Source organism: Papaver somniferum, chromosome 3, assembly GCF_003573695.1.
Source record: "Papaver somniferum cultivar HN1 chromosome 3, ASM357369v1, whole genome shotgun sequence".
Taxonomy (NCBI): Eukaryota; Viridiplantae; Streptophyta; class Magnoliopsida; order Ranunculales; family Papaveraceae; genus Papaver; species Papaver somniferum.
Window position 1 is genome coordinate 176,734,753 of NC_039360.1, and position 72,089 is coordinate 176,806,841.

The 72,089-nt window shown below is 38.6% G+C and overlaps 1 protein-coding gene and 1 long non-coding RNA gene across 5 annotated transcripts; one reads left to right on the plus strand and one right to left on the minus strand.

The window, feature by feature from the left end:
- Positions 1–3,198: 3,198 nt before the first annotated feature.
- On the plus strand, positions 3,199–6,138 carry LOC113358110. 4 transcript variants are annotated; one of them, XR_003364210.1, is made up of 4 exons: positions 3,199–4,630; positions 4,724–4,869; positions 5,583–5,868; positions 5,965–6,138. It is a non-coding gene; the product is annotated as an uncharacterized LOC113358110 (long non-coding RNA). The 4 variants fall into 4 exon arrangements; XR_003364208.1 differs by having other exon boundaries at positions 3,209–3,500; positions 4,195–4,630; positions 5,583–6,138; XR_003364209.1 differs by having other exon boundaries at positions 3,209–3,500; positions 4,204–4,630; positions 5,583–6,138.
- Positions 6,139–35,763: 29,625 nt separating this feature from the next.
- LOC113358111 (nodal modulator 1-like) lies at positions 35,764–44,081 on the minus strand. The gene is made up of 27 exons (XM_026601636.1): positions 43,795–44,081; positions 43,582–43,647; positions 43,301–43,387; positions 43,123–43,179; positions 42,961–43,025; positions 42,693–42,862; positions 42,523–42,584; positions 42,340–42,423; positions 41,943–42,102; positions 41,539–41,654; positions 41,270–41,398; positions 41,112–41,183; positions 40,860–40,955; positions 40,698–40,772; positions 40,074–40,196; positions 39,505–39,681; positions 39,162–39,362; positions 38,963–39,076; positions 38,516–38,766; positions 38,275–38,320; positions 37,937–38,185; positions 37,489–37,719; positions 37,224–37,315; positions 36,821–37,049; positions 36,377–36,733; positions 36,186–36,259; positions 35,764–36,093 (listed from the first exon to the last, which is right to left on the minus strand). Exons 1-27 carry the CDS (start codon positions 43,897–43,899, stop codon positions 36,000–36,002), a joined length of 3,582 nt encoding a protein of 1,193 aa, XP_026457421.1. The 5' UTR covers positions 43,900–44,081; the 3' UTR covers positions 35,764–35,999.
- Positions 44,082–72,089: the final 28,008 nt, after the last annotated feature.

Below are 72,089 nucleotides of genomic sequence, written 5' to 3' on the forward strand. Positions count from 1 at the left end.
GATTCGAGAGATCAATCTATACAATTCTGGCCTAAACCAAGAAATGGTCGTTCCAGACTTGCTTCAGTCACAAAGTGAAGGAGATGGGGTTGATCTTAGGGAGGTAAGCGAAGAAGGTGTTGAGATTGTGAAGGTGTTGACTGTTTACGACTTGTATCAGAATGATGAACTGGCTTGCACAATGTAAGATATCAGTTCTGGGTGTTTTCTGAATACTATGACAACACTTGATTTTTCTCCGTCTGTGTTGTTTGAAAATAGGTGAAGGACCTATTTATACAAGTCATTGAGCGCAAACCCTCATCTCGTAGGAAGTTGAGGAAGTTGATTGATGGAGTAGTGGGGTCGTGTAGGTGGTTACACGATCACGTCTTGGCCCACTTCCCTCATCACTTTAACCGTCCATTCCTCCTGACACGTTCTTGTAAATGGGCGCATTGCACGCCGCACGCTGTAAACCGCTAGACCAATACCTCAGTAAGCATCCCCCAGTTTGTGACATGATTGATGTCTCGAATGAGTAGATCGTGGGACCCACCGCAGGAATTAGCATACGGTGCTAAGTTAAATAACTAAGTTATTTAAGAAACTGGTATTCATGAAATATCGTGTATGCTCGATGCATGTAATGCATTTACATATGAAGCATCGTTGTTTTAAAGCTTAACCGAATAAGTCGCGGATCAAGCGTCTTAAAATAGCATCACGTCCAACCATCTTCGAGTGATAGTTTGGAGGCTGCATGAGCGAGCCATCCCCTGGTCGATCACTCCCTGTGGAAGAGTGGCGGACGGTGATCATCGAGATGCTTCATTAGACGCCTAGCCTTTAACCTAGGTTGTCCGACCAAGCTAGCAAAGTTAGACGGACGAGATGGTTTACGACACTTATTTGTGACTGTTGATGGAATTTTAGGGTTTTAGGAGGTGCGCAAGCATCCCTCTTTGGATTGACCGAATTCAAGCTTGGGAGTCGGTTTTGGTGGGACCGATCATTCATGCATGAAGGCGGACTGTTTTTGTGCACGTCTATACCTCTCTGCCCCATGAAGGATTGATCTAGGCCACTCAAGTCGACTGGAAAAGATGAGTGGATGTGATCGATTTGCGATAGAAACCCTTTGCCGTAAAGGATTTGGGAACCGCATGACATGCCTTCTTTGGGCGTGCGTTTCGAGGCGCTCGGCCATGGTTGGCCTAGGCCGGTCAGTCACACGCATAGGTGGGCCCACGACGATCACGTTGATACTCTTGGTACCTCTTATGTCTATATCTACACCCTCCGTTTAGGCTGGCGAAGATGGATGGACGCAATCAAACTGCGACAATTATGTAGCGCCACAAACCTAATTAGGGTTTTAAAACGGTCACGCACGCGTGACTTTGTCCAATCGGTTTGGCAAGCTATGCTTCTCCTTTGGAGAGGTCGATCGTGTGGGGCCCACGTTGGGCTGATGGTGAACATATGTGCACCTCCTTGATGACCCTAGGCGTGATCTAAGCCATCCAAATATGATGGCTAAGTTGGATGGTTGAGATCAATTTAAGACGCTTGTGGGATTTCCGTGACCCTTGAAGAGCCGCACGCCCATCGTGTTTTGGGTAAACGTTCATGGATCTATGGACATGTCGTGAGCAAGTCGATCAGGTAGGAACAGAGTGTGCCCGCCAATGTGTGCATCAGCGTTTCACTGATCATTCGCGGGACGATCTAAGGCGTCCAACCAGGCTGGTGAAGTTGGACGGTCGTGATGACTTTAAGACTGCCTTGAACAGTCTAAGCTCGATTGAATCTCTACAAAGCAGCACGGCCACCCTACTTATGGTTGGCGTTTGACGTTGCTAGGAGATGCCCGTGTGATGTCCGACCGGCTAGGGCATAAGTGGGCTCGCCGGTGGTCATCACGACAATCGCCTATTCTTGCTAGGGTTTGGCTAGGCTTGTTAAATTGCGCGACCAACTTGTGTAGCCGCGATGGTTTCTGAGACTGATTTGGACAGTCTAGATTTCCCTTAAGGAAATTAAGCATGCTCGATCGGGCTAACCAAAGCGCGTCCATACGAGACTCTCTCTGACAGAGAGTGGTGTAGCCTGTGTGGGTATTTCATGCATGTCTCAATATTGGCACGGAGATTCATGCTACTCTGCTGAGAGTGAACACTCGGTCGTCATGTCATGCTAGTAATGAGAGTTCGGCAAGGAACAACATAGGAAATACTAGGTAAATCATGCATTAATTAATAATGCTATAAATTCACAGAATATTTGGGATTGTTGCTACATGCACAATTCTAGGTAAATCTTGTGTGTTTATCGAATTGCTTCAAATAAATAAAGCGAGAGGTTTTCTGTGCTCATCGCTTATCAAATGGCTTTATCCTTTGCAGGATGTCAGCACATAAAATACTGGTTTTACAACTTTTGCCCTGAACTAAAATCCACCATCAGCAAAAAGATTTACAATGTCAATTGTGTCAAAAGTACTAGACATTAAACTTGATGTACTAATTTTTCCTTAATGCATATTCAAAGATGTTGTAGACTTTTTATCCTCGTTTATTTTGCCAGAGTATCCGCTGCAGAATTATGTTTTCTGTTAATATATCTTACCTTAATCCGGGGAAGAGAATCCAAAGTCTTTTTTATTTCTTTAACAATGTTTTCAGCTTCCCATATAATTTCTTTACTCTTCTTTGTCAAAAAGTCAACGACACTTTTATAATCTTTGATAATTGTAACACTAGATAAAATGAATATATATATAATTATATATTTTCCTTATAACTTTATGTATTTGTCCATTTTTTCTTTACTATCCCACTAGGTATTGTTGACTACTAGGCGCTCTAGCCTTTGGCTTTTTCATGGTCCTGTTTCGAACGATGTCTGGTCAGTAATTGGTTCCTGCAAAATATTGGTCGGGCATACTCCATGCCACTTGAAATTCCATCCGAATTAGGGTATATTTAAAAGTCACCGTCCAATTGTTTATCTTGACATGTCCAAAATAAGTACCCTCCTAAAGCTTTCGCATCAGTCGGAAACTTTTTTTTTTCTCTTTATTCAACCAGGCCGTGGATTATAACCTCAAATGTGTCACTATCCATCTACGATAAACCCATCAACACAAAAATAACACAAAAACCCTATTTGACCTCAACTGTCTAAACTACCCATCAATATATTTTAGCCCACGAAAATAAACCGCACCTCATTTACATCTCCTTTCTTTCGTAACAGTTTCTGAATCTTCTCTTCTCTTCCCCTCATAAACAAAAAACCTAGATCTGAAACCAATTTTGATTCCTTCTTCTTCTTATACCGCAAAACAGTTTTGTGAACTCAATAACAAGAAAGCCAACCTTAATTGAAATAAAATTAGGTTTAAGTTTTTCATTTTGATTTTGACGTAAATCAAAAAATGGTGAAGAAGCAAGAGAAAAAGAAAGATGAAAAGATGAAGAAAAATCTTAAGAAAACGGTCAAACTATCTCCAAAAGGTAAATCGAAACCTAATTTTGTTTTACTATTCTTCGTTGTTTCATTGTTCTTCTGTGATGGTTGAAAATCAACATGCATGTTTAACCTGTGATTTTTGGTTTCACAAATTTTAGTTTCGTCACCGATTTTGCATAAAATAGCTTTCATCAGTGGTTTCATAATTAGGTTTCTGTTAGTGTCATAATTAGGTTTCATTCCCTTCAATATTGTTACTTTCGTAATTGATTTTCTGTTAGTTTCATAATCGATTTTCATCAATGGTTTCTTTGATGAAACCAAAATTGGTTTTCATCATTTTCATATATGATTCACTTTACTGTGTTGGTGATTTTCATCAATGGTTTCTTCGGTGAAACCAAAATTGGTATCATCATTTTCATCTATGATTCGCTTTACTGTGTTGGTGATTTTCATCAATGGTTTCTTCGGTGAAACCAAAATTGGTATCATCATTTTCATCTATGATTCGCTTTACTGTGTCGGTGATTTTCATCATTGGTTTCTTCGATGAAACCAAAATTTACATCAATGGTTTTTTTTTTGTGGAACCCAAAATTGGTTTCATCATTTTCATATGTGATCGCTTAACTTTGTTGGTGATTTTGTTCAATGGTTTTGTAGATGCAACCAAAATTAGTTTTATCATTTTTGTTTTATTATTCGCTTATGGTTTACTTTTGGTTTCACAACAAGGAAAAAAAGAGAAACAGAGCCGTATAGGTGTTGTTGCATTATTTGTGTGCGCTAGCACCTGAGATAAAAGCTTTGATACACAACAAAAAACTGAATATGAAGGCTCTGGTTTCATGTCCATTTTGGTGTTTCTTCAAGTCGCTCTATGATGGTATATCCAATTAAGAGTCGTATGCTGGAAGCTGCTGCAAATGAAACCAAGGCTGATGACTTCGTCAAGTTATTCTTTTTCTACCTTTTGGTTTGTGTATTCGTCCCCAACAAAGGTGGGTAAACTCTAGCTGCAAAGTACTTGTACTTGGTATTTGAGATGAATAAGGTGTGTTGGCCGGACGTGTTTCATGAGTATCTAATTGAGTTTCATGAGTATCTAATTGAGTGGATAATAACATCCAAAGACGTTGAAAATGTAGTGGGTTGCATCATTTAGCTGCTGGTAAGTTAAGTTTTGTTTCTTTTGATTCATAAGTTGTTTGTTTTTAACGGGTTTGATTCTTAGTTTGAATATTGTTTCTCATTCTTTTTTCAGTATTAGTTGGCAGAGATGTCTTACATCGCAGAACAAAAGGATGGGACATGTATCCAAGGTTTACTAGATGGAACCTTGGTGGAATATGCTACCAAATATTGGATAAATTCGAGGATCTTAGAGAACACCCAGGAATTTAATTAAAGGTAAAGAAGACTTACTATTCTGATGAAACCAATTTTGGTTACGTCAAAAGTTCTAGCTGAAACCAATTTTGGTTACAGCAAAAATGATTAAGTTCTTAGATTTTAGTTAAGCTCAACCTTAAGAACGTTATTTCTGTTTGCATCAGTCACCTTTGAAGATCATATTCTTAATACAACTTAGTTAACTACTATAGACTAACAGATAGTCATTTTTTGAATGAATGTTGGCTTACCTTTTCTGTAGTAATATAGGTAGTAAAAGTGATAAATGGGTGGGAGCGATTGCGTTGAACTAGCTTAATTTTAATATTTGATCACTTTTTTGTAGTATGGGTACTTATCAACATCTTCTTTAATATCAACTTTAGTAGTTTTTTGAAAGTCTTCTTGGGAACTCATCAACATAGAAATGTGGTAGTTTCCGGAACGACTGTCATGTGTGCATGTACTCTGTGTTGATTGTTGTGATATATGCACTCCTGTTTTAAGTGATATCTTAAACTCTTGATGGCTTTTTTGCATTCATTCCCTTATACTCTTTGTTATATGCATATCTTTGTTTTACTGCTTGAACTTCATCTCAATCTGTATCCATCTATATTGCTTTACTATTTTGATGAAACCAATTTTAGTTACATCACCAATTCTAGCTGAAACCAATTTTGGTTACAACAAAAATTCTAACCAAAACCATTTTTTCTTGTGCATTGCAGATGAATATCGGTCGCTGCAAGGGTTCATTCATGCTGACAAACAAGAAATGCGCTTGGTCGAGCGCATAGAATAAAAAGATATTGTTGTTGAAGAAGTGTCGGTTGGTGATGTTGAAAATGTTGGTCGTGGCAGTGAAGTGCCTGGACAAAAATGAAGTCAATGTTGGTGCTGGCAGTGAACTGCGTGGACAAAATGAAGACAATGTTGGTGTTATCGGTGAAGTGAACTCTTATAAAGACAACTATCAATGGGCACAAAATCTGATTGAAAAGCTTAGGACCACTGGTAAAAAATGTGCTTTCTGAAGAAGAAGAATCATCGCTGGAAATAATACTCGCATGTGGTGCCCAATTTATTAATTTTTTACAGTTTTTCTTGCAGATTCAGTTTTACTTGAAGATAATCTTTGACATCATAAAAGATAATGTTTGCTAAGAAGAATCATTGCTGGCAATAATACTCGTAGTAGCTACTGTGTGTAAAATGGTTATCTACTGATTGTAATGGTGACAAATTACAGTTTATATAAAAAGATATCAGTTGTAGTCCCCTAAAGCTTATTTCTACAGAAATATGATGTCTAATTTTTCTGTAACAGCAGGTCTTCAGAATTCCAATAATTAATTTTATCTTAGCAAATATTATCTTTTATGTTGTCAAAGATGCAAAAGAAAAATGACAGTAAAACAGTGATGAAACCAAAAAAGGTTCCACCAAAATATGATGATCCCAAAAATGGTTCCAAAAAAATATGATGAAACCTACTTTGGTTGCACCAAATTATAAAGGCCTGCAAAATCTGACAAATTTCATCAAAGCTACTTATTCTCTGGCAAGATCTAAAATGAAAACTTCTGCAACAAATTAGCATTGGTTTACTTGTAAAAAACATGAAAAAGAACAGTCAAAAAAATATCTAATGATATCAAGTCACTAATTAGTTTCTTCGATACATGTGGTTTGTTAAGAAATCCACCACAACGGGTATGCTAATTACTTGATTCCTTAGATAATAAAAGGACTTCCTTCAAAATTATCAATAGACACGGCATATAAATGCCATTTACATTTCTCCTCATCTTTCTTAGCACAACATGCACCGATCGATCCTCAACTTTTCATTCCTTGTCATTTTGAATGAATAACCTGATGTCACGTGATATTTCATTATATCACAACGAACTTGTTGAACAACTCCGGGAAATAATTGTTCAACACCCTTAAAAAGGCCTAACCAATGCGCAGACCTTACGGTTCTTTCACTTTATTTGTAACATCATAATCAACTCTTGGCTTCTCAAAAAATATAATTTCAGAACTTCGTGGCTGGTCAATATCTATAATCCTTGAACTTCTTGAACTAGAACGCTCAGATTTATGCCTTACATGCAACTGAAGAGTTGGAAGGTTATGAAACAAAGTAAATAAAGCAGCTGATTGAAGATCAAAATCAGATTGGTTTACCTTTAGCTGATCACCAACTATGTGAAAGATTTCCATAGAAAGAGGAGAGAATTCACACCAACTTGAACATATACTTGCCTTCATATTAGCAACAGATTCTTTTAGACCAATACGATACAACAATGTATCCTCTTTGTGACAGATAACCGCCGAAACAGGCTTCATAATCTGTAGGACAAAGTATGAAAACGAAAAAGATTTCACTAGATGAGAATAACAGCAACAACAAAAATTGAAAAACATAATGAAATCGTAAATATAATAAGGGTTTCATTCCAATAGATCGTAGATTTCATAAGAACATCAACAGAACACAAAAACATCAACAAAACACAAAATCATAAACTTAGGTTTCATCATCAAAAGAAACTCTAAAAGATCACAATAACAAATCAAAAACAAAAACAAAATCAAATACCTGAAAAGTGATTGAGTATGTGATGAATGATTCGAATACTACGAATTACTTAATCTGAAGATGAAGATGATCAACACGAAGGATTCTTCACCTCGATTTTCAATTCGAGATGCAATTTTAACAGATAAATCGAGCCTAGATACAAATTTCAACCAAATCACGAATAAACCGTAACTCCTGATTTCTCTTCTTCAATTAAACTGAAATGAATTACCAGATATTCTCTTCTCTTGTTTTAACTAAATTTGTAGTTTCTCTTCACTTATTCAATCAATTTGAACCTAAAAATTACTCTCTCGATGAAATCTGCAGAAGAAGATCTCGAATCTTTGAATTGAAACATAAAAGAAAGAAAAACACGAAGGTAAAATAAGAAGAATGTCTCGAAATTTTTCTGAAACTGATCTCTTTGGAGAAATTTTTTTTTTCTCTCGCTAAATATTTCTTCCGCTAAACTTTCCTTTAGAATACACGGAAGGTCATTGTTGGAATTTAGAAATTTAATAAAAACTAAATTTACTCATTATAAAAGGAAATGGAGTTTTCGTGTCATTTTTTAATCAAATAGTTTTTATTTATTAAAAATAATATGGCTGGATTTTTCGTACCACATGTTTGGTCACATTGGTTTTATTTGACTAGTTTTGTTATTCAACCCTATTCTTCCGAGAGGGGTATCCCCCTCCAACTCGTAGAGGCGCTTGGTATAGTTAGCAACATCACCATTTTGTCCGTTCATAGATTCCTCGTACGTCCCCATATTTCCGGACTAACGGATTCATAATAGTATAAATTATGATCATGATCATGTTTTTGATTCATTGTATTGGGTTGTTAAAGATGACCGGGTTAATGTCGCAAAAACTTTTTAATGTTAAAAAAAAGTTCTAGATTTGTGGTTAGTAACGAAAATGACGAGGGTGTTCTTTGACTTCCCTCCTTTGATGCTAACAATGTGTTTCCATTTTGTTGCTAAGTGAGTGCTCAGACGTTGCTAATCTGGCTACATTTGAATGCATGATAATAAACTTACCCCTCACTAGGCGTGATGGGTCGTCACAGAGGAAATTTGCTAAATAAGTTATTCTACGGGAGAAAGCATGCTAAATAAATATTAACTAGATTTGTGCCCGTGCTACGCACCGGGTCTTTTTTCCCTTTTAACTTGGTGTGTGCGGGGCTTCGTCACCCCCAATAGCATTGCGTTTTTGATTTGGTTTGTGTGCGGCTTCGTTCCACCCTGTTGTGATGCATTTTTGATTTGGTGTGCGTTGGCCTTCGACTCTCCCTGTGGCGATGCATTTTTTATTTGGTATTGCAGGTGATTTTTTTTTTTATTTGCTACGCACCGACATTTTTATTTTTCTTTTAATTTGGTGTGTGTGGGGCTTCGCCCCACCCTGTGACAGTGCATTACGGATTTGGTAAGCGCGAGACTTCGCCTCTCCCCGTGTTATGCATTTTCGATTTGTTGTTGCATGGCGAATACATTAAATAGGTAGATAAATTAAAGATACGAAATATGTACGGATTTTATTTATCTTTTTGCAGAAAATATATGTGAAATATGTGAGTTTTTTCCCGTATGTATAAAAAAAGAGTCTTAACATGCTAGGTATTCGACTTCCGTATTGAATTTGAACTTCCATAAAATTCCAAACACAATAAGTAAAGTTATCCTTTTTAAGTTTGTAATTTTTGAACCAGTCACATATTGTCAAATGTCCTCACCAAAACTCTCGTTTCACAAAACTCAAAAATTCTTATTTCAGCCAATAAAAGGAAAGCATCCGTATACCAATTGACGTGGGAGCTTTATTTGGGTCTTCGGATACCCATATAGTATACCTTGTATGTCTCGGTCTTTAAGTCTTTGGATACCCATGTAGTATCACTTGTATACCAGTTTCAACCGATATTATATATTAGTTCTCGTTAAATTTACTTAAACGGTCAGCATAATAGAAATTTTTGTCAACTTGTGCAACAAAAAATAAAGAAGACGGATAGGAATTAGGTCGTAAAGGAATTAATGATCAAAAACATTACTTTAGCAGAGTACAAAATACCATAAATGATGATGTAAAAAAATTTACAACATAACGATGATAAATTTGTAAGTAACTCTGGTTTATTCGGATATAAGCTTGTGAAAAAACAAAAATTCTTATGTCAACTACTCACAACAGCACCGGCTCATCATATACCATCACCAAACATCCAACACCTTAACTTTATATCAAAAAAAAGGAAGAAAGAAAAAGAAGAAAAAAAGCACCTTAACTGGAAGATTAAGGATTCCAGACGTCAGGGAAACTCCAATACAAAACGGTACTCATGTGCAGTTCATGTAGTCACCGGGTACCACATCCAACACCTTAACTTTATACCAAAAAAAAAAGAAAAAAAACACCTTAACCGGAAGATTAAGGATTGCTGCCGTTAGAGAAGTTGGTAGTGGGGCTCGTGGTTAATGATTAGTACCAATTATATATTAATTTAGCTTAGAATTAACGATTCTACTATATTCATGGAGGTCCTAATATAGTAGGTTAACAATTTCTTGATTGAGTTGGACTTCCATAAATTTCAAGCGAATAGTACGTTGCCAAGTGTCATCACCAAAACACTCGTTTCACAAAGCCCAAAAAAATACTATTTCGACCAATAGGAAACGAGGGTTTCCTCACCGTTCAACGTGAGAGTTTTATTTGTCTAGGCCTTTAAGTCTTTAGATAATAAGTTTACTCTTTTTTCTGAACGTGTTGATCATGGAGGAAACATGCCAAATGAATATTAATAATAAGTTTACTCTTATTCGAATGTGTTAGTTCGTCACAGAATAAACATGCTGCATGAATATTAATAATAAGTTTATTTTTCTCGAACGGGTGATAATCTTTATCTAAAGCTAAAAGTTGGTTATTTTTCATAAAGATTGTGTATTACTAAAACGATTGCATACGTGAGATATTTGCAAACCAAGTTTAGAGTATCGTTATCCGTTCTGCTTCCTTGTTGGTTCTGTTTTTATTTCGTAGATCAATAACCTGGTGGTTATTACTTGTTCGATTATTAGGTAGCTTCATCAATCGTCTAACCATGGCGTCGGCTTCAATTACGGTTTGTTGCTCTACCTCCAAGTTACTTTTTCAACTTGATCTTATCTCTGGTATTTTTTTATACTTGATTATTGTTATATATGTGTACTCTTGCTAATTTCTAAATTTATTGTTGTTTCTTTATCTCCGTAAGTGTCCACTTAGTTTCTTAATTGGTTATTTTGGTCCGACTATGATACATGTATTTTTTTAAACCATTGCTCGGTTGATCCCTCCAAGCGTTGGTATGTCAACGTTGGTTGTGATATTTTAGTATCAAAACTCAAAAGTCGCTTGATTAGATTACTAGGATCAACTTCGTTAAGTTATACTAGAAAATCAAAAAATGTTGAGACATACAAGTATTACTCTAAATACCTGGAGATTCTGAAGACGTATCGACATCAATGAAGATATCATTCTTCTACTTGAGGTTAGTAATACAAGACTTGACTTGTTTGCATGTCTATATCGTTATTTTCAAGTCGTTTAGAATGAAAACATAACATGCGAAGTTATACACATGAAAGTCTAGTATTAGAGACTTGATCATCTTATTATGATCAAAATGTCAAGGAAGAATATACAATTTGTTTTACAATCTATGTATATTAAATTACGAAGTATAATGCTTATCTTTTGAACTTCGTAATTGCGACATAAACATAATCTTTGTAACTTGTTACTAGATTGTGTAATGAACTTAGGATTGATTTCATGCCTAGAAAATTATTTTCATTGAAGATATAAGGCAGAACTAATCGCTACTTATGTTGGGAACCATGGTAGAACCGATCCTAACCTATATGGGAATCAAGGTAGAACCGGTCCCTACCTACATTGGGAGTGTAGAGCCGATCCCATATGCAAAACCGATTTCTATAGTCAAGTACACTTTAGAGTTTGTGTGATTTCGGAAATTTGGTTTGCAAAATAGGAAACATCATTATGTCTTCATATGGAGTAATTTGAACATGTGCGTAAATCTTATATTTTATTATTCAAAGATATTTCTCGATACTTAAGATGAGACCCCAAACCGAAATGTTTGAGAATCTTTTTGTTAAGATTTTCGAGTATCTTTGTTTTCTTTTTTTCAGCAAACAAAATATATCTCCGGAAGAGGGATTTTGGTTAAGTATCTTGTATGCTAGCTAATTTTGAGTTGTATCAAAGAGGGATTTCAGTTATACAGTTGGATATTGGTTGGAATTAGACAAAACCGAATTTAGGTGCTTATTGCATATCTTGAGAATATTTTCGGTTATGGAAATTCCTTGGGACCCAAACTTCCTTGGTCTATAAATAATGAAGTTTATTCTTCTTACAAACTTATCCTTGGGCATGCACTTCATTTTGTGGTCACTGCTATAGCCGACTAATAATTTTACTTGTAATATTATTTTCGAGAGGACAATAACCTAATTAGGTTAAATCACTTATGCCCTCTAGTTGAAAGACTTCTTTGGGATCAAGAAGCGTCTACTAGTATTGTTGGTGGGAAACTAAAATTGCATTGTTATTTTAGTTTGCATCTCAACATCAAGAAGACGGAGGTCTTTTGGCCTACTCTTGATCCGCGGAGCCTTGAGGAGGGTGTTTTCCCCCAAAGACATCAGGAGGCCTAGCAAAGGTGTTAAGCTTTTGGGAGGACCGGTGAGCTTGGACATGAATTTCATGAGTGATATGGTTTTAGGCAGGGTGAACAAGACTATTCAGCTAATGTCGGCCATCAAAAAACTCAAGGACCCTCAGAGTGAGATACTATTACTTCGTAACTATGTCGGTGTCTCCAGATTATATTTTGCTATGCGCACCACCAATCCTGTTGTTATACAACAAGCCACTGACCTCTTTGACGATCACCTACTCAAGTACTTGAGACTTCTAATCACGGGAGATGGGGCTGGTTTCGGTCTTTTGCAACAGAGATTGGCTACCTTGCCTTTCAAAGACGGTGGCCTCGGCATATACACTATGACAGACACTTGCACCTACTGTTATCTTGCCTCTCAGAGTCATACTACCTCGGTGCGGAAGGTGATACTTGGTAGCTTATTCCCAACGGTTAATGGCGTTGCCTACCAGTCAGCTCTTCAGAAATTTATTCAGGTATGTGATTTGCCTTCTACTTATTACGTCGATGGTACTTCCCCCTCCCCCCCCCCCCCCATGCGTTCCCTGGCAGTCACTTATTTTGGCGCAGTCAAGAAGCGAATCCCAGTCCAATTTACATTATCTGCAAGAGATTCAATGTTGTGGCAGCGTAACCAAATCAAACACGCTCAAGATTATCTTTTGGTCGTCCCTATCAATGGGATAGATCAATGCCTTGGTCCCCGTCATTTCAGAGCTGTAGTTTATTATCGGCTTGGTATCCCTTTGTTCGTCGAAGGCGTTCTATGCTCTTGTTGTAATAAATCTATGGACAATTTCGGTGATCATGCGCTTCATTGTGCTAAGCATGTAGGGATTAAGTTTCGTCACGATGTAGTTCGTGATGCAGTTTTTGACGTATGCTACAGGGCACGTGTTCCTGCGCGCAAAGAAGCGGCTTTGGGTCTTTTATCAGATGACAACAAGGATTTACGCCCTGCAGATATCCTTGTGCTCAAGTGGGAAAATGGCCAGGATGCGTGCATGGATATCACAGGTGTCTCACCCTTTACTGCTGATGGAGTTCGTGCCTTAATTCCCGACCAGGCTATTTCGAGAGCAATTTCGCGCAAACGCACTAAATATTTGAATGAGTGTGTTTCCAGTGGTTATGGGTTAGGTGTCTCAGCTTTTACTACTTTAGGGGAGCTTAGTGAAGATTTCATTTGTTTTTTCAAACGCCTGAATAATTGTTTAATTAACAATGACGTTGGCAGTGGTTCAGGTAGTTTTATTTTTCATAGATTAGGTGTTGTTATTCAGAAAGGGGTTGGTGCTCAGCTTGTTGCTCGGCTTCCAACCAAAAACTCTGTAATTTGATCGCTTAATTTTATTTTTTTGTTTCTTTAAAAAAAAATTGAAAAAAAAATATTGATTTAATTGGCTAATGGTTGTTAACTCTTCGTTACACCTAGTTTGATTATTCTTGAGAGCCTTGTCTTCAGACATAAGGTCACTCAAACTAGATCATGAGACTAGTGGTAGTTCATATTTGTCTTTAGATCTGACATTAACTTGTGATCATTCATTGTTAACAGACTCATAAGTTGGAATCAAGTTTGGTTGTGCAGGAAGAAGACATTGAAGATTTAAAGACAAGAAGATTTCTTATTGGTTTCGTATCTTTGTGATTTTCTTCGTGCACAAACTTGATCGGCTGTGATCAGACTAAATATCGTTTATCTTTGATAGACGATTGATTGAATAGTCATACTAGATCTGCAAGCTATTATTTGGTGGTATTCTTCAGTCTCTGAATCTGATAGCTTGTAAATCTAGATCTGATTATTTCGGCAATTCAAATCTTGATTGATCTAATCCGGACAAAGGAGTTTATTGATTTAAACATAAGATCCTTATCGTAATCAACAATAATCTCTGATTTAATTCTTGAGATTGATAGAGCGATTACCAAACAGATTATTTCTTTACTGTTTGGAGGACGATCCAATGGAGTTGAGTGCTTGAAGTTTTCACAGCGGCTGAAGCAACTTAAGATGGTGGAATCTATCTTAGAATTCACGCGCATTGTCCCGGTTGGTTATAGGCGCAAGGATACTGAGGAAACTAGGTAAGTAGGGTTATATTACCTGGTCTCAACTATACGAAGTTGGTAGTGTTCTTTGTGAAAAAGCGGGGGTCTAACAACCACACCCAATATTTCTCTTAGCAATCTGTATGGACAAACTCCAATATACTTTCTAGAGAATCAACTAGATAGTCAGACTCAATCTAGATAAAAAGTATATCAAGGAGTTTCTATATCAATCTCTCGATTTGATATATACTCAAGCAAATAGAAATTTGCGAGTCTTTATCAAATACTAGAGAGATAACTTGGATGGTACCGAAGACCAATATCCAAGTGTCAATCAATTTAAATCAACAACCTAAAGGTTGAATATTCTAATTGATTGAACAACGCACAACGTGTATTATTTCAAATATATAAACAAATATAATGCGGAATAGAAATTACACAGACACCAGAATTTTATTAACGAGGAAACTGCAAATGCAGAAAAACCCTGGGACCTAGTCCAGATTGAACACACACTGTATTAAGCCGCTACAGATACTAGCCTACTCCAAACTAACTTCGGTATGGACTGTAGTTGAACCCCAATCAATCTCACACTGATCCAAGGTACAGTTATGCTCCTACGCCTCTGATCCCAGCAGGATACTGCGCACTTGATTCCCTTAGCTGATCTCACCCACAACTAAGGGTTTCTACAACCCAAAATCGAAGACTTTAATAAACAAATCTGTATCACACAGAAAATTCTACGATAATATATAAATCCGTCTCCCACGAATATACCTACGAGTTTTGTTCCGTCTTTTGATAAATCAAGGTGAACAGGAACCAATCAATAATACCATACTTATATTTCCGAAGAACATCTTAGTATTATCAATCACCTCACAATAATCTTAATCGACGCAGCGAAAAAGATATTGCGGAATCATAAACGACGAGACAAAGTTTGTCTGTGATTACTTTTTATCTTACCTATCGGAGATATCAATCTCAAGCCAATTATTACAATTGTACTCGTACGACAGAAACGACAAGATCAGATCACACAACTACGATAAAAGTAGTATCGGTCTGGCTTCACAATCCCAATGAAGTCTTTAAGTCATAAACCTGGTTTAGAAGAAGAAACCAAAGGTTAAAGGAGAATCGATTCTAGATTAGCACAACTAGTATTAGACAGAATGTGTGGGGATTAGGTTTCCCAGTTGCTAGAGTTCTCCCTTATATACACTTTCAAATCAGGGTTTGCAATCAATGTTATCTTAGTAACAAAGCATTCCATATTCACCGTCAGATGAAAACCTGATTAGATTCAAGCTAATATTTCTCAACCGTTAGATCGTAAACTTAGCTTGTCACACACAAATGAAATGTCCAATTTTGGGTTTATGAACCGTACCCAAACATTAACATTTGTTGGTTCAACAAGTCAACCAAAAGGTTAGCCATATGATTACTCTCATATCAACCTTATTCTTCTTCACCATAACTAGTTCAAATGACTCAAATGAACTAGTTAGAGAGTTGTTCAATTGCAAGGAAATCTTATGTAGCTACACAAGACACAATTGAAGCTAAATCGGTTTGATTCACTCGAATCGGTTGATGAACTTTATAGCCACGGTTTGAAAAAGCATTCCTTAAATAGCTCAAGAACAATCGACTTTAGATATAACCTGCTCAAGTTCGCGGACTGGGTTCGCGGACTTAAGCTCATGGAAGGAGTTCACAAACTCCAGCAGAAATTCTTGGGACGAGAAGTTCCGCCAGTTCGCGGACTGAGTTCGCGTACTTAGTTTGCGGACTTGTCTCACGCTACTTCCATTTCTCTTGATCAACAAAGTTCGCAAACTTTGGTTCAAGGAATAGGACTTATGCATATATGTGTTTCCACAACAATGCTTATATCCACCAATGGTTATGTAATCTAAACTCTCATTTCAATCATTGAAACATTCTCAGAGAACGTTATATAGCCGTTATTCACATACCATTTTTCTTCAGAGCAATTTTTAAAGTGATTGAAACATAACATGACTTTCGTCACTTGGTAAAGATGAATTCGGCTAAAGCGAAAGCTTACCAACACACAGTTAGAGAAATAGATAGACGAGATAAACTCGGCTCGAAATAGCAAATGTGTATAATGAAAGTATATATATCAAAACGACTTTTGTCTCAAGAGTAGGAGATAGAGTAAATAGACTTTTGAGTGACAGATAAGTTCAAGTCGATGAAGATCCACCAGTTCCTTGAGTAGTCCTTCGTCTTGTATGATGATTGCCATGGAGTCTTTAGCTCAACTACACTTTCTATCCTAATCCAATACTTTAGATCTAATAGGCTAGTAATCAATACTTATAGTTTTGATCACTAATATTGAGAAACATTCTTGAGATAGAAACGCATGCGAGTTCGACCGAGCAATGCTCTAACAATATCCTCCTTTTTCAATTTTAGTGCAAAACTATTAATACGTATGGAATACAAAAAATAAATAAATTAACTTTTGTAGATCCTATTCCACATGCCTAATCTTCAACATTACTCGAAATCTTCGTCACTTCCAAGTACTCCAATGATCCCAAAGGTTGTAAGTTTAGCATCATCGTTGTTGAAAATCCGTAGTTATAACAACAAGAAAACAATAGTTCTCAATCATTGTTATACAATGTCATAGTATCATTATACAGCGTCAAAGTTCAATTGTATCACAACTTCAACAACAATACTATGGTGATATGTATCACTCCCTCTTAGTCAATAATCCATCTCACATGGAAACCACTCCCCCTTACATAATGATCCAAAAACCATATGTATTTGTAGTGTGAACTACATATTAATTCCCCCCCTTTTTTTCAATAAAATTGGCAAAGGTACAAGAACGTGATCCTAATGAAATTTCCGAAAGAGACATTTCATGACCAAAAGAAAGAACACACATCATCTTATTTAGATGCAATCATAAAGCCGAAGCTAAATGCATTCATCAAGGAGTTTAAAGATACAAGATAACCCTATAATATTCCATAGCCGCACTCCCCACAAAGATTTGGCAATTAAGCGCAAGTTCAAAAAGAAATCTCCCCCATAATATGTCATTCCCAAGGGAACAACAAAAGCGACCTTAATTTTGAAAGAAAATAAGGATTTCTTTGGACATAACAAATCACATACAAGTATGAATTTGAATTCAAAATATTAAATTAACCACAAGAAGTTCATGATTAATTTAACCGAAAATGCTCAACACAAGTAAACTTATGGAGACTTAAGAGCGCTCAATTAGATTAATCACAAGTAAACCCATAATTAATCTAGTCGAAATACACAACCAAATTAACCGCAAAAGTAATCAATTTAATTGGTCATACTCACATAAGAGAGTCTACGGAGCAATGCCTAAGTTAATCATGAAAACAATCAACCCAGTCATGAACGCTCAAACATAAGAAGACTTATGGAGTCATAATTAAATAACCAAATAAGATGATTAATTTAGTTCAAAATGCTCGACAGAAAGTACCTTACGGAACAACAACAAAGCTAATCATAAAAATAATCAACTTGGTTGTTTCGTGCTCAACATAAGACACATTACGGAGCCACACAGTAGTACATAAAATATGGATCAGGGAAGATCAATTACTGCGGAATATACAAGGATTCATTCTATTTCCCATCATTATTTTCATAACGACATTGAATAGACATAATCCTTGCAAACAAAAGATTTTAACCTATCTTCCATCAATAATTGACAATATAGGCTTAACTTTTGTATTTGTCAAAAGTCCATTCATTCTTTCATCAATACATGCATATCAATTCATGAACGACTTTTCTTTTGAAAAGATATGGGACAATCAAGTTCACGGACGCAAACACACATATCCCATAACAATATTGCAATATATAAAACCATAAAGATTAATACTGCAAAAATCATCTTCCAAACAATTTAGAATTTAAACCAATAAATCCAAAAACATGAAGATGAAAATGTTGGACATAGCTATGTGTAATCACAAAAAAAGGCTATTCAAACCTCTAGTTATTCTTCTAAACAAAACAAGAAAAATAGAAGATTTACTAGGCAAAGAAACTCCTATAGAGAACATGATCTGAAAAACACTAGATCCGGTAAGCAACCAGAGATTGAACATGGACGAGGTCATCAGATGTTTCTTCAGTTCGTTTTTCAAAAACTCAAGATTCCTTGTTGCAATTCCGAGTTGTTCACGTTCAACTTCAAAATCTTGAAGAAGATTTCCTACCAGTTGTGATGAAATTTGAACTTGTAGTTTGTTTTCATGATCAATGGCATGAAGGCATGTTATGAAAACAGGATTCTCATGAAACTCGATAGTCTTCCCTTTCTTGACTTCATCATCTTCGTTTCCTCCATTCATTGTGCACTGGTGGTCACGGCCTTAAGATGTGACCAAAAGAAGAATGGAGTTTGAAGGTCATGACAAATAGTTGAGAATCAACTATTTAGAGGAAGAACACACAAACAAAAAAAATCTCAAGGACAAAAGATGATGATTATCTACAAGAGAGAAACTGGAGCGAAGCTCAACAGAATTTAAAGATAAAAAAATAAAAAGAACTAGAAGAGAAAAAAAATACAACCTCGACAGCACTTCTCAAGACACACTTCTTGAGAACAATGATCATCCTTCTTAAATTAAAAGAGCAATGTTGTATTGGGCAGTCATGGTGTATTAGGATGAGCATTTTTCTCATCAATTTTGTATTTTTCTCCTTCAGAAGGATTTAGAGACAAATCACATGTCATAGTTGAAGGAGTTTTATTAAGAGAGGAATTAGGAGTACCTGAGTCAATCGCTTTCCATGATTTTTTGATGCCCCGTTTGAGTTTGTTTATGCTTACCTTTAGTTCTGAGACTCGATTATTGATATGTAAGCAATCTGGAGTTGAATTCTTGGAATTGCGGCCTTCTCCAGGGAGAGACAAGAAACGTGACTTTTCTTTATTTCTCCTATGTCTTTTCCTCTTTTCAGAGTTATTTAAGAAGTCAGTTACTCTTCGACCATTCTTCCTTCTACCATTTTTCGTTTCAAAAGCACAATTAAGAAAAGACTTATCATAGTAGTTTTCTTGTTTTTCGAAAGTGCCTTTTACTCCAATAATGTGAGAGAGCGGTTTAATAACTTCTTTAGACATCCATGCAAGCATGTTGTGAAGTTTTTCATTCCTTAAACAAAACCGACATCTTCGCTCAGAATGTCCTTTCTTTCCGCAGAAATAGCAGTTAAAGGATTTATTCTTAACCGTTCTCGTGTGAGTAGATTTGGAAGAAGTAGACTCCTTGTTTTTAGGTGCATTACCAGCTGCGAAAGTTTTTTCACATGAAGAATTATCAATAGCCTTAAAAAGTTGATCTTACCAGTTTTTGGAGTGTCTATTCCTTTATGAATTTTTTGAAGAAGACTCAAAGTGGTAGGGTCACAATCGTTAAGTGAAGCATCTCTTTGTCTTTTGCACACATTTTCCCTTATGCGTCTTAAGGTACATGGACGAACCAGTTTGGGAACCCCGAGAGAGTTTCCAATCGAAACAAGACCAAGATCATGGCAAATTTTTCCACTCAAGCAAGGATAACCTAATATCTTGATGGGTGAAGTCATCGAAATCATTTGATAAATGATAAAACCACAAATATCGAGACTTTTGTTAGAGGATAGCTCGGTCGACCTTGCATGCGTTGCTATCTCAAGCATGTTTGTCAATATTAGTGATCAAAGCTATGAGTCTTGATTTCTAGCCTACATAGCTAAGTCTCGGACTAGGATAGAAAAGTGTAGTTGAGCTCAAGGACTTCATGGAAATTCATCATAGAACGACGAAGATCTATACAACGAACCGTGGAACTTCATCAACAAAAAGGTATGTGGAGACTTGAACTTATCTATCACTCAAAAGTCTATCTATTTTATCTCCTACTTCTTATGAGACAAAAGTCGTATGATATATAGACTAGATCATACACATTTGACATTTCGAGCTGAGCATTCATTGCTTATCTTTTATCTTGAAATCGTGTGTTGGTAAAGCGTTTCTCTTTGATCAAGTTTATCTTCACATAGTGACGAAAGTCATGAAAAGTTTCAATCACTTTGAGAATTGCTCTGACGTGAATCGGTCTGTGAATAACGGCTACATAGCGTCCTCTGAGAATGTCTCAATGATTGAAATGGGAGTCTAGATTACATAACCATGTACTTGAACCGAAGTTTTCGAACTTTGTTGATCAAGATAAATCGGGAGGATTGTGGAATTTTCTTGCCAAGTCCGCGAACTGTCGGAAGTTCTCGACCAAGAATTTCTGCTGGATTTTCCAAAACTCGTTTGTGTGCTAAGTCCGCGAACTGGCGGAAGTTCTCTTTCGGAGAATTTCTGCTGAGTTTGGAAAACTCAACCGATTAACTTAAGTCCGCGAACTTGTTTGTGAACTTAAGAGGTTATGATCTAAAGATGTGCTCTGAACATGAAACATTAAATTACTAAGGAATGCTTTATGCAAACTGTGGCTATAATGTTCATGGGCCGATTCAATCGAATCGAATCATCTTTGTTTCAATTGTGTCTTGTGTAGTTACATAAGATCTCATAGCAATTGAACAACTCTTTAACTAGTTCATTTGAGTCAATTGAACTAGTTATGGTGAAGAAGAACAAGGTTAATATGAAATGCTCATATGGTTAACCTTTTTGGTTACTATGTTGAACCAACATACACGTACACGTTTGGGCATGGTTTTCACAAACCCAGTAACCGTCTACCCAAGTGTGTGTGACAAGCTAAGTTTTCGATCTAACGGTTGAGAAATATTAGCTTGAATCTAAATCAGGTTTTCGTCTAACGGTGAATAAGGATTGCTTTGTACCTAAGGCAAAACCCTGATTTGAAGGATATATAAAGGAGACATCTAGCATTGTGCAAAACTAATCCCCACGCGTCTGTGTGATACCAGTGCGCTCGCTATAGTCGATTCTCCTTTAACCTTTGGTTTTCTTCTCTAAAACCAGGTTAACGACTTAAAGACTTCATTGGGATTGTGAAGCCAGACTGATACTACTTTTATCGTAGTTTTTTGATCTGATCTTGCATCTTCTATCGTACGAGTGCAATCTTTGATTGGATTGAGATCGTGAGAGTTCTCCGATAGGAAAGATAAAGAAGTCACAAACATCTTCGCCTCACTGTTTCTGATTCCTCGACAAACCTCCTGTGTAGTCAGGAAGGAATGTAGAGAGGTGATTGATTAATCTAGGTTGTTCTTCGGGAATATAAGACCGGATTATCAATTGGTTCCTGTTCACCTTGATTTTATATCTTAAGACGGAACAAAACCTAGGGTTTATCTGTGAGAGACAGATTTATCCTTTGATAGACTTTTATGTGTGAGACAGATTTGTTTATTATCAAGTCTGTGATTTTGGGTTGCAGCAACTCTTGGTTGTGGGTGAGATCATCTAAGGGAATCAAGTGCGTAGTATCCTGCTGGGATCAGAGGCGTAGGAGTACAACTGTACCTTGGATCGGTGGGAGACTGATTGGGGTTCAACTATAGTCCAGTCCGAAGTTAGCTTGGAGTAGGCTAGTGTCTGTAGCGGCTTAATACAGTGTGTATTCAATCTGGACTAGGTCCCGGGGTTTTTCTGCATTTGCGGTTTCCTCGTTAACAAAACTTCTGGTGTCTGTGTTATTTCTTTTCCGCATTATATTTTATATAATTGAAATAATACAGGTTGTGCGTTCGTGATCATCAATTGGAAATCCAACCTTTGGTTGTTGATTGATATTGATTGATCCTTGGACATTGGTCTTTGGTACCGTCCAAGTTATTCCTTGTATTTGATAAAGACTCGCATATTTTAGCTTGAGTAAAAATCAAATCAAGAGAGATATTAACTCCTTGAGATACTTTTATCTAGATTGAGTCTGACTGTCTAGTTGATTCTCTAGCAAAGTATTTCAGTTAGTCCATACAGATTGCTAAGCGAAATATTGGGTGGTGTTGTTAGACCCCGCTTTTTCAATTGGTATCAGAGCAGGCAAACACGTTAAAGACCTTATAAGTCTGTGTTTGTAGCGATCTGATTATGGACGAGTCTATCTCTAATAACGTACCAGTTCAGAAATTACCAGATGATTCTAAAAGCTTGGATTCACCTGAGAGAACTGTCACATCTAAGTCAATATCCAAACATTCTCTTGATGTAAAAACTGTTGATTGGGAAACTCTCCTAGAAGAACAGTTGGATGAACTTTCTGATGAAGGTGATTCAGATATTGATAGAGATGTTGATGAGGAAGTCTCAGAGTATGTTAAGTTTTTGGATTCGTGGAATATGAAGAAGATTACAACTTCTCATGTCACACCTCTTCTGACTCCTCTCTGTCGAGAAAACAAGAAATTGAGAAGATGTTACGCAGGTGTTTATTTTTCGAATCGTTCTACCGAATCGATCCTCAAGGATTCTGAGGAAAACCTACGTATGAAGTCACTTGAATGTGATAATCTTTATCAAAAGTACTTTTTGTTGGAAGAGAAACTTGCAGAATCTGAAGCAAGGTTTAACTTCCAGCAAACAAGTTTTGACGACAGAGAAAGCGCTTATCTCACTCGAGAAAAACGCCTTGAGGCTGATTTAGCTGCTGCTCTTGATAAAATCAAGATGTTGGAAGATGACTTGAAAAAGTTCAATACTAGTTCAAGCAAATTAACCACTATGCTAGGAGCAAGTAAAAATCATCGTGATACACGAGGATTGGGCTATAAGGGAATAGATGCTCCAAGTACTAGCAAAGAGGTAAAATTTGTCAAGGCTAGTGATTCTTCTCAACAAAAGGTTTCCACTGATGGCAAAAGTGAAATACCTTCTCCGAGTTAAGGTTCAAAAGAGAAAGTTTATCAACCTCCAAAGTTAGCACACACGGATCGAGGTAAGAACATTCCTTATGTTTGCCACTATTGCGGAAATAAAGGTCACCTGGAAAGGAGATGTCGTTTCCGTATAAGGAATGAGAAACTTCATGATGTTCTTGTTTGGGCATCACAAGAAGTTGTGAAACCAAGATCATACGTTAAGACTGATCCTCTTAACGTTACAGGTTGTAATTTCCAACCTTTAGGCAAAGGAATCAGTGCTATGATAGACCTAGATTTGCCTATAAGTCGTACGAATCCTTTTCATAATCGTAATGGTTATCAAAAGGATAACTTCGTAAAGACGAAGACAAGATCCGATGCTCCCAATTGGAGAAAGACTAACTTGCAAAAGAATAGTCAATCCAATTCTCTTCCAAGAATTCTAGAAGAGAGTGATGGGAAGAAGGTTCCGACTGTTCCTAAACGCACTCAGAAGTGGATACCGAAGAAAGACAATGATGTTTTGAGTGTGAAAAGGAATGATCTTCCAGAAAACTCCATGACTATGGAAAAGGCAGTATCCATGATGTTGGAACTTAACAAGTTTTTTGGAAAAATGGAATTGGATGTGAAAGGTTCTAAAAGTGATCTCTTTCATGATAATCCAAAGGTCACTTGTGGTGAGCAAGACTTTGTTCACCCCAACGCAACTTGATTGTGTTGGAAGTGCATCCTCACCAAGGAATGCCCTGCTTTGTATACGGTGAGGGAAGCACAAGAATTGGGGCACACAGATTATGTTCGGTAAGGCGGTAGAATTCGATTGGATTCATCTAAAAAGGTATGTCTATAAACTTGAGCAAGATTTGTACTTTTATTTGCTTAGAATACTTATAATAATCTTGCTTATCGTTCATTTCTACCTAACTTGATCTGTGTTTAAGGTTCTTAAATGTTTAGGTTTGAAAATAATAGTTCGGGATGTTTGGACTACATGGTACACATACCAAGTATGCATAACACATTCAAAATCAAAATCCAGGGGTTTAAGTTCGCAAACCCGTATGCATACTTGACGTCGATATTCGGTAAACTTGTTTTGGCCGTAACTTCTTCGTCCGAACTCGGATTTACCTCATTCTTTTTGCATTCTCTTCCTTATTGAATTCCCTTCAAAATGGAGATGAGAATTGTTGAATTTGGATGAGTTAATATTGGTCTTTGTCCTGTCTCTTGTTTTTTAGTGCTTGCTCTGTTTCGTTGCACTTGTTGTATTCTCTTGGACTTGGGCACTGGGATTCTTGGAGAAATCCTATTCTAAGATATTTTGTGGCTGTTACAAGAGTGATGTTGGCGAATCACAAAGAATGAAGTTCGAGAATGGGTAGTAGTTCACATTGCTATATATTCTTGAGTGTTCACAATCATCTCATGTGAACTATGGTTCATAGTCGTCAATGACTTTGTATGTTCTTATTTGTTAAGGAAATCTTTTTATACGCTTTTGGTAACCACTCTTGGTATAAATCCGCGCGAAAAAGATTGATTCACCTTATAAGGGCAAAGATTGTTATTGCAGTATTAATCTTTATGATTTTGTGATATTGCAATATTTTTATGGGATATGTATTGTTTGCGTCCGTGAACTTGAAGGTCCAATATTTTGTCAAAAGTAAAGTCATTCATAAATTGAGATTCGTATTGATGAAAGGACGAATGGACTTTTGACAATTACAAAATTTATGCCTATGCAGTATTTATTTGATGGAAAATAGGATGAAATCTTTTGTTTGACAAGGATAAAGTCTATTATGTCGTTATGCAAATAGTGATGGAAAATAGAATAGATCCTTGTATGTTATCCACGGTATTGATCTTCATTGATCCATTTTGTTATGTTTTACCGTGAAGGCTTCATTGTGTATCTTATGTTGGGCACCTTACAACTATGTCGATTAATATTGGCCTTGTTGGTTGTTCCATGAGATGCTATATGTTGAGCATTCTTTAACTAAATTAATCATCTTGATTGGTTATTTAGTTATTTGCTCCGAAAGTCCTCTTTTGTCGAGCAAAATCTTTTGACAATTAAATTGATTGCTTCGGTGATTAGTTTGGTTGTGTATTCCAATTAGATTAATTATAGGTTCTCTTGTAATTAATCTAGTTGAGTTTTTCATATATTCCAAAAGTTCTGGTGTTGAGTATATGAACGGCTATATTAATCATGTTTTATTGGTTGATGTAGTCATATATTCCGTAAGGTTTTCCTTATGTTGAGTATGTGAACGATTAAGTTAGTCATCTCCGTATGATTACCTTAGTCGTAGCTCCGTAAGTTTACTTATGTTCAGCACTTTCAATTAAATTGATCACTTTTGTGGTTTGATTTAGTTGCGTTTTCAATTGAATTAATCATGGGTTTACTTGTGATTAATTTGGTTGAGCTTTGGATATAGAAAATCATTCCTATGGTTTTTGGTGTCCAATTAAAAAATCCTTCTTTTCCTTCGAAATTAAGGTCGCTCTTGTTGTTCTTTCGGGAATGACATCAAATGGGGGAGAGTTCTTTTGAACTTGTGCTTAATGGTAATATCTTGCGGGGTGTGCGGCTGTGGAATTTTATAGGGATTATCTTGTATCTTAAAACTCCTTGATGAATGCATTTAGCTTCAGCTTTATGATTGCTTCTAAATTAAGTTGGTATGTATTTTTCTTTTAGTCTATGAAATGTCTCTCGTAGAAATTTCATTATGATCCCGTTCTTGTACCTTTGCCAATTTTATTGACAAAAAGGGGGAGAAATAATGTAGTTCACACTACAAATACATATGGTTTTCGGATCATTGTGTAAGGGGGAGTGGTTTCCATGATCGAGATGGAGTATTGACTAAGGGGGAGTGATACATATCACCGTAGTATTATTGTTAAATTCGTGATACAATTGGACTTTTATATTACATAATAATACTATGACATTGTATAATAATGGTCGAGAATTTCGATTTCTCTTATTGTTATAGCTACGGATCTTCAATAACGGTGATGCTAAACTTACAACCTTTGGGATCATTGGAGTACTTGGAAGGACGAAGATTTCAGGGAACGTTGAAGATTAGACTATGGAATAGGAGCCACTAAAGTTTATCTTTTTGTATTCCATATGTATTAATAGTTTTGTCACTAAAATTGACAAAGGGGGAGATTGTTACAGCATAGCTCGGTCGACCTCGCATGCGTTGCTATCTCAAGCATGTTTGTCAATGTTAGTGATCAAAACTATGAGTCTTGATTTCTAGCCTACATAGATAAGTCCCGGACTAGGATAGAAAATTGTAGTTGAGCTCAAGGACTTCATGGCGATTCATCATACAATGACGAAGATCTATACAAGGAACCTTGGAACTTCACCAACAAAAAGGTATGTGGAGACTTAAACTTATCTATCACTCAAAAGTCTATCTATTCTATCTCATACTTCTTATGAGACAAAAGTTGTATGCTATATAGATTAGATCATACACATTTGACATTCGAGTTGAGCACTCATTGCTTATCTTTTATCTCGAAATCGTGTGTTGGTAAAGCGTTTCTCTTTGATCAAATTTATCTTCACCTGGTGACGAAAGTCATGAAAAGTTTCAATCACTTTGATAATTGCTCTGACGTGAATCGGTCTGTGAATAAAGGCTACATAGCGTCCTCTGAGAATGTCTCAATGATTGAAATGAGAGTTTAGATTATATAACGATGTATTCCTTGAACCGAAGTTTTCGAACTTTGTTGATCAAGAGAAATCGGGAGGATTGTGGAATTGGCTTGCCAAGTCCGCGAACCCAATCCGCGGACTCAGTCCGCGAACTGTCAGAAGTTCTCGACCGAGAATTTCTGCTGGATTTTCCAAAGCTCGTTTGTGTGCCAAGTCCGCGAACTCAGTCCGCGAACCCAATGCGCGAACTGGCGGAAGTTCTCTTTTCGAGAATTTCTGCTGAGTTTGGAAAACTCAACCGATTAACTTAAGTCCGCCAACTTGTTTGTGAACTTAAGAGGTTATGATCTAAATATGTTCTCTGAAAATGAAACATTAAATTACTAAGGAATGCTTTATGCAAACCGTGGCTATAATGTTCATGAGCAGATTCAATCGAATCGAATCATTTTTATTTCGGTTGTGTCTTGTGTAGTTTCATAAGATCTCATAGCAATTGAACAGCTCTTTAACTAGTTCATTTGAGTCAATTGAACCAGTTATGGTGAAGAAGAACAAGGTTAATATGAAATGCTCATATGGTTAACCTTTTTGGTTATTATGTTGAACCAACATACACGTGCACGTTTGGCCATGGTTTTCACAAACCCAGTAAACGTCTACCCAAGTTTGTGTGTGACAAGCTAAATTTTCTATCTAACGGTTGAGAAATATTAGCTTGAATCTAAATCAGGTTTTTCATCTAACGGTGAATAAGGATTGCTTTGTACCTAAGGAAAAACCCTGATTTGAAGGCTATATAAAGGAGACATCTAGCATGGTGCAAAACTAATCCCCACACTCTGTGTGATACTAGTGCGCTCGCTAGAGTCGATTCTCCTTTAACCTTTGGTTTTCTTCTCTAAAACCAGTTTAGCGACTTAAAGACTTCATTTGGATTGTGAAGCCAGGCCGACTACTTTTATCGTAGTTGTGTGATCTGATCTTGCATCTTCTATCGAATGAGTAAAATCGATTGATTGGCTTGAGATCGTGAGAGTTATCTGATAGGAAAGATAAAGAAGTCACAAATATCTTCGTCTCAGTGTTTGTGATTCCTCGACAAACCTCCTGTGTAGTCAGGAAGGATTGTAGAGAGGTGATTGATTAATCTAGGTTGTTCTTCGGGAATATAAGACCGGAATATCAATTGGTTCCTGTTCACCTTGATTTTATATCTTAAGACGGAACAAAACCTAGGGTTTATCTGTGGGAGACAGATTTATCCTTTGATAGACTTTTCTGTGTGATACAGATTTGTTTATTATCAAGTCTGTGATTTTGGGTTGCAACAACTCTTGGTTGTGGGTGAGATCATCTAAGGGAATCAAGTGCGTAGTATCATGTTGGGATCATAGGCGTAGGAGTACAACTGTACCTTGGATCGGTGGGAGACTGATTGGGGTTCAACTATAGTCCAGTCCGAAGTTAGCTTGGAGTAGGCTAGTGTCTGTAGCGGCTTAATACAGTGTGTATTCAATCTGGACTAGGTCCCGGGATTTTTCTGCATTTGTGGTTTCCTCGTTAACAAAACTTCTGGTGTCTGTGTTATTTCTTTTCCGCATTATATTTTATATAATTTAAATAATATAGGTTGTGCGTTCGTGGTTATCAATTGGAAATCCAACCTTTGGTTTTTGATTGATATTGATTGATCCTTGGACATTTGTCTTTGGTACCGTCCAAGTTATTCCTTGTATTTTATAAAGACTCGCTATTGATTTTAGCTTGAGTAAAAATCAAATCAAGAGTACTTTTATCTAGATTGGGTCTGACTGTCTAGTTGATTCTCTAGTAAAGTATTTCGGAGTTAGTTCATACACATTGCTAAGCGAAATATTGGGTGGTGTTGTTAGACCCCCGCTTTTTCAACTTTGAATACCCGATTCAAGAAAATAAACTAATTCCGCAAACTCATGATTCCACCAAGAATTCTCAATTGTGGAGGGACAAAGATTGGGGATACCAAGTTTCCCAAATGCCAACAACGGGATACTAAGATCATTAGTAGGAAACTTCCCTTGATTCCAAATTACCTTCTTTCCACAAAGCCCAAGAGAGATTTCATCACATGATGGACGTTTTTCACTTGGTCTAGGAAGACGCATGTTTCCCAACGAAATGTTGGTAATCTTTGAAATTAATTCTCTATCAACAAGAAACCTTTCTCTATTTATCATGGATTTGAATTCAATCTTATTAATATCAACATCATGAATGTTGGCATAGAAAATTCTTGTGAGAGAATCAAAACCTTGACTATCACCATCAAAGATATTTCCAAGCTTGAATTTTTTGAAGCAAGCTAAATCCTCTTCATGCCCACTAGATAAATCCAATTTCTTTTCTAGGATAAAACCTTTAGATGAAATCTTTTCAAAAATTCTAGCACAAGAATCATCCAAAAACCTAATCCTAAGAGAGTTTTGGTCACAAGGAACGTCCATGCTAGAGGTATTTGAGTTTTTGGAGCTCCTTTTTGAGCCCTTAGAATTCATCATGAGATCTAAGAAATTGAAAGGGACAAGAGGAATTTACTTACTTGGAGTGAAACTTGAACACCCTTTCTTTCAAATTCTCCAAGATGGCTTCAATGGAGAAAAACACACAAAACCCTATAGGTTCACGTACGCGGACGGGTGATGAAGAAGAGGGTGCGCGAACTTCTTCTTTATAAGACCAAAGATGGGCTTGGACCCGTTTGTAAACCGTGACCCACACAATGAAAGTGGGATTTTCTTAGCCATTTGCACATCAAAGGCTATGCATCCCGTGACAACACACTTTTGAGAGAGCGATGGATGCAGTAGAAAGCTTTATTTGGTATTCTAAAAGAGAATAGCAAAACTGTACACAACTCAACATTTCTTGCCCCATTTCAAGATGTATACAAATGGGGTGGTGCCAAACTTGTTGCCAAGAGGCATAATGTGCAGAGGAATTCTCATGCAACATTTCTGGTTGATATGTGTGAACAGTCCCCCTGACATAATCAACGTAATGATGACAATCCGTGCAGTCAGGGCTTTCTATCCTTCGTTTAATCTGGATAGAAGGAAAAAAATCCGAATTCTAGGCTGTACAATATTATTCGATGGTTTATCATGTACAAAACCTTTTTCGGAAGGATTCTTAGACTTAACAGAATTAAGTTTTTCTAAGAGATTAAAAACGTCTCCGAACGCTCTAAATAGATCTTTATCAATTGATCAATTATGATAGTATTACTCAAATAGATCAAGAGTTAATCTAGTGAGAGTACATATCCTTGAGCGTGACGAACGTTTCCTCAATCTTTCCTTCTTTTTATTTTTTCCTTTTGATTGGATCTCATCATCTAAATTTTCCTTTTTAGATGAAATGGGATTATCATGTAAACCCGGTGGTTTTAACAATAATAATCCTTGAGCAATCTTTAAGGACTTCTGGCGTGCGTTACAGATGCCACGAGCAAGTTTTCCAAAGAAATTTCCCATAGGACAATTTTTAAGGAACGACCAAACACAAACTTATTAGGTTTAGAGTGTTTGCCTGCTCTGATACCAATTGAAAAAGCAGGGGTCTAACAACCACACCCAATATTTCGCTTAGCAATATGTATGGACTAACTCTGAAATACTTTGCTAGAGAATCAACTAGACAGTCAGACTCAATATAGATAAAAGTATCTCAAGGAGTTAATATCTCTCTCTTGATTTGATTTTTACTCAAGCAAATAGAAATCTGCGAGTCTTTATCAAATACTAGAGAGATAACTTGGATGGTACCGAAGACCAATATCCAAGTGTCAATCAATTTAAATCAACAACCTAAAGGTCGGATATTCTAATTGATTGAACAACGCACAACCTGTATTATTTCAAATATATAAACAAATATAATGCGGAATAGAAATAACACAGACACCAAAATTTTGTTAACGAGGAAACCGCAAATGCAGAAAAACCCCGGGACCTAGTCCAGATTGAACACACACTGTATTAAGCCGCTACAGACACTAGCCTAATCCAAACTAACTTCGGTCGGGACTGTAGTTGAACCCCAATAAATCTCATACTGATCCAAGGTACAGTTATGCTCCTACGCCTCTGATCCCAGCAGGATACTACGCACTTGATTCCCTTAGATGATCTCACCCACAACTAAGAGTTTCTACGACCCAAAGTCGAAGACTTTAATAAACAAATCTGTATCACATATAAAATTCTACGATAATAGATAAATCTGTCTCCCATGAGTATACCTACGAGTTTTGTTCCGTCTTTTGATAAATCAAGGTGAACAGGAACCAATCAATAACACCAGACTTATATTCCCGAAGAACAACTTAGTATTATCAATCACCTCACAATAATCTTAATAAAAGATATTGCGGAATCACAAACGATGAGACGGCGTTTGTTTGTGATTACTTTTTATCTTGCCTATCGGAGATATCAATCCCAAGCCAATTATTACAATCGTACTCGTACGATAGAAACAGCAAGATCAGATCACATAACTACGATAAAAGTAGTATCGGTCTGGCTTCACAATCTCAATGAAGTCTTTAAGTCGTTAACATGGTTTAGAAGAAGAAACCAAAGGTTAAAGGAGAATCGACTCTAACTTAGCACAATTAATATCACACAGAATGTGTGGGGATTAGGTTTCCCAGTTGCTAGAGTTCTCCCTTATATACACTTTCAAATCAGGGTTGGCAATCAATGTTAGCTTAGTAACAAAGCATTCAATATTCACCGTTAGATGAAAACCTAATTAGATTCAAGCTAATATTTCTCAACTGTTAGATCGAAAACTTAGCTTGTCACACACAAATGAAATGTCCAATTTTGGGTTTATGAACCGTACCCAAACATTAACGTTTGTTGGTTCAACAAGTCAACCAAAAGGTTAGCCATATGATTACTCTCATATCAACCTTATTCTTCTTCACCATAAGTAGTTCAAATGACTCAAATGAACTAGTTAGAGAGTTGTTCAATTGCAAGGAAATCTTATGTAACTACACAAGACACAATTGAAGAAAAATCGGTTTGATTCACTTGAATCGGTTCATGAACTTTATAGCCACGGTTTGCAAAAGCATTCCTTAGTTTATTTAAACATTAGTTCAAGAACAACTGACTTTAGATATAACCTGCTCAAGTTCGCGGACTGGGTTCGCGGACTTAAGCTCATGGAAGGAGTTCACATACTCCAGCAGAAATTCTCGGGTGAGAAGTTCCGCCAGTTCGCGGACTTGGATCACGCCACTTCCATTTCTCTTGATCAACAAAGTTCGCAAACTTTGGTTCAAGGAATAGGACTTATGCATATATGTGTTTCCACAACAATGCTTATATCCACCAATGGTTATGTAATCTAAACTCTCATTTCAATCATTGAAACATTCTCAGAGAACGTTATATAGTCGTTATTCACAGACCATTTTTCGTCAGAGCAATTTTCAAAGTAATTGAAACATAACATGACTTTCGTCACTTGGTAAACATGAATTCGGCTAAAGCAAAATCTTACCAACACATATTTCGAGAAATAGATAGACGAGATAAACTCGGCTCGAAATAGCAAATGTGTATAATGAAAGTCTATATATCAAAACGACTTTTGGCTCAAGAGTAGGAGATAGAGTAAATAGACTTTTGAGTGACAGATAATTTCAAGTCTCCACATACTTTTTAGTCCATGAAGATCCACCAGTTCCTTGAGTAGTCCTCCGTCTTGTATGATGATTGCCATGGAGTCTTGAGCTCAACTACACTTTCTATCCTAATCCAAGACCTTATCTCTAATAGGCTAGTAATCAAGACTTATAATTTTGATCACTAATATTGACAAACATGCTTGAGATAGCAAAACATGCGAGTTCGACCGAGCAATGCTCGAACAATCTCCCCCTTTGTCAATTTTAGTGGCAAAACTATTAATACGTATGGAATACAAAAAACAAATAAATTAACTTTTGTAGCTCCTATTCCACATGCCTAATCTTCAACATTACTCGAAATCTTCGTCACCTTCAAGTACTCCAATGATCCCAAAGGTTGTAAGTTTAGGATCATCGTTGTAGAAAATCCGTATCTATAACAACAAGAAAACAATAGTTCTCAATCATTGTTATACAGTGTCATAGTATCATTATACAGCGTCAAAGTTCAATTGTATCACAACTTCAACAACAATACTATGGTGATATGTATCACTCCCCCTTAGTCAATACTCCATCTCACATGGAAACCACTCCCCCTTACATAATGATCCGAAAACCATATGTATTTGTAGTGTGAACTACATATTAATTCCCCCCCTTTTTGTCAATAAAATTGGCAAAGGTACAAGAACGGGATCCTAATGAAATTTCCGAAAGAGACATTTCATGACCAAAAGAAAGAACACACATCATCTTATTTATATGCAATAATAAAGCCGAAGCTAAATGCATTTATCAAGGAGTTTAAAGATACAAGATAACCCCTATAATATTCCACAGCCGCACTCCCCACAAAGATTTGGCAATTAAGCGCAAGTTCAAAAAGAACTCTCCTCCATTATATGTCATTCCCAAGAGAACAACAAGAGCGACCTTAATTTTGAAAGAAAATAAGGATTTCTTTGGACATAACAAATCACATACAAGTATGAATTTGAATCCAAAATATTAAATTAACCACAAGAAGTTCATGATTAATTTAACCGAAAATGCTCAGCACAAGTAAACTTATGGAGACTTAAGAGCGCTCAATTAGATTACTCACAAGTAAACCCATAATTAATCTAATCTAAATACACAACCAAATTAACCACAAAAGTAATCAATTTAATTGGTCATACTCACATAAGAGAGTCTATGGAGCAATGCATAAGTTAATCATGAAAACAATCAACCCAGTCATGAACGCTCAAACATAAGAAGACTTATGGAGTCATAACTAAATAACCAAACAAGATGATTAATTTAGTTCAAAATGCTCGACAGAAAGTAGCTTACGGAACAACAACAAAGCTAATCATAAAAATAATCAACTTGGTTGTTTCGTGGTCAACATAAGACACATTACGGAGCCACACAGTAATACATAAAATATGGATCAGGGAAGATCAATTACTGCGGAATATACAAGGATTCATTCTATTTACCATCACTATTTGCATAACGACATTTAATAGACATAATCCTTGCAAACAAAAGATTTTAACCTATCTTCCATCAATAATTGACAATATAGGCTTAACTTTTGTATTTGTCAAAAGTCCATTCATTCTTTCATCAATACATGCATATCAATTCATGAACGACTTTACTTTTGACAAGATATGGGACAATCAAGTTCACGGACGCAAACACACATATCCCATAACAATATTGCAATATATAAAACCATAAAGATTAATACTGCAAAAATCATCTTCCAAACAATTTAGAATTTAAACCAATAAATCTAGAACATGAAGATGAAAACGTTGGACATAGCTATGTGTAATCACAAAAAAAGGCTATTCCAACCTCTAGTTATTCTTCTAAACAAAACAAGAAAAATAGAAGATTTACCAGGCAAAGAAACTCCTATAGAGAACATGATCTGAAAAACACTAGATATGGTAAGCAACCAGAGATTGAACATGGACGAGCTCATCAGATGCTTTCTTCAGTTCGTTTTTCAAAAACTCAAGATTCCTTGTTGCAATTCCGAGTTGTTCACGTTCAACTTCAAAATCTTGAAAAAGATTTCCTACCAGTTGTGATGAAATTTGAACTGGTAGTTTGTTTTCATGATCAATGGCATGAAGGCATGTTATGAAAACAGGATTCTCATGAAACTCGATAGTCTTCCCTTTCTTGACTTCATCATCTTCGTTTCCTCCATGATGAACCCAACCAATCCTTTCGAAATGTTTTTTGGTCTTAGCAATTTCATAATCCTGCCATTCCTCTTAATAAGCCTTCGTTTTATATACGCTTTAGGACCAGAAGAAAAGAATGGTGGTTTTCTGCCTGACTACCTAGGATCTTAGGCCCTTTTGTGATTTTTCTCAACTTCATGATCCAGTTTTTTCTGGTTCTCGTTATACTTGGTCTAATATGCAAAATGAATCCACCCTAATTTTAGAAAGACAAATATATGCTTGATTAATGCTTGTGTTGCTACCATTTTTTAAACTTTCGTGTTAATAATTTGCCTAGAAATTTTTCCGATCGTTACCGTTTGCATATATTGATTTTAACTTTAAGAAATTTTGCATGCCTAAACATTTCCATGTGGATTGAGGATCCTACTTGACACAACTGTTAATTCTTGGTCGACCAACATAGTGGATTCCCCTGCTTTTAGGCTTAACCCTTAGGCTACTAAGCACAGTTTGCACAGCTGGATTAAATTTTCCAAAACAATATATTGGAAAAAAAAAAGAATACCAAAGTACGCCACCAACTTCGTTTCGAAAAATCATAGATATAAACGGATATTCCAAAAATCATAGATATAAACAGACAAGGAATATCTTCTTTGTTTCAAGAAACCATAGATAAAAATGGACAAGGAATAACGATGGATAATTTCAAACTAAGATTCTTAAATCATAAAGATGATTAACGATATTGGTCCAGTGGCCAGAATTATTCTTTTTTATATGATCGGCCCCGAAGATTTGGTATCATGTTTTTTATTTCCTCAAAAGTTTATCTCACATCGTTTAGGGAAATGATGTCTATGACTCTATATCATAGAGGATTAGGTATCCCACTAGACTTAAGTGTACATAAAAAAGAATAAAAATAGAGATCCATTAGATATATCAGTTAGTTGCATGTAATCATGTATACAGACTCCAAGAAACTTAATGAGGAAACAAGAAGACTGATGCACATTAAATTTCAAAACGTAGAAAGAAAAATGGGTTACAAGATTACAACAATTATTAACTACAAATTTTAAAGTGGGTATAGAATGCATGAAATGTACAGATTCTCTAACTCAAAATAAATCCTTCATCAGAAAATACTTAACAAAAATTAGCTTAAATCAATCTAACACTAACTACTATTCAAAACTTGTGAGTGTGAACCTAATATATTCTTCAATAAGTTCTCTTCCTTATAATTGGCTTTCGCATTTCCTTCTTTATGGACGATCCTGAGGAAGCGATGCTAGACTGGTATAAATCCTTCAACCTGAAAAAAGTAGATTACAACTTCAAAAATAACTTCATCTAGAACTATCAGAGCAGTACTTTTCATTTGTGTTTTTTTGTCGAATAACCGACCTTGGCATACTGATAACGAGAGCGACTGCAGATAATCCAGCAATTAGAGGAAGTAATGGTGCCGATGTTAATTCCTGTACAACAATGAAGAAGATACAGATATAAAATGTATACATATTAGTTTCCACTTCAACCACAGAGATCTCACAAACTGAATGCTTCTAGAGAGAGGGGGAGAGTGGGAGATATACCTGCTTTTGATAATCCTCTTTGACTTTGTATCTGATCGGACCTATATGGAAATGAGATTGTTTTTCTAAATCCACCTCGATGGGGCTAGACTCAAATTTCAGGATGCTTGATCGTGCGCTATACTGAAGCTGTAAAAGGTACTTAGCCCTGGGCAAATCCCGAATCTGGAAGAAGTTAGAAAGTGGCAATTGGAGGACCTTTGAAATCTTGGATGGATCACTTGCTGACTTAACTTCCACAAACAAATGTGATTGTAGTTCTTCAAGGTCGTCTCCTTCAACATGACCAGTTAAGATAGTCACCTCTGGTTGTTCAAATACCACAAAATCCAACCCCTTGGTGTCCTCAGTACCGACCTACAAAAAAACATATCCTGAAATTACACCCACACGCACACATAAACATATGTGCTTGCAAGGACCAAAATGCGTGAATGAGCATACCTTCACTTCGACAAATTCTGGAGACGCACGTTCCACTCTTGCGCTTCTGAAGTCTTCTTTTGCCGCTACTTTGACCGAATAGGAGGTGTCAGGAAGAAGTCCTCTCAGTCGAAAATTCCCAGAAGAATCAGTTGTAGTTTCTTCATAATACCCTTTTGATTCTGATCGTGCTTCCACAGAAATGCCTTCCATTGGTTGTCCAGAAAGTAAGGATACCGTACCCATAGCACTGTAAAAAGTTCAAACTATATTTAAGAATTCACACTTATAATAAACTAATTTAGAACATTGTATAGGTGATTTAAAGCTCCAAACCACATGTAGTGGCTGAAACTACAATCACATCAGTCCATAGTTTATAAGAGAGAGAAAATGTGGATACATATGGATTGCATGGACAGACCTGTAAGCAACACGTGTAGCCTGGAAGAGAACCTCTTTAGACTCGCCAGAACCCAGTTCTATGGCCTGAGCTGGAGGTGAGAAGGAGTATTCCTACAATAATAAAATGCATTACAATGGCTAGTTTAAGTTGTAACACAACACTTAATATTCACGCCGTAGCAAGAATATGATATGTGTAACTACAATAGAACACGTACATTATCGAACAGAAATAAGTTTCACAGATATGGTGTGTGAATAAAAATAGATGTTGAGAGGAGTACCTTAAGCAATGGACGAAGATAAAAACTTCCAGGAAATAAATTCTCAAAGAGGTAAAAACCACCAAGAGCACTAGCTGAGTTGTTTCTGTAACCATCTTCACCACTTAATGATAGTAGAACTGGAGGAAATAGGTTAGAAGCATCTTCTTCAGAATGTATGCGTACAGAAATTTGACTGAGTTTTTGACAAGAAAATGAAGTGGGCCCAACTCGTTTGAGATGGTAGCCAGACTGCACAAAATAAGCACCACGTCAACAAAGAAAATCATCCAAGGAAAAATCGATAATAGACTTACAGTACACCAGAAAATATATGGTTCTAAATCCATGCAACTAAGATACACTGTTCGAGAAATGTGCATTCCTAGAATTAGTTCCGATTTAAGTCTAAAAGTGACTCTGTAAAATGTCACAATAGCAAGAAGATCACTCCAAACACCATTAGTACCTTTGAGGCCTCAACGGCGTAATCTATATCATCATATAGAGGACCCGCAACGAACAAACCATCCGATCCAGTTGTAGTTTTCATTGCTAATCCACCTTTCTTTAATGGAACATTACTGCTTTCTCCTGCTGCTATAACTCTGATGTGAACACCAGGTATGGTTGGGGAAACTGATCCTTCAATGTACAATCCGAGACGACCAGAAAAGGAAGGAATAGCATCTTGGCAACGATTAGTGGTGACTGAAACCTGTTACAACAAGAAAACTAGTCTAAGATCACCACTTGTATAACAAACTTAGATGGGAGCAATGACTGAAAATAACTGCAGATACTGACATAACGTTCTTTAGGATAAAATAGGATCTTCTTTCCATCAGTATTCCTGCAATAAGTCACAGGATCCACTCAATCAAGCAATTAATAAAAAGCCTGTGTGTTTGTCCAATAGAACGTAAATGACAACACATATCATCAACTTTGTCAGACTGTATAAGATCAGGCTAGCATATTTTAAATTGAAAAACAAGGAGTAGACTTGTCTAAGCCGCAAAAACAAGTATAACTAGTTTGAATTTACCTTGAGTCACGAGGGACAAAAGTGAGTACATCTCCAAGATTAGCCCAAACAGAATACTCATATACAGCGGTGCTTGTTTGAGCATTGCCATCTGACACTAGGCTAGCTAGGCTAGCATCAAAAACTTCGCCATCACTATTTAATATATCCACTAGGATATTCTTTGATAACTCATCTTCAATATGACGTAAGCTGGAATCAACATGGATTTGCCCTCTAAGAAGATATTTCTCTCCATTCAAAACTATAGGCTGTCGAAGCAACATGAAACGAATGAGAAAGAGAGAAGTGAAATAAATGTAGGAACAGAAGTTTCTTTGAATGATGATATATAGAGTCCTGAGCTACTTGGTAAGTTACTACATAGTCTCCGAGAAAAAAACACGAAATAGCAGCAGTCTTTTTATTTAATTAAAAAATTACAGGAAAACAGTTAAGGAACCACACCATTGGGTTTGATGTGTCGAACTTCACAAATGAACTCCCAAAGGAAATGCATGAATTAACAAAGTGAAGCTCGTGTACTCCAGGAGATTCGACACATATACGTTGGGCCCCTGTCTGCATTTCAAACAACATATAACTTTGGGTAAGCAAATTAAACATTAAGTATAAAGATTTCCAATTCGTGCAGAGAAAAAAACACCTTAATCTTTGTTTTCAGAACAGAGGTATCAGGCTGATTTATGAAACCATCTACGTCGTGGGTGGAGGTTATATCAATCCAGTATCCTTTTTGGACAAAGGCAATCCCATTAAGATCTTCCGTGCGCACTTCCACGTCAATAGAACTCTGCTCCCAGCACCATTTATCTTCATTGCTGTCGGATGAAGATTTATGCTTAACCTGAAAGTAAATAATCAATTAACAAACAAGGAACAGACCATAAGTTGACAACAGACTAAAGAGGATATATCATTTGGTTATGCTGTAACTTGACCTTCTAGAAATAAAATCTCCAAGAAAGATCGGGGAACATGTGTCATACCTCAAGCTTATATTTTCCGGGAGAAACTTTTGAGAATGCAAATTCATTACTCTCTTGGGTCAAGATCACTTGCTGGCTTTTCTCTTTACGTGCACCGGATGATCTTCGAAGTGAAACTAGAGTAGAGGGACCACATTTCTCTTTGCAGAGTACAGTTCCACGTATGTCCACCTGTGCCTGAGTTCCAAGAGATAATGTATTATTAGCAGGATTCATTCTCCAAAATGATTGTACTTATGCAATGATTAATGTCGAATCATTTAAACATCAATGATTAAAAACCCATCAATTTGTGAAACGAATATCTGATCCTAAGGAAATGGTCCTAAGAAATTACTGGAATATCTAGTCTTTTTGCAAAATCAGATAAGCTCATAAACCCCTAAATTTTATTTATCAAATTAAACTTATCCCCTCTTGAAAAGGTAATTTCTTTCTCAAGCCAAATGCTCAAAAGCCTCCAGTTATGTTATTGGATAGAAAGATTAGATCCAACATATATAAAGGCTGAAAAGGAATAATACAAAAGAAAAATGGCACCTCAAAATTTGTATTTTAAAATTTTGTACCTGCGAAAATTCTACATTCAATAAAGGACTCTTCACTGTAACATCCAGCTGAGCAGGTAAAAATAGAAGTTCAGAGGAACCCCCGGCTGCTATGGCAACTAAGTGGTACTCGCCTGCTGGAACCTGATCAATATCAAGTCACATCAAAATCAAAATTAAGGACATAAAAGGATAGAAACGTGACATACAAAATTCAAGATTATGTTACAGGGAACTAGTATTGTGGCCTCCACATGATCACAGTGGTAGTGGCAGCAACATCGCTAAAGTAATATTTAAAGAGCACAGTTTCACATTCTATATTTAGTAAGAAATTCATTCTTCAAGCAAATCTTGGAGTACGTCTAATATGTAAAACTATTTGAACTTCAGTGAAATAGACCTGTTCAGTGTTCGCTAATTGCAAAGTTCAGATAGCATTCCAGAAAAATATTCAAAAGGGAACAACTTACAAAAAAAAGACTAAAAGATTACAGCGTCGTAAGTCGTAACTGAATCTAAACAGCTACACATCAGTTTGTAAATCCAAAGGAAAAGCATTACATTATAGTTTATAAAGCAACAGCATTCTTTAAATGAACAATAAAAGGGATGTTGTACTCATAGACTAGCACTGTGACACACCTGAAAGCAAAATCTTCCAGCCTCATCTGTTGACTTAGAATCAGGTTTAAAGTTTTCTGGTCCAGTCAATGCCACCTGGAAATCCACAGCACTTAGTTTAACACTCGAAATAAGCTGCATATAAGCAGCGAGCCTTGAAAAAAAAAATGGAAGGCTAAATACCTTAGCTCTTTGACCAGAATTGACCATACGAACGACACCACATATATCATAGTATATTGCTTTAATATCAGCAACTGAAGCCATATTTGGCAGAACCTATTATTATACGACAAATGAATGAGAAGAAGTATAAAAAAGTAACCCCCATCTCGTCATTAAATAGTAAAAAAAGATACGTGAAGATTGATCGTAAGAAAGAGTCGTTCTGCCATACAATGAAAAAACACTCAGGAAACCAGTGGTATATATTACCAGAAAATTTTCCAAATTGTCAAACTGGTAATGTTCCTTCTTTGCCACAATTTTGTAACGTTTGGATGTAACCTGGAAAAAATTCAAAAGAAAAGAAGAAATTAAACATAATAAGGTTTCAATGTTGTTTGGTGGTTATGAAATGCATACAACTTTACCTGGTCGAGCTTATAATGCCCTTGTGCATCAGTGGTAGCTCTTTCTTGGCCATCCACTATAATCACAACCCCATCCACCCCTACCCCATAGCCATCAATCACACGGCCACCAACAGAAAACCCAGTGACCTGTGCAAACAACAAAGGTCAAATGATGCCATGATAAATTAACAGAAGTCGAGGAAGAAGAGTACTTAGCCTAACTAAGCTACTATTCAGAGGGCTGTAATATTAAGTCAAAGCACTTCCAAATTAACAGAAACATGTACCTGGAATTTTTGTGTAACTGCAACGTGACGATGCTCAACAGAGACCAACATCGATGGAGGAGACACGTCAAAAACTGTATTCTCTCCCTTGTAATATGGTAAAAGCTCATAAACCCCTACAAGAATGAAAAAGGAAATGAGAATTGGGTTCTACAAAATGGAGAAATTGTTTCCTTGCTAATTATTGGCCACAGCACCAACAGAATTCATATTCATCTTCCTGAGACACTAAACTTCGGAATGGTGGTTTCAAAACAGACAAGGGCAAAACAAAGCTATGGTACTTTTAGCAGGGGTATTAAACCTTGCACAGCTCCACAGAAGTCATAATTTTAACTAAAACAATGTAGAACAGAAATGAAAAAAATTCTGTTCACAAGAAATATTTGTCACTAGAGACTTACCACAAGGTATAGAGTTAAATATGAACTTTCCATCTGCATCAGAAATGGCATGACACAGAGAGCTCTTTTTCGTGGGAGAGTTGCCAGAACCTTGTGGACAGTCCACTTTCTGGACATCATCTGAATACAAATATATATGAACACCCAAGATTGGATTACCCTGCCATGAAAGGAAGAGGAAAAAAACCCTGATAAGTTTATTGAAGGAACCATGGGTATGAATATTGTTCCAGAATAAAATAAGCCCGACTGTTATCGCAATGAGATGCTGCTAGAAATTCAATGATCGTTTTGTAATGAAGACAGAAATAGAGAGAGAGAGAGAGAGAGAGAGAGAGAGAGAGAGAGAGAGAGAGAGAGAGAGAGAGAGAGAGAGAGAGAGGGAGAGAGAGAGTACTTGCGCAACGACAAACCCCTCGATATTATACCCAGGGACATAGAAGATGTCATCTACAACGCCATTTCCGAAACCAAGTTCCACCTGCAAGATGTTCCATATGGTCAACATAAAGATGCATATCCGAACAGAAGATACCAGGCAATATAATAGTTAGGAAAAAGAAGAAACAGAATTTCTCACCTCTGAGGAACCCCTAACTTCAACTTTCAGATCTGAGTGAGATGCACGTAGTTTGTACTTCCCTGCACACCCCAGATATCTAAAATTAAGAATAAGAATTTGCTGGATGTAGAAATGTAGAAACAATTAGGAACCCTATCTAAATTGATAGAAGAGTGAGACCGCAGGACCTGGAATGATATTTGTGAGCAAGTAGCTGCCCGCTGCAGTTGTGGAAGTTGAAGAAACAAGATCATCTGTATGTGATAGAAGTTCTATTTTTACATTCGAAGGTCCTTCGTCTTTCACATTACAACTGTCCCCGCCAACGGCTCCATTAACTTTTCCAGACAAGGTGAACCTACCCAAAGATGAATCCATGAGCAAATACAAAAACAGAATCACAGTTAATCTCAAACTCAAAACTAAGCTAAACAATGTAATGTAAAGAAGACAAACCCAGTGAACCGGAAATTAATATCTGCGTTCGCGTTGCAACCGTTTTGATCAATTACAACAGGAACCTACAATATCGAACTAAACAGTAAGCACATACAGAACACAATCCCATAACTAACTGCATAAATACACTAATCTAAATCATTTTGCAAATTAGTATACCTTTTCTGGGTCCCATGACCATCCTTCAGGTCCTTTGATTTTGATTACAAACGAACCCTATAACCAAAATAGCAATTCAACAGAACATTGTATACTCCAGTCAAAAACATTAACAAAAAAAAAATGTATGAAACAAAAACAGCAGCTCCAGCAAACGTGAGTGGAAATGAGAGATTACCTTGTCATACACTGGAATAAAGTAATAACCATTAGGAGCGCATTGTGTGCTATCCTTCACCAATCCATCTACTGTTCGAAGCTCAACCTACACAGTTTTGCATAAAATTCCATCAACAAAACACATAAAAGTCAAGATGTCATTGAGTAAGACTTTCTCAACTACTTCATTTAGCATTTTACACTACGAATATGCAATTCAACTGTTTGTGAAAAGTTTGACTAAAATGTTGTTATTTAGATAACTTGAAAACTACAAGAATGTGAAGAATGTTATCTTACTGTGATGTTTGAATAATCCAACTTGGAATCAGATGATTTCCTTGACTTAATCAAATACGAACTTGCCTGAAACCAAAACATAACGAATTCAATCGAATCTCAGTAACTAATGAAGAATATCCAACAAAAAAACTACATCAATCTACAGTTCAAATCAAATCAAATGATGCCTATATGTTATTGAAACCGATCGAAGTAAATTTTAGAGAATACCTCGACGAATCCGCCACAACCTTGGATCGAATCAGCAATAACAAGAGTAGTAGTTGAAGCAATGGAAACCAAGAATGCGAGGATTACAATAGTTTTGAGCTCCATTTTTAGATCTGAAGAAAGAAAAGAAAAAAAATCGGATCGAATTCTTTAATCTTTCTCTAACTCTCCATGTAGAGCTGGAGAGAAGAAGTTTCTTTGCTCTTCTCTTTCGCTCTCTCTTTGACGGAGAAGTCTTTGATGAAGAGAAGGTTTTACAGTAAATAATGGTTTTACACAAGGTTTGTTATGTTCGATCTGATGATTTGATCCAATGGCAATGAATTTTATGAGTGATCGAGTGAATCTATTCGATGACTAGTAAAGGACTCGGACTGAGTGGTATGTGACCGAATGGACAAGCAGATGGGTAAATGCACATTCCCGAATGTTTGCCACTTCGCCTGCCCAGCAGTCATGTGATAGGCCGATGGCCTCTGAGCAGTCATAGCTTGGTTGCTCGGCCATAGTTTAGAGCTTCTCTAATGGCATGTGTGAGGGAAAAAAGTCTTTAACCACGTAGAATACACAAGGTTTTACCTAAACACCACCTATATTTTGTAGGAATTTCATATCTTATGCATTCATCACAACCAATGCATACAAGTTCAGGATCTTATCCAAAACTAGAATCATGATTCAAAGTGAATAAGAGAATTAAAAAACATACCTTAACAGAGCTTATGATCACGAATTGAAGTATGAAGAACCAGCCAATGTGCGAGAATGAAGTCTTTTCTTCTTCCTCAATGTTTGAGGTAAAATGGGATACTAGGAAATATTGCAGTTATTGAGAAGAAGAGGGACTCCCCTCTTTATATATTATCTCCAAAATCCCTGCTCATCACCAGGAAGTGGAGCGAAAAATGGGGCTACAACCATCTTCATGAACTGCCAACACACCAAGCAGTTGAGAACGTTTTCCAGTCAGTTTCAACTGGTTCTCATCCTTATCTCGACTGAATAACCCGTGTGACTTTTGATCCAAAGTTTTCGCAAACGTGTGTTTTGCACATTGACCATTCAAGGGTTTTATTTGAAAAATAATAAGGCTAAATAAAACTTACATGTTTTTCCTAAGTGCCACTCACAGTAAAAAAAACTAAAATAATTTTCAACCTAATTTGAAGTGGGTAATAAAAACCCACCTTCTTCTTAACATATCACCTGTAACAGCAAATGCAGCCTTCAACACCTTCAATTTACTAAATAACAACGTCACCCTGTGTAACATCACGATCTTAATCTTATAGAGATTGAAGTATTAGTTTTAATTGTAATTTTAATCTTAATCTTATTCATGAATTTTTTATTAAGATTTTAATCTTAGTTTATTTTCGATTAGGTTTATTTTTGATGGAGATAAGTTAAGTTTTGATTTTGATCTTAGTCACGATTCCAAAGTATAGAAACTCTGATGACAAGATTTATGTGATTCCATTATAGCAACAAACAGTAGAGCCTTCCCAAGATTTAGGTAAAACCATACACAATAATTTTTTCCAAAAACTCTCTCCAACCCTAACCTCCTTAGTTAATGGATACATGACATGGCATGGATTTAGCTAGACATCCTAGTCAGATTTTTCTAATAAAAATAATTTTAATTAATTTATTTAAAAACGATTTTAATTGCAAATCAATATTTTGTATTAAATATTCAACTGAAACCTATTTTTTTACACAAAGCCATTGAATCAACTATATAAGATCAATGCATCATCATCTGCCAACCCTGAATTTTCTTTTGATTAAGAATTTTTTTTTTTTTGAAGATGGGATGAATATTACAGTATTACCATGTTACTGTTTCTGTTATGATCATCATCGATGATTAAATCAAAATCTTTTTTTAGGGTTTATGATGTAGGAAAGGTGTTAGAAAAACAAATCAAGTCGAGGGATTTGATGCGGCTTTCGGTTAATTTGTTTTACTCACCTTCTTATGCTGGTGGTATACAATGGTACTGATGTTTTAATAATTAGTGTTCTCTGTGACATTCACTACGAATAAACAATTTTGTGCTAGTGGTATACAATGGCATTTGTGTTTTAATCATAGCATTCTTTGTGACATTCACTACGAATAAACAATAAAGAGGAACGAATGATAGAAGAAGGATGGGATTAACATTTATTTATGGTAATTTGAAATTAAGAAAATAAAGATGACAACTCGCCGAAGAAAAAAAAAGGAAACAGTATAGGTGGGTTGGAGAAGAAAATTTTGTGTTCCATAATTGTAGGAAAATTAGCTGCCATGTATAATAAAGGATGTGTTCCCATAATGCCACATATGAAACTGACCACATGACCATTGGAGAAGCTCTTAGCTATTAGTAGAATGATAATTCGAATATTTATGGATCCACTTTTAATCTCGTTTCAACTTACTCCTTTTCTACCCATCTAATCTCGTACAAATCTCTTCTGATCTCAAACAAATGTGATCAAATGGGTAAAAAGATGGGTAATTTGTATTCTTGGATATTTTTCTACTGATTGTTGAGCAGTCATGTAATGGCCTCGGAGCAGTCATGGGATTGGCCACTCGCCACAGTGTAGTTGTCAATGGTTAGTTAATTCAAACGGCTATAAACCAACATCTTCAACCTCATCTCTAACTTACATCTTTTTTGCATTTTTAATCTTACACAACTCTCTTTTAATCTCAGACAAATCTCTTATAATATCTCGTACAGACTTTTTATTCAGAAGCCTTCCGAAAAGATGACATCTCCATTATCCCGGTTCGACCAAAGTTCATGATCTGAAGTTTAGTAAGGGAGAAGATGTCTCTATTTGTAAAATTTATGTACTACATATGGTGGATCATATCAATGGTGTACAACAACATCAGACACTTTGGCAGAAGATTCATGACAAATACTATCAAGCTCCACCAATAGTTTGTTTCTCAAGTGTACAACAACGTCAAGCTACATTTGTTTCTCAAGATCCACCAACATTTTAACCGTCCACCATACTCTTCACAAAAAGAAAACTCTTCTTGCTGGCATCCCCTTTAACCCCTTTCTCAAATATTTAATATCATGTGTCATACCTATATTGACAAGATGTGATACACCTGGATAAAATGAGTGTCGAGGCAATGTTGTCGTCATAACACTAAGATGAATATTGATGCAGTGGTATTGATGTCGTCAGAATACTAAGATGAGTGTTGAGGAAATGTTGATGTCAAATCACTAAAATGAGTGTTGAGGCGATAATTTTGATGTCGTCAAAACAATATGAAAATGTGGGGGTACCAAAATACACCACTACTTTTTTCTTAGGCAATCTGTATGGACAAACTCAATACAACTCCGAGAGTTAAACTCAATTAAGGCATAGTATGTAGAGTTATATATATCTCTTGCGATTAGAACGTTTACAGAAACAAATCTATGAACCTAATCACAAAGAGATTACTTGGACGGTACCAAAGACCAATGTCCAAGAATCAATCAATTTGTATCCAACAAACTAGGTCGGATGTATCTATTATGATTGATAAGCGCATAACCTGTGATATTTCAATTACAAAGATAAACAATATAATGCGGAAAAAGAAATAAAACAGACACCAGAAGATTTGTTAACGAGGAAACCGCAAATGCAGATAAACCGCGCTACAGACACTAGCCTACTACCAATTAACTTCGACTGGAATGTAGTTGAGCCCTAAAAAGTATCGCACCGGTTAAGGTACAGTGGCGCTCCTTACGCCTCTTGAATCCCAGCAGGCCACTCCGCGCAATTGATTCCCTTGGCTGACATCACACCAACTAAGAGTTGCTTAAACTCAATTGAAGACTTTGAACCAGTCTGCCTTGCACAGATTAATCCTATATATGATTTTCTTTTACAATCAAATAGTTTGAGCAAAGGTGGTGAAAATCGATACCGATAAACAAAGTCTAGCTAACCTCAAAATCCGGACTTATGCAACCCGAATTGCAACCTAGATTATTATTCACCTCACAAGTATATAACATGTGGAATCAATAAAGTTTGAGACGAAAAGAACTTTGATGATTTCTATTTATCTTGATCAAGTGAGAAACTCAACAATCGATCAAGATCATGACACACGAGTTATCAAGGAAAGATAACTGGACCTGGCTTCACGAATCCTTATGAAGCCTTTGTAGTTGTTATACCCTAAAAGGGTTAGGAAGAGGACGACTTTAGATACAACTAGGACACAATAAAAAGTAGTGTCGCGATTCAAAGATCCCAGTTGCTTGAAGTTCCCATTTTATAGACATTCAAAGCATATGTTGCTTTAGGTTTAAACTAAGATAGATTTGGAACGAAACAAATAATATCCACCGTTAGACGAATCTTTGAATCTGATTTACATAAACAAGATTTACACTCTGGTTAGGTGAAACCGTAAACGAACCGTGTATAAAGACTATGTTCAACATGGTTAGGAAACTAGCCGACTTGAACTTGAAAGCTTAATATTCATTTTCATAAACGCATAAGACATTAACCTTGAGTCACAAACATGTGATCAAATAAGTCTAATGTTTTAGAGAATTAATCAAATGCAAATTGTCTCATAGAAATAATTTAATCGCACTTGAAAATAATCGACGTGGTTAGTAGGTGTACAAGGTACAAATACCATTTCCGTTTGTGAGTGGCTTCAGTCACAGTACGTTTACCGGTTTGTAAATATTTAACCAAACCAAGTTCCGGAGTTAACGAAACAATTTAGGTTTGCGTACCGGTTTGGAAACCTTAAGACTGTCATCGGTTCCGGAGTTCACATAACTAAATTGATTTGCGTACCGATTTTGATACACAACCGAGTTCGGTAATACATAACTGTTTTAGTTTGCGTACCGGTTTGGATACTAATCCCGGTTCCGTAACCACAGTTCCAAAATTGTTTGCATACAAGTATGTGTACCGATCTGGTTCACGAGTTAAATGGATTTTCACATGATGTGCATAAGAATATGCGTATCACAAATTTGTAAGTCGATTATAACTACTCTGTTATGTGTACAAGTACATGTATAACGGGTTCAGACTTATAACAGTTTTCCCAGGTTGTAAGAACGAACTGTTTTGTATTTGAATTTATAGTAGTTATATATTTCTCTCTAAATCGACTCGAAACATTCCCGAATAACATCAATAAAACATATCAATGCCCTAGGCTATTTTCGAACGATAAAACTTGAATCATGATTTTGATTCCGAAAAATAAATTGTCCTTAACCGAAATTCATCAAGTATGAACAAATATTCATTAAGCTTAGTCATTATATTTCGAGAAGTTCATTAGCTTGTGTTGATAGTGGTTTTTAGTTCAGGGCTAAAATTGTGAAACCAGTATTTAATGTTCTATCACCCTGCAAATATGACGAGTGCAAGAAACCTCCTCGTTCGTTAAGCAATTCAACATATATAAAATTCACTCAGAATGGTGCGTATAGTAGCAATCCCAAATATTTTGTGAATTCTATTTTATATCAGCATTATTAACTAATGCATGACTTGCCTAGTATTTGCATGTGCTATGTTCCCAGCCGAACTCTCAATATTGACATGACATGACGATCAATGCTCACTCTCAGCAGAGTAGCATGAATCTCCCGAAGTGCCAGTATTGGGATATGCACAAAAATACTCATACATGCTACATCTCTCTCTGACAAAGATATCAACGCGCTCATACACCTTTTTTAATTAAAGTTAGCGCGATCGAACAAGTATTTATTCCCTAAAGAAAAACTAGACTGTTAATATCAGTCTCAAAAATTATCACGGCCACACGATTTGGCCGTGCGATTTAACAAGCTTGGTTTACTCCTAGCAGAACTAGGTAATCACCTTAGTAACCACCGGCGGGCCCACTAATCTCCCAATCGACCGAGCCCTATGCAGCTCATTCACAAGTGCTTCGAATGCCGACCTAAACATGGGCGTTCACGCCGCATATAATGGCTCAAACGAGCTGAGACTAACAAAAAGGGTCTCAAGAATGTATCGCGTCCGTCCAACTTAGGCGGCCTAGTTGGACGGTTTGGATCGCATCTAGAGCGATCAAAGAGGTGCCAACTTGTTCACCGTCGGCACAACTTCTCCCTTGGTCGATCGAACTGTCCACGGCAAAGCCATCGCATATCAAATCGTTTGCTCAAAGTAGCGTGAACGCGCTGTTTTAAGAAACCCTAAAAATCGCGTCAACAACATTGAACAACTGCCGCAAATCGATCACGACCATCCAACTTCGCCAGCTTAGTCGGACGGTGTAGATTTATTCTCACAAAATTAACAAAGTAGCGTTATGACCGTCGGCCATCACTCCTCCACTGGGAGTGATCGACCAGGTGGTAGTTCGTTCATAGAGCACTCGAACGATCACCCAAAGTGGTCGATCGCGCTACCTCTTTAAGACACTCGATCCGTGACTGATTCAATCGAACTCAAAAACAGCGATGCTTCCAACACATCGATTACTTTCAGCTGTTTATTCGAAAGCGATACTTTACGCACATCGATTATAAGCGGTGCTTTATAACAATCGGTTTCACAAATAATTTATTATTATTTAACCTAAAAGCACTATGTGCTGATTTTAGCGGCAAGTCACATGACTTGATCCATTCACTCGAGACATCAGACATGTCACAAACTGGGGGATACTCACTGGGGTATTGGTCTGGCGGTTTACATCGTGCGGCGTGCAACACGCCCATTACGAGAAAGTGTCAGGGAAAACAGACGGTTAACAGTAATGAGAGTAGTGGGTGAACGTGTGATCAGTTTTCCCTCATAACGGAAACATGATGATCGCCACCTTCCGCACAAACCCACCTCTTCACTAATTAACTTCCTAAGAGATCAGGGTGCACTCAATATGACTTGTATAAATAGGTTTTCAATCTATTTTAAAAACAACAACATAAGCGTTATCAACACAAGTAGCCAGAAACCATTTTCTGATACACAAGTCATAAAAAACCATACCTTCATAATTCAACATTCTGATCTCAAACACCTTCTTCGCTTCCCTCCCTAAGATCAACCCTTCTCCTTCACCTTGAGACCGAATTGAATTTGGAACGACAATTTCTTGGTTTAGGCCATAGTCTTACAGATTGATCTCTCGAATCTAAAAGTACTCCCGTGCAGTGCATTTGTTTAGGGTTTGAATTCGTTTCTCATCAACACACCCAAATTTACCAAAAACAGTAGAATCGGTTTTTGCCCTCAAACAACTGGCGACCACAGTGAGAGATTAATCTCTCGGTTGCAAGATCAATTTCAATTTCATTTTCGATTTTCTCGAATTCAAGAGGGTGGTTCTTTAAGTCTAAACACATTTGTTAACCCAATTCATTTCAATCACAAATCTCAACTTCCGCTCTATAATGCATTCTCGTCAGCCAAGCTCTCCGAAAATCATGAATGATCAAAGCGCAATCACCGTGGAAGACATAGCTAGGGTGTTAAAATATATCCTCGCACGTCAGGATGATATCTCCAAACGGCAAAACGAGACGATTTATCTTTTAATAAGTATGGTAAATCAGTTGCGGAAGGAGACGACTAACGTTTTCCCGGAGGACACCATTAAAGATAAAGATGACGTCGGATCTTTATAGTGTTTCTGAAGTCCGTGCTTCTGCCAGCAGTGATGCAGACAAGATATGTAACCGCATCGGATATGAGCCGAAAGGGAACGATCGACAAAATCTAGCCAACAACAAAGGGCCGAAGCAGTTTCACGGGGAAAGGGGCTCGCCAGGAGTGTCGCAATACCTGCAGAATAAGAACAAAGGCCCGGCTTATGAAACTTTGTTGGAGAGTATATATCTCAAGACCCTTGTAGAAGTTCAAAGAGATGTTAAACAATCTACATACCCAACCACAACGACTTTACCAAACAGAGAAGCGCCTTGCCGAGACCACCACGAAGACAAAAACTTCAATAATGAACGGTACTCGGTCCAACCGTGTCGCAGCGCCATTGATGCAGGGCCCTCGAGAGAAGCTTCACTTCAGCAGAACTGCCAAGCTAAGAGATCCGCGTCTATGACAACGCACATCTCAGCCACACTCTCGAAACGATCTTCGTATCAAAGCCCGCAAGAATTCTCACGACAGCAGCTACAAACAAAAGAAAATCTAAACTCAGGGTACCCGCACTTCCCATTTCCAATAAGGAAAGTTATGGAGTTATTGGAAGTTTGGTGCAAGACGAAGTAGTTCAACTACCTCTTGTATGGCGTTCACCAATTGATCAAGAAATGATTGATCCGAGATATTGCCATTACCACAGATTCATCCATCACCCCACCAGTGAATGCAACGGCCTGAAACGCATTGTCTGAGAGAAAATTAATTCAGGGGAGTTGCGCCTATGAACTGGGAATATTTCCTCTCTCCGCAAGCCGACATGCGCAGTTTCACAGGAGATATCGAATCAGCTGGGGAATTTTCATTAACAGAGATCATTAGCATAGGTGTGTTACAACAACTCGGATCGCAACTTAGATTTTAAACAATTATCTGGAGAGCAGTCTGCTTCAGCTTCAACTCCTGGGACAATTTCTCGACTTCTGCCTCTTGCTGAGTAATGAAGTCCATGGACGGAACATTCTCCATTTCGCCTAGCAACTTCTGGATTTCAGAAAATCCTTCACACAACCAAGAGGCGTTAAACTCATACTTCAAGAACATATCTCTGTGGAACTCCCAGTTTAAAACTATCTCTTCAGAAACGGTGTGCCCAGTCACGATGCTCATGTCATAAATGGAGGATAAACCTTCTTCGACACGTTTGACTAATGCAAAGCGACTTTTAATATTCTTGGAAGTGGCGATGTGACCATGCTTCTTCCATATCTTGGTGTATAATTCTTCATACTTAGCTGGAACACTGAATCCTCTAACCAGCACATGATCTACGAAAGGGGCGTCGAAAGGAGGGTCAAAAATGACCCCAGCAGCGGCGAAATGCACAACTAATGCCTTGTCGGTCGCAGGAGGCTCTTTAAAGGGAAGCACATCTACAACCGTAGATGTAACATCTCCAGTGGTCCCTGCATCATCATTTCCCTCAAACTCAAGGTTGGTATCTTCCACAGTCTCATCTCCCGGTTCATTGGAACGTCCAGGCTCCCTAGTACATTTGGAGACGCTTCCTTCGTCGTCGAGCGAGCCTTCGTCATCCTCGTCTTCACCCTCAAGAGGTTTAGTATCACCGGATTTCTCTAAAGTTGTGTTATGTCTACGTGCCAGTCTCGTAAAAGCATTTTCCTTCTTGAGACCCTGATTTTGAATAAGAAGCACATTTAGCGAGGATTTTCCGAGATGAATAAAATCAGTGGATCAAAAGAGAAAAAACTTAAAGTACCTGCATATGGGAAGAATTTAAAACCACCGGTCCACCTGCCTGCTTCTTAGGCCTCGCTCTTGCATCCTGGGGACTACGGTCATCAGAAGCGTCGGCCCTAGTTCGCTTGCCCGGAAGCGGCTTCAACAATTTATGTTGCTTCAAATTTTCGGGGGTAGGCTCACCGCGAGGAACTGTTATAACTTCTTCCGAGAACTTTTGAAAATATAGCAACTCTTCTCTCCAGAAAACCTTATACCTACTAGTCGCCGCTGGTTTTCTTCCGAGGAGCAAAAATGGAAGGCTCTGCTTTGTTGCAAAGATGCTAGCATCGAGAACAGACGGCACAAGATCCGCTGAAGGCATTGGCGACGATAAAATGGGATTCCCTGATCAAATCCCATGTGGCGAGCGGCTCTATCAATGTTATAAGGAACTGCAGTAAGAGATTCATCAAAGAAAGATGGTATATATCCCGGTATACAACTTCGCATGAATATGATCTCTCCAGGGCGCATATTCTTTCCATAGGTGTGCAACACAGTGTCAGGAGAAGTAGAAAAGGTCTTTGGTTGAACTACGGAAGAATGAACTGGTCCCCACGGGCGGAAGTCTATGGCATACACGTTATCGAAAAAATCAATAATCTTTAATACAGGTTTTGGACGTCTATTTTGCTAACGGAGTATTCTCGAACCTCCATACAAACTAGAAAATGAAGCTGCTGGGACGGGAGAGTAACCCTTGAAGTGTTCCCATAAGCATGCCTAGAGGAAAGAAATGTGAACATACGACTCCATTTTCTTATACCCGTTGGAAGCATGCATATCTGCTGCCAAGGAATCCATATGAGAGTACAACGACACCACACCCTGCGCCAACTTAATAACAAACATGATAAGATCGCGTCTTATGGTATTCTTACCGGAGCCATCATCAAAGACGTCTTTATACATCCACAAGGACATAAATGCGACGATGCTGAGTTCATCATCCAGCACTTGGCCCAGCCTCGGTTTTGTAGGAAACCATTCAGACACCCACCAAGTATAAAAGCATTTCTCACCGTTTTTCTGTTGGTTATATTCTTCTGCCTTCTGAACTAAAGCATCAAGCGTGACGCCTTCTGTGGTGGATAGTTTGAAAAAGCGGGGGTCTAACAACACCACCCAATATTTCGATTAGAAATCTGTATGGACTAACTCTGAAATACTTACTAGAGAATCAACTAGACATTCAGACTCAATCTAGATAAAAGTATCTCAATGAGTTAATATCTCTCTCTTGTTTTGATTCACTCAAGCTAATAAAAATCAGCGAGTCTATAATCAAACACAATAAATAACTTAGACGGTACCAAAGACCAATGTCCAAGGATCAATCAATATCAATCAACAACCAAAGGTCGGATTTCCAATTGATTGATTCAAACGCACAACCTGTATTATTTCAATTATATAAACAAATATAATGCAGAAATAAAATAACACAGACACCAGAATTTTGTTAACGAGGAAACCGCAAATGCAGAAAACCCCCGGGACCTAGTCCAGATTGAATACACATTGTATTAAGCCGATACAGACACTAGCCTACTCCAAGCTAACTTCGGACTGGACTATAGTTGAACCCAATCAGTCTCCCACTGATCCAAGGTACAGTTGTACTCCCTACGCCTCTGATCCCAGCAGAATACTGCGCACTTGATTCCCTTAGCTGATCTCACCCAAAACTAAGAGTTGCTACGACCCAAATCACATGCTTTAACAATAAACAAATCTGTCTCACACAGACAAGTCTATCAAAGGATCAATCTGTCTCCCACAGGAAAACCCTAAAAGTTTTTGTTCTGTCTTTTGATAATAATCAAGGTGAACAGGAACCAATTGATAATCCGGTCTTATATTCCCAAAGAACAGCCTAGATTAATCAATCACCTCACAACAATCTTAATCGTATGGTAGCGAAACAAGATGTCGTGGAATCACAAACGATGAGACGAAGGTGTTTGTGATTACTTTTTATATCTTGCCTATCGGAGAACTCTCACGATCTCAAGCCAATCAATATGATTATACTGTTATGATAGAAGATGCAAGATCAGATCACACAACTACGATAAAAGTAGTATCGGCCTGGCTTCACAATCCCAATTAAGTCTTTAAGTCATTAACCTGGTTTTAGAAGAATAAAACCAAAGGTTAAAGGAGAATCGACTCTAGCATGCAAACTAGTATCACACGTAAGGTGTGGGGATTAGTTTTGCACAATACTAGATGTCTCCTTTATATAGCCTTTCAAATCAGGGTTTTTCCTTAGTTACAAAGCAATCAATATTCACCGTTAGATGAAAACCTGATTTAGATTCAAGCTAATATTTCTCAACCGTTAGATCGAAAACTTAGCTTGTCATACACAAATGACTCTACGCTTCTAGGTTTGTTAACCGCACCCAAACGTGTACATTATTGGTTCAACAATAGTTTACCCAAAGAGGGTAACCATATGAGAGTTTCATACCAACCATGTTCTTCTTCACCATAACTAGTTCAATTGACTCAAATGAACTAGTTAAGAGAGTTGTTCAATTGCAAGGAAATCTTATGTAACTACACAAGACACAATTGAAGCAAAGATGATTTGATTCACTCGAATCGGTTCATGAACTTTAATAGCCACGGTTTGCAAATGCATTCCTTAGTCTTTTAAGATTAAGTTCAGAAATCATCTTTAGATATATAACCTTCTCAAGTTCGCAGACTAGGTTCGCGGACTTAAGACACCGCATAGAGTTTACAAACTCCAGCATAAATTCTCGTGTTCGAGAACTACGCCAGTTCACGGACTTGGCTCACGCAAGTAGTTTGTCAACTCCAGCAGAAATTCTCGGGTTTGAGAACTTCGGAAGTTCGCGAACTTGGCACTTACCATACTTCCGGTTCTCTTGATCAACAAAGTTCAAAAACTTCAGTTCAAGGAATCCATTGGTTATGTAATCTAAACTCTCATTCCAATCATTGAAACATTCTAAGAGGACGTTATATAGTTGTTACACTATTTCTCGTCAAAGCAATTTTCAAAGTGATTGAAACATTCATGACTTTCGTCACTAGGTAAAGATAAACTTGGTCGAAGCGAAAATCTTACCAACACATACTTCGAGATATAGATAGGCGAGGTATACTCGGCTCGAAATACCAAATGTGTATGATGTAGTCTATATGTATAGCATACGACTTTTGTCTCAAAGAGTATGAGATAAAATAGATAGACTTTTGAGTGACAGATAAGTTCAAGTCTCCATATACCTTTTTGTCGAGAAGTTCCACCGGTTCCTTGAGTAGATCTTCTACTTGTATGATGAATCTCCATGAAGTCCTTGAGCTCAACTACACTTACTATCCTAGTCCGAGACTTAGCTATAAGAGACTAAAAATCAAGACTTATAGTTTTGATCACTAACATTGACAAACATGCTTGAGATAGCAACGCATGCGAGTTTGACCGATCAGTGCTCTAACATAGTTTATAGTTGAAACTTTCCGCAACTGGAAGACTCAAAAAAGTAGCTACGCTTTCCAAAGTGATGGTCATCTCTCCCCATCTACATATAGTCGTGTGCGTAGAACGACACCATCGATAAATGAAAGTGATTAAACCTGCAGCATCTTTCCCAATTGTTGATGGTGGATTTTAGTTCAGGGGTAAAGTTGTAAAACCAGTATTTTATGTGCTGACATCCTGCAAAGGATAAAGCCATTTGATAAGCGATGAGCGCAGAAAACCTCTCGCTTTATTTATTTGAAGCAATTCAATAAACACACAAAATTCACCTAGAATGGTGCATGTAGCAACAATCCCAAATATTCTGTATATTTATAGCATTATTAGTTAATGCATGGGTTGCCTTGTATTTCCTGTATTGTTCTCAGCAGGACTCTCATTATTGGTGCGGCATGACGACTGAGTGTTTACTCTCAGCAGAGTAACACGAATCTCCAAGTGTCAATAGTGAGGTATGAACGAAATACCCGCAGGCCATACCATTCTCTAACCAAAGAGAACCCTGTGTCGGTGCGCTTATATTAGCCCGATCGAGCATGTTTAATTCCCTAAGGAAAATCTGGACTGTCCATGTCAGTCTCAGAAAACGATCACGGCCACGCAAGTTGTCCGCATAATTTAACTAACCTAGACGAACCCTAGCAGGAGCAGGCGATCACTGTGATGACCACCGGCGGGCCCGCTTATGCCCTAGTCGGTCGAACACCACACTACACTCCCAAACGCCTGTCAAACGCCGGCCCAAAGAAAGGTGGTCGTGTTTCTTTGGGAAAGGCTCGAACGAGCAAAGGCTGTCCAAAACAGTCTCAAAGTCATCGCGACCGTCCAACTTCGCCAGCCTAGTTGGACGGCCTGGATCGTCCCGCGATTGATCAGTGAAGCGCTAATGCATACATTAGCGGGCTCACTCCTCACCCACCTGATCGGTTTTATCACGACCTAGCCCCAGAGCAATGAACGCTTGCTCGAAGTATGGCGGACGTGATGCTTAAAGGGTCGCGGAAATCCCACTAGCATCTTAAATCGATCACAACCATCCAACTTCGCCAACATGTTTGGATGGCTTAGATCACGCCTAGGACCATCGGGCAGGAACACATAAGTTCACCATCCGCCCAACATGGTCCCCACATGGTCGGTCTCCCCAAAGGAGGAGCATATCCTGCCAAACCGTTTGGCCAAAGTTGCGCACACGTGACTGATCCAAAACCCTAATTAGGGTTTGCGACATTACATATATGTCGCAGTTTGATCATGACCATCCATCTTCTCCAGCTCGGGTGAAGGGTATAAATATAGACTGAGGAGGTCCAGAGAGCATCAATATGATCACCATGGGCCCACCTGCACGTGTAACCGATCGGCCAAGGTTGACCATAGCTAGGCGCCTCGAAACGCACGCCCAAAGATGGCATGCCGTAGACCCCTAAAATCCTTTGCGACAAAGGATTTATGTGCAAATCGATCACGACCACTCACCTTTGCCAGACAAATTGAGTGGCCTAGATCGCACCTCCGCGAGACAGAGTGGCATGGACTTGTACACCGGGACGCCGTCTACACACATGCCTGGTCGGTCCCACCATAAACTTTGCCCATGCTTGATTTCAGTCAAGCTAAAGAGTGATGCTTACGCACCCCTTTAAAACCCTAAAATTCCATCAACGGTCGCAAATAAGTGTCGTAAACCATCTCGTCTGTCCAACTTTGCTAGCTTGGTCGGACAGCCTAGGTTAAAGGCTAGGCGTCCAATGAAGCATCTCGATGATCACCGTCCGCCACTCTTCCACAGGGAGTGATCGACCAGGGGATGGCTCGCCCATGCAGCCTCCAAACGATCACTCGAAGATGGTTGTACATGATGTTATTTTAATACGCTTGATCCGCGACTTATTCGGTTAAGCTTTAAAACAGCGATGCTTCATACGTAAATGCATTACATGCATCGAGCATACACGATATTTCATTAATACCAATTTCTTAAATAACTTAGTTATTTAACTTAGCACCGTATTCTACTTCCCGCGGTGGGTCCCACAATCCACTCATTCGAGACATCAATCATGTCACAAACTGGGGGATGCTTACTGGGGTATTGGTCTGGCGGTTTACAGCGTGCGGCGTGAAACGCTCCCATTTACAAGAACGTGTCAGGAGGCATGGACGGTTAAAGTGATGAGGACTCCTTTGCGTCCAAGAGCCTCAAAAACACCAGAGATGTCTGTGAATAATGTTATACTTACAGAAGAAGACATGATGGCGGAAGAAGGTCACAACCAGGCCCTACACATTACTGCATGCATCAAGGATTCAGAGTTCAGGAGGGTCCTCATCAACACGGGAGCGTCTAGGAATGTGATTACTCTCAAGACACTCAGGACGGCCAAGGTTCACCCAAGCAAGATCGTGTGATAGCCTACCATGTTGACAGACTTTGAAGGAAACCAAACAAAAACGTACGGGTGGTAGAGCTCAGGTCCGAGTCAGCAACAAAGATGTTGCCGGCACTGAAAATTCCCTTGATGTCAACTTTCCTTCCAGTAACATCAATGTACCACCTGTCAGCATAGTCAAAACCAGCAGCGTAGGAAGAATTCCCTCAGGCATTACAACTTCGATCACCAGAGCCAGAGCCGTTGCCGCCACACTCCATCCTGTCGAGGATCGTGATCGCAGCCAGCCAAGTTGCTTCCAAGAATCGACGCTGCTCGTTTTGTTGATACCAGGCAGAGCTTCACCATAGCAACAAACACTACAAAGAATATTTCGTCCATGTGATGTTCCAAGAATCCCAACATCACATTCAGGAGAGTACAATAAGCTTGTATCAAATCACAGAGGCGTGGATTCAAGGTGGAACAATCAAAGTAAGCTACACTTGGGGACTGAAGCTTACTTCGGGTTTAGAAGTTTAAACGCAGACTCCACCTTACCATCAAATGCAATAGAAGCACATCTTCCATGAGAAAATAAGCTCAGGATAATTACACATGGGTACTTTTGTCACGCTGCTTACTCACGGGAGAGCCTGATACACTCAAAGCCCAATCATGCACGAAGGACATGCCTTAAACTATCCTTAAACTAAGTAACTATCCTTAAACTAAATGTTTTTTTATCTATTAGGCATATCAAATAAATTTTAAATCTCTTAGTGTTGAGACGAGAAAATTCCTCAACACTCATCACTGTGTTTCCAGGCAAACTGCCTCAACACATTGATCATATTAGTGTTGAGACGTGAAAATTCCTCAACACTCATCACTGTGTTGCTAGGAAAACTACCTCAACACATTGATCCTCTTAGTGTTGAGACGAGAAAATTCCTCAACACTCATCACTATATTGCCAGGCAAACTGCCTCAACACATTGATCCTCTTAGTGTTGAGACGTGAAAATTCCTCAACACTTATCACTATGTTTCCAGGCAAACTGCCTCAACACATTGATCCTCTTAGTGTTGAGACGTGAAAATTCCTCAACACTCATCACTGTGTTGCCAGGCAAACTGCCTCAACACATTGATCCTCTTAGTGTTGATACGTGAAAATTCCTCAACACTCATCACTATATTGCCAGGCAAACTGCCTCAACACATTGATCCTTTTAGTGTTGAGACGTGAAAATTCCTCAACACTCATCGCTGTGTTACCAGGCAAACTGCCTCAACACATTGATCCTCTTAGTGTTGAGACGTAAAAATACCTCAACACTCATCAATGTGTTGCCAAGAAAACTGCCTCAACACATTGATCCTCTTAGTGTTGAGACGTGAAAATTCCTCAACACTCACCATTGTGTTGCCAGGAAAACTGCCTCAACACATTGATCCTCTTAGTGTTGAGACGTGAAAATTCCTCAACACTCATCATTGTGTTTCCAGGCAAACTGCCTCAACACATTGATCCTCTTAGTGTTGAGACGTGAAAATTCCTCAACACTCATCACTGTGTTGCCAGACAAACTTCCTCAACACATTGATCCTCTTAGTGTTAAGACGTCAAAATTCCTCAACACTCACCACTGTGTTGCCAGGAAAACTTCCTTAACACATTGATCCTCTTAGTGTTGAGATGTGAAAATTCCTCAACACTCATCACTGTGTTGCCAGGAAAACTGCCTCAACACATTAGTCCTCTTAGTGTTGAGACGAGAAAATTCCTCAACACTCATCACTGTGTTGCCAGACAAATTGCCTCAACACATTTTTTCCTCTTAGTATTGAGACGTGAAAATTCCTCAACACTCACCATTGTGTTGCCAGGCAAACTTCCTCAACACATCTCTCCTCTTAGTGTTGAGATTCCTCAACACTCACCACCATGTTGCCAGGAAAACTGCCTCAACACATCTCCCCTCTTAGTGTTGAGATTTCTCAACACTCACTATTGTGTCGTCATGCATATTGCCTCGATACATTATAGTGTTGAGGGCTCCACCACCTCAACACTCGTCTTTGTATTCAAGGCTCGCTGCACCAACACTACATGGCACCAGTACTCCGTGGCAAAGACAGAAGCGCGCCAGCACAAAGATTGCAGATTGCACATGCCTTTTCCCAAACGTCAATCGAATTTTCCTGGTAATCTTCTCATGTCTTGCCCTTTCGATTTTTCATCCTTGTCTGTCACCATCTCATGCTTACCCCGCAACAATGCCACTGTTACGTGCTAAGCATGGGACTTAATGTTGATGGTGGATTTTAGTTCAGGGGTAAAGTTGTAAAACCAATATTTTATGTGATGACATCCTGCAAAGGATAAATCCATTTGATAATCGATGAGCGCAGAAAACCTCTCGCTTTATTTATTTGAAGCAATTCGATAAACACACAAAATTCACCTAGAATGGTGCATGTAGCAACAATCCCAAATATTCTGTATATTTATAGCATTATTAGTTAATGCATGAGTTGCCTTGTATTTCCTGTGTTGTTCTCAGCAGGACTCTCATTATTGGTGCGGCATGACGACTGAGTGTTTACTCTCAGCAGAGTAACACGAATCTCCAAGTGTCAATAGTGAGGTATGAACGAAATACCCGCATGCCATACCATTCTCTAACCAAAGAGAACCCTGTGTCGGTGCGCTTATATTAGCCCGATCGAGCATGTTTAATTCCCTAAGGAAAATCTGGACTGTCCATGTCAGTCTCAGAAAACGATCACGGCCACGCAAGTTGTCCGCATAATTTAACTATCCTAGACGAACCTTAGCAGGAGCAGGCGATCAATGTGATGACCACCGGCGGGTCCGCTTATGCCCTATCCGGTCGAACACCACAGTACACTCCCAACTGCCTGTCAAACGCCGGCCCAAAGAAAGGTGGCCGTGTTGCTTTGGGAAAGGCTCGAACGAGCAAAGGCTGTCCAAAACAGCCTCAAATTCATCGCGACCGTCCTACTTTGCCAGCCTAGTTGGACGGCTTGGATCGTCCCGCGATTGATCAGTGAAGCGCTAATGTACACATTAGCAGGCCCACTCCTCACCCACCTGATCGGTTTTCTCACGACCTAGCCCCATAGAAATGAACGCTTGCTCGAAGTGTGGCTGACGTGATGCTTAAAGGGTCGCGGAAATACCACTAGCGTCTTAAATCGATCACAACCATCCAACTTCGCCAGCATGTTTGGATGGCTTAGATCACGCCTAGGACCATCGGGAAGGAACACATAAGTTCACCATCGGCCCAACGTGGGCCCCACATGGTCGGTCTCCCCAAAGGAGGATCATAGCCTGCCAAACCGTTTGGACAAAGTTGTGCACGCGTGACTGATCCAAAACCCTAATTAGGGTTTGCGATATTACATATATGTCGCAGTTGATCATGACCATCCATCTTCGCCAGCTAGGGTGGAGGGTATAGATATAGACTGAGGAGGTCCAGAGAGCATCAACATGATCACCGTGGGCCCATCTGCGCATGTAACCGGTCGGCCAAGGTGGACCATAGCCAGGCGCCTCGAAACGCGCACCCAAAGATGGCATGTCGTGTCCCCCTAAAATCCTTTGCGGCAAAGGATTTCTGTTGCAAATCGATGACGACCACTCACCTTTGCCAGACAAATTGAGTGGCCTAGATCGCACCTCCGCGAGACAGAGTGGCATGGACTTGTACACCGGCAAGCCGTCTACACGCATGCCCGGTCTGTCCCACCAGAAACTTTTTCCATGCTTGATTTCGGTCAAGCTAAAGATTGATGCTTACGCACCTCTTTAAAACCCTAAAATTCCATCAACGGTCGCAAATAAGTGTCGTAAACCATCTCGTCCGTCCAACTTTGCTAGCTTGGTCGGATAGCCTAGGTTAAAGGCTAGGCGTCCAATGAAGCATCTCGATGATCACCGTCCGCCACTCTTCCACAGGGAGTGACCGACCAGGGGATGGCTCGCCCATGCAGCCTCCAAACGATCACTCGAAGATGGTTGGACGTGATGTTATTTTAAGACGCTTGATCCGCGACTTATTCGGTTAAGCTTTAAAACAATGATGCTTCATACGTAAATGCATTACATGCATCGAGCATACACGATATTTCATCAATACAAATTTATTAAATAACTTAGTTATTTAACTTAGCACCGTATGCTACTTCTTGCGGTGGGTCCCACGATCCACTCGTTCGAGACATCAATCATGTCACAAACTGGGGGTTGCTTAATGGGGTATTGGTCGGGCGGTTTACAGCGTGCGGCATGCAACGCGCCCATTTAAAAGAACGTGTCAGGAGGCATGGACGGTTAAAGTGATGAGGGAAGTGGGCCAAGACGTGATCTAGTAACCACTTACACGACCCCACTACTCCATCACTCAACTTCCTCCACTTCCTACGAGATGAGGGTTTGCGCTCAATGAATTGTATAAATAGGTCCTTCACCTATTTTAAAACAACACAGACGGAAGAGCCAGGTGTTGTCATAATATTCAGAAAACACCCAAAACTGATAGCTTACGTTGTGCTAGCCAGTTCATCATTCTGATACAAGTCATAAACAGCCAACACCTTCACAATCTCAACACCTTCTTCGCTTCCCTCCCTAAGATCAACCCCATCTCCTTCACTTTGTGATCGAAGCAAGTCTGGAACGTCAATTTCTTGGTTTAGGCCAGAATTGTATAGATTGATCTCTCGAATCAAAAGCCCTCCCATGCAGTGCATTTTTTTAGGGTTTAGATTCGTTTCTCATCCACACACACCCAAATTTACCAAAACCAGCAGAAACAGTTTTCACCCACAAACACTAATATGAAGTGTTGCAGACACCATGACAGCTTCAACAACTTGCGCTTTAGTCAGGTTATCTTTGATGCGTTCATTACCCAACATATGCCTCATCCACCCTTCATAAGAGCGCAGCGGAGTGTTGCAAATTTTGAAATCAATAGGAGAAGCTGGATACTCTTTCTTTTGGAGACAGAACCTCATCACATGCTCCGGGGAAACTGATGCAGCAGCCATCTCATTCTCTGAATCTGTAAGGAGGATTATCTTATGACCAGGATGAGTCCTAATGTTCGGATAAGGCACAACAAAGAGCTCATCATCTATATTTGGCATATCTTTAGCATTGCTAGCACCTCCAGGATTGGCGGAAGAGGTATCTCCAGGTGACATCTTAACGAGGACTCTTTACGTTCACTTTCAAATAACTACAATGAAGCAAAACTGAAAAGAGTCATTACTCCATGATATGAGAAGAATCATGCGCATTATCAAAACTCAACATGGGCGCTAATACTCGAAACTAATGGATGAAGAAGTGTGCAGACAACAAAAAAAAAAAATTAAGCCGCGGGACATATGCCCACGACCGGATTGAGTAAAGTCACTACATGCTCGATCGTCCTCATGGTCAGTACCTGCTCGAACATCCTACTCGCCTCAGATGAGCGTGTACAGCCGGGCCCAATCGTATCCTCACCGCTCAGGCAAAAAATAATTAAGTGGAGGAGGTCGCAGGGAAACCGCATCAGCCGCGGGATTCCTGCTCGACTGGGTGCACGGTTGAACGAACGGATTTGCCGTGGGTATTATGTCCACTGCCGAAACCTAAGCTAAGTTTTGTATCAATCGCAACCTAAAGCTAGGTTTTGCATGCAAAAAGGGAAAAGAGCAAACATCACATCTACATAGGGATGATTATCTCAAGTTCAAGGACTGCACCTAAGAGATAGGGTTTACGTCCACATACAAAAAAAAAGGACGAGCAACAACAGAAACGAAGACGAGGAAGAGAAGATGAAGCACCTATCTTGCTGTTGGCAGACGTGCGACGGCGAGGTGGTTAACGGCGGTGGCAAGAGAGCAATGGATGCTGAAGACCGGAGTTAGAGCAAATGAAAAAAAAAACAAAAGGGAAAGGGGGTCGACGTTCATTTATACATGAAAATATTGGCGGAGTTCTAACAAAAGAAGGAAACCTTCTTTGTTTCGGATGAGGGAAGAGCGGTCGGGCCCAAGACGATTATGCCCCATGGCCGCGCCTCCTGCACGTTTCCAACGGTCGATTTCTCCTGGTAAGCCTGTTCTCTTCGTCTCGGTCCTATCTTGTATGTCACCATTTAATGCTTACCCCGCAATGGAACTATCATTACGTGTTAAGCAGGGGACTTAATGTTGGTGGTGGTTTTTAGTTTAGGGCTAAAATTGTGAAACCAGTATTTAATGCGCTATCACCCTGCAAATATGACGAGTGTAAGAAACCTCCTCGTTCGTTGAGCAATTGAACATATATGAAATTCACTCATAATGGTGCGCGTAGTAGCAATCCCAAATATTTTGTGAATTCTATTTTATACCAGTATTATTAAATAATGCATGACTTGCCTATTATTTGCACGTGTTATGTTCCCAACCGAACTCTCAATATTGACATGACATGACGATCAATGCTCACTCTCAGCAGAGTAGCATGAATCTCCCGAAGTGCCAGTATTGGGATCTGCACAAAAATACTCATACAGGCTACATTTCTCTATGACAAAGAGATCAATGCGCTCACACACCTTTTTTAATTAAAGTTTGCGCGATTGAACACGTATTTATTCCCTAAAGAAAATCTAGACTGTTAATATCAGTCTCAAAAATAATCGTGGCCACACAATTTGGCCGCGCGATTTAACAAGATTGGTTTACACCTAGCAGAACTAGGTAATCACCTTAGTAACCACCGGCGGGCCCACTAATGTCCCAATTGATCGAGCCCTATGCAGCTCATTCACAAGTGCTTCGAACGTCGACCCAAACATGGGCGTTCACGCCGCATATAATGGCTCAAACGAGCTGAGACTGACAAAAAGGGTCTCAAGAATGTATCGCGTTCGTCCAACCGATCCAGCCTAGTTGGACAGTTTGGATCGCATCTCGACCGATCAAAGAGGTGCCAACGTGTTCACTGTCGGCCCAACTCCTCCCTTGGTCGATCGACCTATCCACGGCAAAGCCATGGCATATCAAATCGTTTGCTCAAAGTAGCGTGAACGCGCTGTTTCAAGAAACCCTAAAAATCGCGTCAACAACATTGAACAACTGCCGCAAATCGATCACGACCATCCAACTTCACCAGCTTAGTCGGACGGTGTAGATTTATTCTCAGAAAATTAACAAAGTAGCGTTATGACCGTCGGCCATCACTCCTCCACAGGGAGTGATCGACCAGGTGGTAGTTCGCCCATAGAGCACTCGAACGATCACCCAAAGTGGTCGATCGCGCTACCCCTTTAAGACACTCGATCCGTGATTGATTCAATCAAACTCAAAAACATTGATGCTTCCAACACATCGATTACTTTCAGCTATTCATTCGAAAGCGATACTTTACGTACATCGATTATAAGCGATGCTTTATAATAATCGGTTTCACAAATAATTTATTATTATTTAACCTAAAAGCACTATGTGCTGATTTTAGCGGCAAGTCACATGACTTGATCCATTCACTCGAGACATCAGACATGTCACAAACTGGGGGATACTCACTGGGGTATTGGTCTGGCGATTTACAGCGTGCGGCATGCAACGCGCCCATTACGAGAAAGTGTCAAGGAAAACGGATGGTTAACAGTAATGAGAGTAGTGGGTGAACATGTGATCAGTTTTCCCTCATAACGGAAACATGATGATCGCCACCTTCCGCACAAACCCACCTCTCCACTAATTAACTTCCTAAGAGGTCAGGGTGCGCTCAATATGACTTGTATAAATAAGTTTTCAATCTATTTTGAAAACAACAACATAAGTGTTATCAATACAAGTAGCCAGAAACCATTTTCTGATACACAAGTCATAAACAACCATACCTTCATAATTCAACATTCTGATCTCAAACACCTTCTTCGCTTCCCTCCCTTGGATCAACCCTTCTCCTTCACCTTGTGACCGAATTGAATCTGGAATGAACATTTCTTGGTTTAGGCCAGAGTCTTACAGATTGATCTCTCGAATCTAAAAGTATTCCCGTGCAGTACATTTGTTTAGGGTTTGAATTCGTTTCTCATCAACACACCCAAATTTACCAAAAACAGTAGAATCAGTTCAGTTTTTGCCCTCAAACAACTTGATAATTAGTTCTCCACTTAAAATTCTTGTCTATGCATAATAGTCTAATTAGTTATGCGACATCGTCTCAAATGATACATTTCTATCCTAGTCCGAGACTTAACTAATTGTAGATTAGAAATCAAGATATAGTTTTGACAACTAAATTTCATAACAAGCTTGAGATAACAACACTTGTGAGTTCGACCGAGAAATGCTCTAACACAACAAAATGAGGGTTGAGGAAATGTTTTCATCATAACACTAAGATGAGTGCTGAGACAGCGATGTCATCAAAACACTAAGATGAGTGTTAAGGCAATGTTGTCGTCATATCAATAAAATAAGTGTTGAAGTAGTGGTGTTGCTGCTGTTAGAACACTACAATGGGAATTGAGGCAAAGTTTTCATAGGAACATATGAGTGTTGAGGAAATGCTGTCGTTGGAACACTAAGATGAGTGTTGAGGAATGATGCCTTTATAACACTAAAGTGAGTGTTCAAGCAATTTTGCCGTCAGAGCACTAAGATAATTGTTGAGTCAATACTGCGGTCAGAACACTAAGATGAGAATAACCATGAATTAGTTCACTTGTCGAGTCAATGATTAAATAAACTCCAAACGTTGAAAGCTTATACCGATATGCGACTATAATAACATATTATAATATGCGCGTTCATATGTATAGAGAACAAGTTCAGGAATTCAGTCGTGGAGGTTCTACGTCTTGAGACAATTTCAATATTGCTCAATAGGATTCTAAATATTGATATATGGAATGAGTTCAAGAAATTCAATTGTGGAATCATTGCAACTTAGAACATGTTCAATGTTGTTCTATACTGATGGACATCTATCTAGAAGCTCTGGCACCCATTAAGGAACAACAATATGTTCTGGATGTATATTTTGTATAGTCATATATATTTGGAAAGAAATCGCACCCATCACTAGTGACATTCAAAGGACAAAAAATTTCTATACTAGCGGTCAATCCATCTACAAGGTGTCATAATCAATGTAGATTCAATACATGGTGAATATTGAGGTAGTGTTGTTGTTGCCTTCAGAACACTATGATGAGTGCTGAGGCAGTGTTATTGTTGTCGTCAGAAAACTGAAGTGAGTGTTGAGGCAACAGTGATATTGTCGTCAGAATACCTGAACAAGTATTGAGGCAGTGATGCTGCTGCCATCAGAACAATAAAATGAGTATTGAGACAGTGGTGTTGCTTCCCCCAGAACATTGGTCATGCTTTGAAGAGATTACTTTTAATCATTTGTCTAAGCATCACACAGGATTGGTTGTGTGACTACTTGCTTTCCCGTAGTCTACGTAATGTATACAGCTCAGAGAATCATATACTACGTAGTATTGATATCTCTGTTGAACTGATAATGCTAAGTAATAAAAGGCATTCAAGATCACAATAATAACAAAGAACACAAATATAATGTAAGAACTTCTAAGTTATCATGAGACACAAAAGATTACGTGGCTCGACTTTCGTCTACGTCCACGGGGTAATAAGTGATTGTTTTGTATTAAGTATGGTGGTTAAAAAGATCTTAAATGCTTCCCAAAGTAATAGAGAGAACTCAAGTTGAAGAATACTTAAGTTCTAAACAATTAAAGAGGTATAAGCTTAAGACTAGATCTTCTCTCCTCGATAGTGAATGCCCTTAGCTTGTTGGTGAGGCTTGGTATTCATAGCCCCTTCTGCTCCAGGTATATCTTTGCTGCCTTGGGTCCATCGTCTGCTGATATACCTTTCGTACAAATGGTACCTTCGTTCGCCGCTTGCCTTATACAGTCGAACCTTGCCATCTCAGCCGACCCACGTTCCTTTGGGAACTCCCCAACCTTAGTATAGGTTGTACCTTCGTTCACCGCCAGCTTCTACCAATCGGGTTTTTCCACATAGTCTCTCTACACGTGATCTGATTATGCGTATAGATAAGGGATTTGTTCATTTAATGCCGATTAGATATCTCATCTACCTTTGTCCCTTCGCCGGCTGACTCCTTGTAGACTAGGCTTTTACTCTTCTCATCTCAACCGTCGAGGCATCCTTTCTTGGGACGGGATAAAGTAGATCTGGGAAGGTATCTTTTGTTACTCAGGCTTCTCTGCATACCGAAGTCTACACAGTTAATCTTGTATGCGGCCATTAAGATCGTGACACGTGCTCCACAGAATATTGGTATTCACTGTTTGCCCCTTTTCTTTCATATTCTACCGTTTGGTAGGATTGGAAGAAAACTTCTGTTACGTCGCCATTTTGCACGTACCGATTGGGTGGTCCCTACATGTACTTTCATACAATAACTTCCCCTTGAATTTCGGGACATCCAAATTTTTGGATTCTCCAGCTGCCTATAAGAAGGGAATACAGAGAAGGAATTTTCATTAACTCCTTTTCCCCTTTCTAGAACTATCGTTCTCCATCTCTTTCACAGAGATTTTTCTCCTGCCGCTAACTGCCCCAACTCTCTTGCGATTCTTCAAAGTTCTGGTTTAGCGCTTGATTATACAAGTAAGTGGATCTTACCCGTTGTTGTTGTTTTCATATTTCTTCATGCTCGGTTCTGTATCTTCTCTTTTGATTTCTTGATGTTGCTGTGGTGCTTGCATGTAAGAATTATAGTTCTTTTTCACTTGTTCATGTTGTATGAGAACTTGGGTTTCATCCCATTTCGCGCTTTGATGATGATTCTGCTATGGTTGTTCTTCGTCTGCATCTTTGATTATGTGTTGAATGATCTTTGATTTTTCCCCATGATGAGTTTAAACCCTCTCATTTGGTTGGTTTAATAAAACCCATGCCCAAAGTATATTGGTTTTTGCCCTTCATTTTTTTTTGGAATGGACTGTGATTTTCGTCCGCCATTGTTGATTGGGATGTTCTTCCTGTTGGTGCAAGGAATTATGAGACTCCAGAAGAAGCCTACGCGTAAGGGTCCGAGGATATCTTCGTCAACTGATCCAGCTCTGCGGATGGATCATCCTGATGCTACGCCATCCCCGCCCCCTGACGACCCTGAGATACCTACTGGGACTGAGGTGGCTATGGTTGTTGAGGATGTTGCGGAACCTGGGGTTGAAGAAGTTGTTGTTGAGGACCTTCCACCTCCTCCTCCTCACTATGAGCTTCAGAGGCTTCAATTACGTGACAAGGATAGCTTTACTCATCTATCCATTGCTGAGATCACCAAGTCTTTTCGTCTCCATAAATTCGAGATTTCCTTCATCAATGGTCCTGATGTTCTCACCGAGTCTCTTATCCGGGATTTTTCCTATGATGAGAATAACCTCCTGATCAGTGTTGTCCATTTGGCCGCAGGTATGCTCATTCCTTTGTTTAGCAGAAAGGATCCTTTCTACTATGACTTTTTGTCTAAGAGGGACGACCCGGTGAACAAGACTCCGGTCCGAGGAGTTATGCAGTATACTAGTAACTTCTGGCATGCCCTTCATGAGAGATGGTACTGTAGCAAGGGTAAAACAACTCTGGAGTCTTATGATCCCTTTGCTGAGGGGAGGTCTAAGCGAGAGGATTATACCCCCGCCAACTTCAATGTTACGTATGTTGATGCTATTCAGAAGAGTAATCTTCTTCCTTGGAGTGTTGGCCCTCGTCGTATCCATGTTACTGCTAAGCAAATCAGGGAGGGTAATAGCCTTCGTCTGTTGGAGGATATCGATAAGACTGGTTTGATTGTTATTCCTTATTCTGCTAGACTACCTTTGCCAAAGTCTGATCGAATCCTCCTTGACCATGATGATCGTTGGGCTCGCACTCCTCTTCGTGTGGTAGGTCCTTGTGCCTATGGTTTTACTACCGCTGATCCCCTCGTTCCCCGCACAGCTTTTTCTTTGCCTGAGAAGCACGATGAATATCAGCCTTGGGTTTTAAACCCTGCTGCTTCTCACGAGGTAACCTTCGTTTTTCGTTGAAGGTTCTTTGCTTCGAATGTCTTTGCTTTAATATCTTTGTTTGGTATTCTGATGGCTTTCTTTTGCAGCCTGCTCCTGCTTCGTCAGCTAGGACTGCTCCGGGATCTGCTGGTAATTCCGTGGCTACCAGGACTAGGAAGAGGAAAGCTTCGGTTGAAACAACTATACCAACACCTGTGGAGGTAAGTATCATTATCGTACCTTTGTGTTTGTAGGTTCCTTAGTATCTTGCCCCTGATCCTTAGCTGATGTATGTGTTCTTTAAAAGTCTTCCTAAAAAAAGGGTAATCCGAAGACTGTTATTGATCTTGAGGCTTTGGATGAGGATCCCAAGGCTATTGGAGAGGTGCCGGGTGATGAATACATGGAGGATATCGAGGATACTGGCTTCAGGCCCCATTTGGATGACATTGAGGAGGATTTTTCCAAAGATATCCCCAGTCCTGCCCGAGCTGTCTCAGTCGAGGGTGAGAATCTTCTTGCTGGTACTGGTGCTCCGTTGGTCGAGCATGTTAGTGCTCAATCTCTATCTCCTACTTTGTCTTTGAAGATGCCTTCGTTTTCTGCCCCTGGCGGAGCATTGCCTGCTGTGTCGGTTGCTGTCGTAGCTGCTGTCGCGGCTTCCAAGAGTCTTCCTTAATCTCCTGCTACCTCACTTCAGTCAAGTGGTTCGTTTTCTAAGGTGGTTACCCCAGCGGTCAGGGTTAGAAGTTCATATTCTCAGCCGAAGAGGAAGGTTGCGATTTCGCTTCCTAGCTTCTCTTTCAATGCTACGCCAACCTCGTTAGGGAGTGCACAGTCTGTGTCCACCACCCCTGTTAGTAGAGT

Coding starts and splice junctions, on each gene's coding strand:
- LOC113358111 (XM_026601636.1), bottom strand. CDS start 43,899: ATGGAGCTCAAAACTATTGTAATCCTCGCATTCTTGGTTTCCATTGCT. Junction 43,388..43,581: donor TGGATTATTCAAACATCACA/GTAAGATAACAT, acceptor AAAACTGTGTAG/GTTGAGCTTCGAACAGTAGA. Junction 41,184..41,269: donor GGCATTATAAGCTCGACCAG/GTAAAGTTGTAT, acceptor AATTTTTTCCAG/GTTACATCCAAACGTTACAA.